Source organism: Drosophila willistoni (genome assembly GCF_018902025.1).
Source record: "Drosophila willistoni isolate 14030-0811.24 chromosome XR unlocalized genomic scaffold, UCI_dwil_1.1 Seg143, whole genome shotgun sequence".
Classification (NCBI taxonomy): domain Eukaryota; kingdom Metazoa; phylum Arthropoda; class Insecta; order Diptera; family Drosophilidae; genus Drosophila; species Drosophila willistoni.
Window position 1 is genome coordinate 3,701,675 of NW_025814056.1, and position 72,089 is coordinate 3,773,763.

At 34.7% G+C, this 72,089-nt stretch overlaps 3 protein-coding genes and 1 long non-coding RNA gene across 4 annotated transcripts; 1 reads left to right on the forward strand and 3 right to left on the reverse strand.

Annotated features, from left to right (window-relative positions):
* Positions 1-7,016: 7,016 nt before the first annotated feature.
* Positions 7,017-7,223, reverse strand: LOC124460613. The gene is made up of 2 exons (XR_006954514.1): positions 7,156-7,223; positions 7,017-7,099 (listed from the first exon to the last, which is right to left on the reverse strand). It is a non-coding gene; the product is annotated as an uncharacterized LOC124460613 (long non-coding RNA).
* A 14,176-nt stretch (positions 7,224-21,399) lies between these two features.
* LOC6645268 (grpE protein homolog, mitochondrial) lies at positions 21,400-35,253 on the forward strand. The gene is made up of 2 exons (XM_002067917.4): positions 21,400-21,553; positions 34,460-35,253. Exon 2 carries the CDS (start codon positions 34,479-34,481, stop codon positions 35,148-35,150), a length of 672 nt encoding a protein of 223 aa, XP_002067953.1. The 5' UTR covers positions 21,400-21,553; positions 34,460-34,478; the 3' UTR covers positions 35,151-35,253.
* LOC26528931 (larval serum protein 1 gamma chain) lies at positions 25,489-30,070 on the reverse strand (the record flags this gene model as incomplete). The annotated part of the gene is made up of 4 exons (XM_047011905.1): positions 25,489-27,240; positions 27,299-27,426; positions 29,941-29,970; positions 30,049-30,070. Coding segments are annotated over 4 exons (1,932 nt in total), but the record flags the coding sequence as incomplete, so codon positions are not given.
* Positions 35,254-65,722: 30,469 nt separating the features above from the next.
* LOC124460650 (odorant receptor 42b-like) lies at positions 65,723-66,764 on the reverse strand. Its single transcript, XM_047011906.1, has 4 exons — positions 66,262-66,764; positions 66,113-66,222; positions 65,865-66,007; positions 65,723-65,797 (listed from the first exon to the last, which is right to left on the reverse strand). The coding sequence occupies exons 1-4, from the start codon at positions 66,555-66,557 to the stop codon at positions 65,723-65,725; spliced, it is 624 nt and encodes a 207-aa protein (XP_046867862.1). The 5' UTR covers positions 66,558-66,764.
* Between the last annotated feature and the right edge of the window lie 5,325 nt (positions 66,765-72,089).

Here is a 72,089-nt window from a genome sequence, read left to right on the forward strand (position 1 = left end):
AGTTTAGTCCATTGTCGCCGCTTTGGTTCGCTTAATTGCGTAAGGCAGGTGGCTGCTTTTGCTGTTGCTGTTGCTGATGTTGGTGCTAAGAATATATACCTACAGAATATGGACAGTCGAATGGATGGATGGATGTTTGGATGTATGGATGGGGACAGACAGACAAACCACTTAAAGCTGTTCCCTTGGGTGATTAGTGACGGCTCCGAACTTCCACTTCGACTTGAAGGCGAACCTGATGGAGTTTACCTTTCAGGCTCTTTCTCTCTTTCTCAACCATAATGTACACACATATCTACATACATATTCATATGTATATGTACATATACAGTAGCAGTAGCTAGCCTCTTTCCATTATTGCCAAGTGTCAAATTAAGTGCTCACATGATTAATATTTTGTGTACGTCTTACCAGCCCCCCCACCCCCCCCCCCCTTCCCCCCTAGCAATAAGATTTCATTCCTTAATGTTTTTGAACTACTGTTGTTTTGAGAGAGTATGCAATTTGCTCGCTGATTAACCGTGTCGTTTGGTTATTAACTTTTAATTATAAACCCCCTGAAATATTGTCTAGGTTAGGGTTTTTAAGTGTCTAGTGTCCAAATGTTGTTGATGTATTTGCCATATATGCAATTTGTAACTTTTGTTCGTGTTTTACGATGTCCTGCCGCCATTCGTCAGGGTCTCATCGACGGAAATTGACTGGCATACTTAAACGATGAATCATACAAACCAAAAAAAAAAAAAGATCATACTAAGAAATGTTCACTATTTTGAATTAGTAGCTAACCAGTGAAAACAAACGAAATGTGCAAATTCTGCAATTATTTGCCAAATAATTTCATAATAAATCTGAAAAAAGTGTATTTATCACCCTCTCTTACTCTGGTTATTCACTTAATTTTATAACCCACATTTCCGGTGGGCCAGCTCATTTTTGGATTGCCTGTTTTTTTGCATTTGACCCAATTTCATTTGCGTACAAACCCAAAAATTATATTAACTGTAAAATTCTGACAGCTCAGTTAGCTGTCCCATAAAAAACGCACACAGCACAACAAAACAAAAACAAAAAAAAAAAAAAAGATCCCGCGACAGAAAAAAGATTAATTATCGCATTAATTAACTGACCTGAAAAAACGAAAGTTTTTCGTATCTCTCTCATTCCTGGCCTGGTCAAATGAAAGTGTTTCAAATAACAAAGGAGAATTTCAAGTTGATTGAGGTCTGAATTTTCAATACATTTCCAAGGTTATGCAGAAAAGCAAAAATAACTTTTGGCTTGTTCAATTCTAATCTTAAATCAAACAAGGCTCGTAAATCAAAGTACTGATACGAACCCCATATATGAGAAGGAAAAGAAACCAATGCCTGACCAGCTGACACAGTTCTTGTAATGAAATCAAAAAACAAAAAACCAAAATAAACCAAAAATCCTTAATTTGCACAACACCCAATGGATCGAGCGTTTGGCCGATCGACAGCGATTGTGCAGTCAGTCATATGGAATGAATAAGTGTAAAGCACGACAGTGCGCCGATTTGTATATACCCTGTGAAAAGAGAGAAGTCTTTAAGAATAGATCAAGTATTGGATATAAGTATACTTACATACATATATGCCTTTTCTTTGTTACATTACATTTATCGAACTTTCAGGCAATTGAAAGCAGAGAGTACAAACAGTTCGGCCTAAACCAAGCTCAGTTGGTCTGTCGATCGACTTGAAATTGCAATTTTTTGTTTGTTTGTCCAAAGTGACAAAGACAAAGACAGACACAGAGACACCAAGGCGACAAGGTAACAAAAAGTGCATTTTGCGGTTCAACTTTGCCACAAATGAATAAATTAAAAAAAAAAAAAAGACTAAAGCCAAAAAAAAAAACTATATTGATATATTGAGCTAGAGTTATAGTAAAGCATATTTTGTTTATTATGAAGTTTCTATGCACTACATACTTAGGCATGAGATCCTTTCACTATATAGACCATGGCTTAATGCATTTCTCTCTCTCTCTCTCTCTCTCTCTCTCTCTGTCTGTCTCTTGTAAACGTAAAACTTTAAAATACAAACTTGAAGTGAACTGAATATTAATTCGTTACCAGCTAGTTATATGGGCTATAATAACTAAACAAAAATTAGAAGAAAAAAAGTTATTTCCACTTTTTGCATCGATCACTCTTATATGTCATAGCAATAATTTTATGTCTATATAAATAAACGTTAAGTCTACCCCATTACTAGAGATTGTACATACGCTTTGGAAAAATGCATATACTCGAATATGGTAAGAGTATGCAAAACCTCAAATGCAAACAATTGTTGGGTTGGGCGTGTGCCAAAACGCATGAATTTAAATTAAACAATTGCAACATGGTAATTTTTTTACTCTTTCAAAACTTTGGTATATTGATTGTAGTCTAAAGGATGCATTGCATACATGTACAAATTTATTAGACATATACATATTTTTAATTAGTTGGAGTTTATATTTACATGAAACATGTTCCATATGACTGCTTAGTTTCTATATACTCGCTCGATTTCTATATATGAATGAAAAGTTTAGGGTATAGAAACTTCGGCATGGACAAAATTAACTCTGATTGTTAATGCTTTTTTTTGTTTGTTTTGCTATTTCGAAGGTGATAAAAATTCTACAAGAAAATGATTGGACTGAATAATTAGTTTCAGATAGGAAACTTAAAAGCTATATAAAAAGGCAAACAAAAATGAAAAACATTTGGGCAAGTCTTTTACCACAAAACAAAACAAACAAAAAAAAAACTTTGCTACTGCAACTTTGTTAGCCAATTTTTGTTAAAGAATCTTGTCTTAAGACTTTATCTATGAAACTAAAGTTTTAAATTTAATAAAGTTTTGCAAAAAGCGAGTAAAATTTATGAACAAGCAGATGAAAAGGCTTACTTTTGTCATTATATAGAGCACTACCCAATCGGATCAATGAAGTAGTGTATAATAGATTATAGTCTTTAACTCCCAGTAAGATGAAAAATTATTAATTAGCATTGGTTCTATTCTAAGTCATACTTTTAAACGATTTGATTCTTACTAACTCTTTATTGAATATAAATTCTACTCTACTTATTTGAGATTCTTAGAACATAATTGATATTTTCCTGAATAATCTTTGATTTTCCTTATTATTATTTTTCACACTTTTGGGTTAATTACAAATTTCCTTTCTTTACTCACGAAAATTGAGGATCATCTATGTATAGATAGTTAGTGGAAATTATCAAATCAAAATCAAATTATAACTACACTCATGAGGGAAAATCTTCACACACTTTGGACCCACAATTAACCAGCGCTCTATACTCTTTCTTATGCGGCAAATAACAAGTGCAGCAACAAGCGGATATAACATCAATTACCGAAAAAAAAAAACAAAAAAAGAAAAAAAAAATATAGGAAAAATCAAGTAAGCCGAATCAAAAGCTATACGGATTGTGTGTAACAAGAAATTATATAGTCAATTCAATGTAAAGAGACACACACATATGCACATGTGCATATAAGTTTGTATATTTGCATCCCCTCTGCATCTCTCCGCCCCAAAAGCTTCAACCCCTTTCTGTGGCATACACATATCTTCCGCTGCCGCCTCCTAATATATAATGAAAACCTTTGGGTCTTTTTTTTTTTTTAATTTTTTGGTGGGCAAAACTGGTTTTCGGGGCAGACAATTTGAAACGTAAATTTATGACCAAGTGAGCTGCTGCTGCTGCTCAGACCCGAAACCCCATACCCCATGCCCCAGACCTCAGACCCCATGCTCGATGCCTGCCGACTGCGAGAGCATTACGTTTTGTATCTGGCAAGATATCAAGATACTGAGAGATGGAGACTGAGACTCAAAGACTCTGAGACTCTGAGGTTGCTACTGCGACTTGGACTTGATGCACACCTGCACATGTTGGCGTTGTTGTTGCTGTATTTTTTTTTTCTTTTATTATTGGTGTTAAAATTATGGGTTACGCTGACGAGGCGAGGGTTAGGGTGAGGCGACGACGTTGACAAGAGTGCGACACAAACGCACATAGAAAGATAAAGAGCAATAGATGCGAAGAGGGAGAGAGGTAGACCAAAAGGTAGTATGTGTGTGTGTGTTTGTGTGTGTTATGGTGGTGTGAGGGGGTAGACAACCAGCCATCCATCCGTTCACTATATGTGTAAGACGGTAGCACTTCCCCAAGAGCCATACTAGCCAGCCAACCAACCAGTTCCTGTTCTACTCAGCTCTACTCTGATCGACTCTGCGTGCCCAGGCATCGTCAGCAGCAGCCTCAAGACCCTGCCGGCTGATGTTGATGCTACTGCAGACTACTTTGACTTCGTCTCCATCTACTTCTTCTTTTGCTTCATCTTCGACTCTAACTCTAGCCTGTCGTCGTGTCTAAAAATCTGTTCTAAGGGCCATAAATTGTAGTAGTGCCTCGCTTGGTTGGCTCATTGTTGTTGGTTGCTGTTGCATTTTAAAAACCTTAACCACGGCCACAATGTGTTTAACACTGGTAGTCAAAAAAAAATAATAATAAAAAAATAAATAAAGAAAAAGAGAAAAAATAAAAACCTTGTTTCATATTTGAGAGCTTAAGAGCCCGGGAAACTACTACTACTTGAAATCCGTTCTTTCTGTCTATTATCTATTGGACCTTCTTTCTGTTTTTTTTTTTTTGTTAAATTTACTGTTTAACGTAAAAAAGTTAATTTATGGCAGAGTGCAGGGTCTAGTTGATAGTTGATGGCTTATGTATTGCTTGAATATTTATGCTTCATGTTCATGGTGTTAGTTAATGTGCTGTGATCCTTTTAATAGCTTAATCCTCACGAAATTATTTACAAAAATGTTGCACATTGAAATAGATTTACATTGTAAGTTAATATGCGAGTAATAGGATAGGTATAACTACAGTATCTTTAGTTTTTATATCTACAAGATAATAATACGTTAAGCTAGTAAAATATGCTGCAAATTTTAAATACTTCTATCTCCCGCAGAACATTGTCTAAAGAGAACAATGTACATATGTATGTATATTGGAAAAATCCATAAGGAGTTTTCATGTTTCTTATATTTAATTAGGTTTTTACAAAACCTGTTAGATACTTTAAGCCTTACGACCGCTTAACCCTCTAAGACTACTTTCTAAAGTAAAAGCAGAAGTTAATTCGAATATTTTTTTTTTAAGTAAATAGGAGCTGCTGAGCTTAAATATGAACTCAGAAAAAATATAGAAGCTTTCGTTTACCTGGAAGGTCAGAAAACATAAATAAGTGCCTCAAGGCATGCTTGGGGCTTTGAGGGTAAAAAAGTAGTTTCCAAATAAATTGAATTTTTTTTTTAATTTTTGTTTTATTTTATTTGATTAAATAATTTTTTGTTGCTATGATACTCAGCAAAACAATTTTTGTTGGCCGAGCAGCATAAATGCAGGTTGCATTTTGTGCAAATGCACTGCGTTTGGGAAGTTTTGCAGTGCTTGCAACTTCTTTTTCCCGTAATGCGATCCAACCACTCTGGAAAATGATTGAAATGGTCAAACCTCAAGTCCTTTATTGGGTGATTTGATTTTTGGCCTTGTTTGAGTTGTGACTGCAATGGATGCCGAGAAATTGGCGACAGCAAAGTCTGTGATGGCGACCGACTTGATCGCGCAGACAAAGATGAAGATGGTGAAGGTAAATTGTTCTTCATGAGTGGACGACCTGGCAAGTTTTTTGACTGGTAGCCCACTAGACCCGCAGCAATAGATTCGCGGAAATCCGGAAGTTCAATGAATTTCTCGCTGCTCATGGTTTCCTTTTGGATTCGTCTATATAGGATGTAGGCGTTTGTTGTTGCCATATCTACTAAATGGTAGAAAATTCGGGTTGCAGCATCGTGAGTTTTACTTCTTATATGGTATCGTCCCATAAGCCCATCTATCAGATCCACGCCTCCCATATGAGCGTTATATTCCCGTATAACTTGTGGGCAGTCAATTTCTACATTGTGCTTCGACTTTCTGTCGTAACGAGCTGCCTTTGGTGTTCCTCCTTGAGTATTTGAACTTATAAACGGCTTAACGCCCACATAGGTCGATAATAAGCGAACCGCCTTGTTGTCTTTCCACAGTACGTTACTAACATCCACTCCATATGAGGAACCCACGTACTCAACTGAAAAACCTCTTGGCTTTTCCTTGATGGCACTATCGTTTGGGAGCTTGCAGTTTGGTATCCGATTTACCCGAACCGTTCCCAAACTATAAATCCCTTTTGCCCGAAGGTATACCATCAAAGGCAGCGATGTGTAAAAATTGCCAAAATATATTATATGATGTTTGAAACTTTCAACAGTTTTCGTCAAGCGTACAACTATGTTGGCTGACGCACCGATATCAGGGTAACCAATAATATCGCATTATCACCTGCGGCGCTATATACTTCAAATCGGTAGGCATATCCAAAAGAATCACATAGGACAAATAATTTAATACCCCACTTGTGTGGTTTATTGGGCATGTATTGCCGCAAATGGTGCTTCATTTTTGTGCTGCACATTTGTTCGTCAACGCATAATCGAGCTTGCTTAGGCACGGAGTCAAATCTTTCATTCAAAATGTCAATAACTCTTCGCGTGCGAAATAGTGGATCGTAGCCAGGCTCACCCTTTTTGATTCGCTTACTCTCGTCACACAATGATAAGTATTTCTTAATTGCTTCAAATTTGCTACGGGTCATACAGGTTTGTATGGGTGCAAATGCATTTTGCCCCCAGTAACTTTTCAAATTAGGGTAGCGATATATAGACATGTAAATTAAAATTCCTATATAGTGATGAATATCTTCCGTTGTTATCTTTAACTTGTTGGCAATATTGTCCTTTAAGGCTGCGCGCATTGTTTCCTTGACGATTATACTTATAATGTCCGAGTTTAAAAAATAACAAAATAGTTGAAACGGAGTTTTCAGATCAGTTATTTTGGATGGCAACGAAGAGTCGCCTTGAAAAGCAACATTGTTTATGTGCAATTGCATAGATTGCTGTCGCCACATAACTTTACTAGGTTCCTTTATAATTGATTCGATACCTATTCATAAATAAATTAATGAGTTGTATTACAAATCAAAATAATGATTTGCTTACCAAGCCCATTAAAACCACCAGAAGACGGTAAAGATACAGGTGTTGCTCCTTCAATAACTGGCAATTGTGATCGAGGCCTCTTACGAGTTTTTCGGGAAGGCTCATGGCTGTGCACAGTATTTTCATTGTTTTCAATATTACTGCACATTAAGGATACAGTAGAGACATCTTCTAATGCAGTGTTAAGTGCCTCTGCCACGTCTTCATCCTCGTCGTCACTCGACATGTCTACATCCGACGGGACTGATTCGAACAACTCCAGCAGTTGTTCATCCGTCAAATCAGACCATTTATAGCGAGCTCTCAAAGCCATTATTCAATCTCTATTAAAAAAATTCAACAATAAATAAAAATCACACACAAATTACACAAGAAGTGCAAGCAGTTGTGAAATAGCTGCTAGCAACAAATTTTGCCGTGGAGCCCCAAAAGTGCCTCAAGGCAGTTATCACTTTTACGATGCTACAAAGCAGAACTTTAACATATTCGCACATATTAAACTTTATTTAAATAGCACATTAACTTACCTTTCACAAAAAAAAATATTGAGTTCAATTGGTTGTATAAATTCACTTTTATCAACACAGCAAAAGACAATGTGCAGAAGCTGAAATTTTTGGCGCGAAGTAACACATGATTCGATAATATGTTTATCAAAAGCATCGATAAAAGTTTCCGAGCGCTTTACAACATTGGCAGTGCTTTTTGGCAGTTATTTTTAAAAGTTCAACAATTTTTAAATTAACTAAAAGCTCTTAGTTATTTTTTTAAAAATAAAAATAAAATACGTGCCTTGAGGCATTCTTACGTCCTAGAGGGTTAAGCTTCAGGATGTGTACTATAGCCCTTGAATGAATCGTTTATTAGCAGCTATTCTGAGTTCTGTACCTTGTCTTCTAAGGCCAGGGAAGCTGTAGGATGTCTCTATAAAAGCTGTATTGGGTTTCGTGTTCGATAATTTTACTTAAAACGCCAAGCAGGCTGAAGGATGTTCAGTGGTATTTGTAGCACGACAATGCCCCAATACACACCGCCAGGACCGTCAAATTGTAAATGCAGAGCCAAAATGTAGAAGCCCATACTCGGCGGACCTAAATATTATTGAGAATGTCTGGGAATGGATAGCTAGGAAGGTGTACGAGTCTGGAAAGCAATATAATTCCAATGCTTGGTCCTTAATTTCATTAAATTACATTGCCAAATTATATGATTCGATTTCGAATGCCTAATCGAATTTTCAAAGTTATAGCAAACAGAGGCGGGACCACCCACTATTAATTTGTTAAAAATATCAAGGATGTTAATAATGTCCTACGTTTTACTAAAATTTATTTTTTTGACCCATCTCTGATGGCGTTAACCTGACTAACCTAACAAATTTCCAATAACCTTTTTTTCATACTTTTTTCAGAAAATTTATAATAAATTTATCTCATGACTTAAAAAAAGGATTAAGTAAAGAATGTATTCATTTTAAATAATTGAAACTAAACTGAAAATATTGAAACCCCTCTGAAAGGATATTTTTAGCTCATGCAGAAGATGTTAAAACTAAATAGCAAGTTATATGATTTCTGCTTAAGGCTAATTCTTTAAAACATTTTTGTATCTTAATAAGTTAATTTGCCAAGGCTTATTAGATGATCCAAATAACTTAATGTGAGATCCATCTTTCTTTCTTCTCTTTAGACTCAATCACTTGACTTTTCAAATTAGATCCAACCTCAATCAATTCTCAGTCTGAACTAATGAGGTGCCTGGGGGCCCAACTCCTTATTTATAAATTTCTCTCTGAGTTTTTTTTTTTTGTTTTTGCAGCCAATTGAAGTTCCACTTAGCCTGGCACTCATTACCTATTCTTTTTTTTTCGTTTTTGTTTTTGTTATTGTTTTTTCTTTATGCCAAATTTACCGCAAAGGGTCTGTTAGTGTTTTGATTATAGCAGATTCTAGGTAACTGACTAACTAACTAACTTGGCATAGGTAGGCGCACACACACACACACACATACAACTCAAAGTGCCTCGAGGGACTTGCAGGTGTTACTTGTAAATTTACAATTTGCCATGGTTATGATGTGATTTCATTTTTATAATTCTTTTTTCATTGGCTAATTCAGTAAATGGGAACACAGAAGCCTTCATCTTACTCCTCTTACTGCATTTTGTCCTTTTTTTTTCATTTCCCTTTATACCAGAGGCAAAAGTCTGTTGTTCTTACAGTGTGTATGTGGTTATCTCTTATGTTCAATCAACATTTTGCAGTGGCATCTTGAGCTTGGGTGCTGTTTGCTTGCCGTTTGGGTCATTTAACTGTACTTTTCTTTTTCTTTTAGGTTTTTTTTTTTTATTTGCCAATGAGCTAATGAGGTAAAAATTGTTTAGCAACTTTTGTTCACTGTTTTTGGAGTTTATGGCCCACGATGGATTCTCTCATTTAATTACCCGCTCAATAAAACCAGAGACAACGACAACGACTCAGAGAAAAAAAGAAACCTTGACCGAACCAGCGACAAGTTAAACGTTTTGTACACAAAACTTTTTGACCTTATGTCGTAAATTAATCAAAACAAAAATCAAAAACAACAAAATCTAACCAAAAAAAAAGAAACACTAAAATGACGACGATTACAACACCGAAACAGAGTCATCAAACAGTGGCAGTGGCAGGCAATCGAGCTCTCCAGCCACAGCTACATACATATATAGTTTCAGCTTCAACTCCAACTCCATTTGCGACTCCATCTCTGACTCCAACACCACCTGAACCACAATACAGACAAGTTGATTTTCCAGCCTGGATTCAAGAGCCAAAAGCCATTGTACGTCATTTTTCAAACACACACACACTCACACCCATGGTACATACACTACAAAACCTGTACTGAAACGTAACGAAATAAAACTTGGACTCAAAACTTGGCCCCAAAATCAGGGAGGAGGGGCTGCTGTTGAATTGAAGGCGGGGTGGCTCTCAAAAGTGGAGGCTGACTGCGCACGTGCCAAAGCAGCGCAGCTTTTGCGCAGGCGCACGCCCCAACTAAAGAAAACTGTTGGACCACAAGAAGCGGAAGGGCAACGAGCGGGTGAAACAGTTGTGGCCCCTTGTTGGGTCCAAAAGAAAAAAAGAGGTAAAAAAAATGAAAAGGTTCAACATCGACATGACTGGCAGGGTTTTTTTGTCTTTTGGGTTTTTAATATTTGGTACCATTCGGACCTTATTCAATTTTAGTTAAAATTCGAAAACATTCATAATGCATCACCTAATGTCTATGTATGTATGTGTGTAGCCCACTACCAAGTTGCATTAACAGTTAATCTCCAGAATTACATATCTTTAATGCTAAAACCATTTGGGGCGAAAGAAAAGAGTTGACCCCCTTTTAATCATAAACACAATTTATGGCGGGTCTTTTAAATTACCTTTTGTGTCAAAACTTTAGCACAAACAATAGAGTGTACTTTGCAAACTAAATCGATAACTCTCGATAATTAAGAATCGATTAATTATCTACATTAAAAGCAATGTGAGAAACTAACAATGAGTAGGCAAGGTAGTCGAAAATCGCTAAGTATTAAGTCCTTCCTTGGGGAAGTAGCTTTAACTTTATTCTTTAATTTTTCTTAATACTAAATATTCAAACGCACCGAAATTATTTTTGTTTTTCCTTGTTTATATGTTTTGAAATAAGAATATTGAGGTTTATTTAGTACGACAAACGTCTTTGTTTGCCGTTTAGGTTTAACTTTATTGTTTAATTTTTCTTAATACTAAATAGTTAAACGCACCAAAAATATTTTCGTTTCTCTTCGTTAAAGTTCGGAGTAGTTTTGGCTACGGTAAAATACCACAAATTAATTGATAGAGTATCTTAGGTTTTGTATTGACCTCTTTGCTAGATGTTGTGGTAGATACAAAACATTTTATTGTCTGGGTCTAAGAACCGAAGAAAAAACAAAAACAAAAACACCAAAGACCAAAAACACCTTCTGACCATGACTTGTGTTTGATTGTGAGTGGCCAAAAAGCTTTTGCTTGTGCTGCGTCTAGAGTAAAAGTCATTTATTTTGTTAAGATTTGTTTTCTGATTTTTCAGACAGATATTGTTGTTGTTGTGGCTGGTAACCCTTTTAATTAAAAATCAGAAAGAAAGAAACCAAAAAAAAGAAGCCTTTGCTACTTTTTTCCCCCACACATTCTCGAGGGGGGCTCGTGCTCTTGCCTTGGGCTTATTTGTCTACCATGTCTCTGCCTACCATTTTATTTATTTTTTGTTTAACAATTTTAAGTTTCTTTCTGTTGTTGCTGTGGTATACATATACATACATATGTATAATTGTGCAGTAGAGAGAAAAAAATGAAAAAATAAAGGCGACGAGGGCTTTGGGGCTCTAAGGTGCTTAAAGTGGGCGTTGTAATTGTTGCTATGTCTATGTCTGCTGCTGGGAATGATGCAGCTGATTTGGTTGTAACATCGTCAAGATCTGGCCAACACACACACAGGAGACAGAGAAAGATATATTTATCTACATATGTATGTATATGGCTCGTGCCAACTGTCGTCTCTTGTTACCTGTACATAAATTGCTTTCGACCGTCTGGTTGGCTTTTTGTCTGTTGTCTGTAATTTATCAAAGTATCTCAATCTCAGACTCTAACTTTCAAAAGTCTGAAAAGTCTTCACAAAAAAAAAGAAGAAAAAATCGAAATAGTCTTGTCATTTTGGAAAATTTATGAAATTATCTATTTGGTCTTCGATCACCATCGTCGTCGTCGTCGTCGTTTACCTCAAGTGCTACTGGAAATTTGTTTGTTTGCACTTAAACTGATTTTTTATGGGCCCGCATCGCTAATGAATGCACTGCGCCCACGATACGACCATTGCACCTTCATCGTCTTATCCGCTCCCACTGGTTTATGGGGATTTTTCTATTGAATTTCATTTTCATAGTATGCGTGGATAAAGGGGAGCTGGTTTTATTTCATTTTACGAACTGACCTGGTCAGCAGTTTTGCTCTCATTGTTTTTACAGTTCCAGCAGCACGTGCTCCACATTTGCATTGCAGGTGTTGCCTGGTTTTTTTTCTGTGTTTTTCAATTCTTATACCTTTTGTGGCTTTTCGTGGTTGTGCCCACGTTCTGAACTTGGCGCCCACGCCAAATAAAATACAAAAACACAAAAAGAACAAAAACATAACAAAAAAAGTTAGAGTTGATTATTTTATGTCTTTGTCTTGCTAACTGTGTCAGCAATTAGTTATGGCTTTTATTTATGGTCTCTATTTGCCATTTGCTTGTTAAATTAATTTATTTCCATCAATCGAAGGCAACAGCAACAACGGCCACCACAGAGTGTAGGCAATTAAACAAACTACAAGCCAAAAACGAATTGATAATGCACTCCAAAAGAGAAGGAGTTGAAAGGTAGGGTCGAGCGTTCGTTCATTCGCTCGTTCGTCAAAATGACCAACCGCCTTCAGGCATCAACTGCTCAAATTCGTGATACTTGAATTCTATTCGTAATTTCAATATAATGATTGTCCGATGGCTGTTTTGATGACTCAATGAAAACCTAGGAATTATTAAACTAGATTTCCTTTTTTTTGGCCCATGTTTTAATTGTTTGGAAAATTAAGATCTTTGAACTTTTCCAAGTGATTGAATGTCTCTAATTTCTTTAAATATTGTATTCAATATTCCAAAACATAAAACCCAAAAAATCTTAAACCCTCTCTAGTTTAGTTTATTATAACATAAACGAATCACTTAATGATGATAAAAAGATTTGATCTTTATTAGATTTAAACATTTAAATTCTTTCTAAATGTTAACTGAAATTGATAGAGTCAAATTACTATCAATGATCGTTCAAGCATATTAGATTTCCTCGTTGATTATTGCAGACATGGTCATAAAAAGATTAAAGAATCATAATAAATATATTTCAAGTGGATCGTTTGAAGCATTTTCAAATACATTTTGATAATAAAACAGTATCTTAATTGTGTTGCTTTAAATTTTTTAACTTGCTAGGTTATTTTTGTCTGATATGCATTCCAATTTTTTAGAATTTCTTTTTTTATTGACATTTGCAAGCTTGGCCGTTCTTTTTATACCTTTGCAAAAAGGGCATATTAATTTTAGAATATATTAATCATAGAAGGAATCATCTCCGACCATATATGTATATATTCTGGATCAGCACGACGAGACAAGTTCAAATAGTCATGTCCGTCCGTCTGGATCAGCGCAAACTCTTCCTAGACCGTAAGAGCTACAGAGCTGAAATCTTGCATGTACATATTCGGCTGAATTTTAGATATACAGTATATAAAATTCAGCCGAATCGGACCACTTTATCGTATAGCTCCATGCAAAGTTACAAACAGCTACTTTTCTCAATAAATTCAACATTGGTGAATTCATTACACCCAAAAGAAGACTGTGACAAATTTGATCAACATCGGGTGACTATAGCATAAAGCTCCTATAGGAACGATCGGTCGAAAACAGTGACTAACTTCGTTAGTTTTGATGCGATTGCTTTAAAATTTGTGACTATATCATATAGCTCCCATAGGAACAATCAGTGGCAATTAGTGATTTTGATCAATAACATCGTTTCGCAAACATTCGCCTTTTTATGTAAAACGTTTTTCCACCTTGACGGCTATAGGTAAGGAAAAAGTAACAAAAAACTTACAAGGGTATACAAACATTGAAGCGGTTGAAGTTAGCGCCGGCCCTATGGTTTCGCTTCATGTAGTTTTAATTCCCAACTGGTTTTAGCGTTGCAGATATGGTACTCTGGATTTCATACCTATAAATAAAAACTACTCACCTTTTGTGATAGTCATAACATTGATTTTCTTAGAATTTTTTCATTTCATAAATAATATACACTGATATCTTAAAGTATTTTTTACTAATATGAAATAAAAGTTCTTTCAGCTTGGTATTTTCTTTAAAGTCCAAAAAATCTCTTACCCTTTCCCTTAATTAACCTCTCTCAAATGTTCTCGAAGATTCTAAAAGAAAAACTTTATTTACTTTAAAAACTTTAGTCCACACTTTGCTCTAAACACTTCAATCAACACTCTATTACAAATCAATCAGGCATGTCGAATAAGTACACATAATCAACCAGTTGCTCAGTTCAACCTGCCTACTTATCAAACAAATGCCCCTCCAACCTCTCTGATCTCTATAATGCTTTCCGGACCACTTTCAACTCTAGCTCAAAGTGTCAATGACACTTACTCAACACTTAGGGACCATTAAAAAGTGCTAATAACTAGCTTTTAAATGCGACACATTATAGCCATCAACAACAACAGCAACTACAACAACAACCACAACAACAACATCAAGAACAACAATAACTTTTAACAAAGAGATCACGTTAAACATTAGTCATCTCTTTGCCCAGAGTCTACCGAAAACGATCGACTCTCGAACAATAAACTTATCGCGCCTATAAAATCAATCAACTTTTTGTTGCCAGCCTTTTAATAAAAATACAACACACAAGAAAAAAAAAACTAAAAACACAAAATAAAATGAAAAACCAAAAAAAAGAGCAAAACACAGATGAAAAATTATAATAATAATAATAAAATGTTGCTGCAAAAGGAGTTCAATTTCCGCACATGTGGAGCTGGGCATTTTGGGTGACTCATTCGATTTTGGGACAGCAAGTGGTCAAGAACGAGATCGAAAAAAAAAACGAAAACCAAACCCAAAACGAAACCCATAAATAAGTAAGGCAAAAATAAATATATATGTACATATATATGGATATGTATTTGTGGCTGAAGCTATGGAGAGCTTATTTGCCCATTTTGCTGTTTATACAATAAATCTACCTGAAATCCTAATAATAAAATGGAAGACCAAACAAAAACCACTGTCTGGCGATCTATAACCACCTACCCATACCCATACTCATTTTTGTTTTGTATCCAAAACTACCTGCAGCCAGTCTATCTGCTGACTCTGGTGACTCATCTTCGCTAAGGTGGTGATGGCTGTGGCGGTAGTTGGGGTAGGTGGGGCCAAAGTCAACAGCAAATCTTCAGATCCGACAATTTGAAGCTTGATATGATTAGCAAGTAAGAGCGACCCAAGCCAGCGACAACATCCGATCCGATCGTCCATGCCACATTCACGTATAACTTGTAGACAAAACCAAAAGCAAAATACAAATCGCAGTAACAATCCTGAGCCCTTTTTTTTTGCGTACTCCCTCACCCTCCACCTCACCCCTTTTTGTTTGCTATCCATTGCATTAAATGGGGTATATTTAATTCTAGTTAAGTTATGTTAATATATGTGCCAATGTTACAGAAATCTATATTGGGATAAAATATATTTTAAGACTTTAAGACATCACACAACGGTATTATCAAACTATTGATATATATTTATTAAATATTTATTAAATATTATTTAATAAAAGAAGGCAAATAAGCTTTTCTAGTGATAATATTCAAACATTTTCAATTAGAAAATATTTCAACAAATCAATATGAGTTATCAAGATAATATAAATATAGGTTTGCTACAGATCCTAAAATCTGATAAATTAGATTATTAGATAACTGCCTAAATACAATATTGCAGATTAATGAATAAATTCATTCAAAAGTTCTTTGAAAATATTGTTATATAGTTAAAAAGAACTGAATCTGAAATTATTGCAAAGATCTATATGAAAATCGTAGAGGTAAGACAAAAACTTTTTTTATATTATATGGCGATATTAATTTATTTGATCATTAATCGTAAAGATAAAAAAGTTAATCATTTTCAGCAATATTCAAAGTCGACAGTGAAAATTGTCTATAGGGTACAAGCATTTCGACTAATTGACTGAGACATTATAGCCATTCTGCCAATGGCTTTGAACGGCAACAACTCCAGGTTCATTTCACACATTTTCAAGTCCATGACTCACCATCATCATCATCATCATCTCATCCGCTTGACTTTGACTCTTTTTGTTGTTGTTGGTGGTGGTGGTGCTGCTGCTGCAAAAAAAAAAGGCAACCCAATTTTCTTGTAGGTAGCCTTCCTCTTTGAGCCGCTTCTTCTACTGACTATCAGGGTCGAGTCTGGGGTCTGAGGTCTGGCCTCTAGTTTAATGCGAAACTTATGTTTCTGTTGCATTCAGTTTCGGTTCGAATTTTTTTCCTTTTTTTTTATTATTTCTCGTGCTTGTATTGGGGGATTACGAGCGATCAACATTTAGCTTGTTGTCTTTTTAGTCAGAAATCGACAAATTATGAGCTCGAATTGCTTTGTGGTTAAGGTTCTTTAACAATATTATGGGCCATTTTTATGGCATTATCATTTCGTTTCTGAATTTCTTAATTAAATTGGTCTGAAAGGACAGAATATAAATGAAGCGAGGTAAAAACTAAACCAACCAGAGATACATACTACTCGTAAATGTGATCAATTTATAGGTGTTGTAGCATCAATTTGCTTACTTTAAAGTGTTCCTCGTCAACCCAACTATCCCTTTTGCCTAGATGGCACTTATGTCCACATACATACATATATACATACATCCTCCTTCTATCTTTTGGGAGATATTTTTAGCATTTATTGCTTCGATGTGTTGATAGATTCATCTGTGCATGGTGAGGAAGAGTCCCTATGGCAATTTTTTCACGTTTTGCTGGCTGTCAAATTAAATGTTTTTTCTGCCATTAGATTTTCAGCATTTTCCCTTTTTCCTCTCTCTCTATTTTTAGAGATTTTTTCCAGTTCGTTTGTGCGGTGCTTTACCGCCGGGTTTGAGCTCTGGTTTAGAGAAATTTTATGCAAAAATTTCAAAGTATATTGCAATAAATTTTTCAATGAGTTGGAGGTGTGAAATGTTTGTCTAATGTCTGTTAAATCTACAACAAAATAAAACAATAAAAAAATACACAGGGCTACATTTATGTGTGTATATGACGTTTGGGATACCCATTTATGATTGGGAAAGCAAGTTGAGAAGGGGCAATTATCCAGGTGAGCAGTGGTTATTTTTGAATAAATGTAAAAATTTGTTTGTTTTATAATGTATGAATATGAATTCTTAGTTTGTTTCATTCACAATGATAAATAAATTTCATTCAACCTGTTATAGGCTATAGAAAAGTCAAATCATTACGATTATGCAGACATGTTTTTGATCAAGAATAATTTCAATGGTCAAGCATTTAACATCTACGAAATAATGAACGATCACATGTTTACAGGGTATCTAAATTCTCAACAAAGCACACAAAATATGCAAAATCAAAACAGAGCCACCAAACGGCGCCAAATCCCCATAAAAAGTGGGCGTTTTTGACCAGACAAGAGGTTCAAGAGGCGGTGCCAGTTAGACAAAAAATATTGCCAAACACTTTTAGACCACGACAAAAAGCCTAGTGTGTGTGTGTTTGTTTTGGTTTTGATTAAAATTGTTAAAGCAACAAATTGTGCGCAGATAAGACTTTGCTCAATATATTTAATTGATATGAGAATTGCAAATTTAAAACACACAAAATCCAACAAATTGCAAACTCTGGCATTTTCTACGAGTCTTGATTACTCTAATTAAAGAAACTTGCCAAACATTTCTTTTCACAGTGGATTTAATGAAAAATGTATTGAACTGATTAAAATAGATGGAAATTTTGGCTATTTATGTTGCCAATTTTATAACATTTTACAAAAATAATATAAAAACTGTAATTATTCGTGTCTATTATAAAAAAATTGAAACAAAAAACCTTTTAAGGAAACCTAACCAATTTACTTTTACATTATATTTTTCGTGAGTTTTCATTTATTCAGATGAAAAATAAACCAAAAATTTCAAATCGTTTATATAGTTCGTTTTATAAGTTTGATTTACTTATATTCATATTCATATTCATATTCATATATTCTATGAGGATATTTTTGCTATATCTCTTGTTATTTCATTCCTTTTTATAAATTTGTGCTCTTAAAAATTTCTTTAGACACAAAAGTGGAGCACATTTTGATTATCTGGTGCTATTTGAGACAAATCTTGAATTAGATTTAATTATGGAACCCCCCTCCCCCCTAATCAGGCAGAATATAACCTTCAATCAAATACATACCACATCATACATAATTCAAAGCAATATCTATGAAAAAAAAATCTGTAAATTATATATGAAAATTCAGACCACGCTATAAGAGACTTCTTAGACTGCCTGCCTGGCTGGCTGCCTGCCTGTTGGTGTTATTGGCATGGCATATGAGTGAGGAAGGAGGAGGAGGCGGAGGAGGAGGTCGCAAGGGTGGGGGCAGGGTATTTGTTAATATTTAATTTGTCGCGACTGTTGCGAGTGGCAAACTGAAATCGAAACCCGTGCCAAGGATGTCAACTTCTTTGTCAATTTGTTTTTGGTTTCTTTTGGTTTACAGTTTTTGCTTTATTTTTATTTTTTTTTTTTTGGCTACATAAGTGTAAACAAGTTGACCAATTGCCTGTGAGTACCCCCCACTGTCCCACTGTCGCTCTGTCCTCCCTCGCTTACCGATTGCCGCCGCACTGTCATGCTCCTGCACTTCATTCATCCCCGATTCAATTTTGAACAGCAACAAATGTTCAACAATAATTTCAATCAATTACAGCAAATCGAAGTGGAGAGCCACGGCAATTAGATTTTGTTGTTGTTGTTTTTATTGTGCGGCACATAAAAATCGCATCAATTGTTCAATTGATTTTATTAGTTGCTTGCAATTGCATTGATTTAACTAGCTCAGATTTAACCAGCTAGATTTTTCATCCCAAGAAGGCAAGTGCAACTCAATAGTTAAGCCCTATACAAAAAATGAAATACTTTGATGTTAGATTTCCACTAAAATGGAAAATTATTTAACATTAACTTAATCAAAAAAAAAACAAATTCAAAACACTTCTCATAACTTTGCTAACAGATTTATAAATAGATAATTTGTGTATGAATGATTAGGCATAATTTTTAAACTTTTCCGCATTCACAGAGAGAGAAAAAAACAGCCCCAAACATTAATAACCCTAACTCTTCACCCATTTATTTTGTTCCCCTGATGAATCCTTTAAAGAGAATCATTCTCTGCTTATGCTGAATGTGGCCAATCACCGCACATTTTGGGCAAACTGCCAATTGGCCAACAACACTTTCGGATTTATAAATAACAACGGCCAAAAAAAAAAAGAGCTCTGTGTGGCAAATTAAACGGCTCTTTAATTCATTTGGCAGTTTGATGGTTCAACGCCCAAAAAACAAAACAGAAACCAAAAACCGAAATCAAAGTTGTTTTCAATTAAAAAACACTAATGAAAAATTAATGCGACACTTTCTTAAACAAGAAAATTATTACGCAAAAATTCAGTTGATCAGTTGAGGGTGATAAAGCAATGTTTGACATACTTTTGATATACCCTCTTCTCTCCCTGTCTCTGTCTCACTCAGCACGCCCACATAATTGACCCATTAAGCAAAAAAAGTTTATTCGGGGTGGGAGTTTTTGAGAATTTTTTTTTTTTGCTTCTTTTTACCACTTTTTGTTTTTTTTTTTTTCGTTAATTGTTTTTGAAACATTTTTATGGGGTTTCGCTTACAAAATAATTTGTATACATTTTGACACATGCCTCAAATTGCGGCAACAATGGCCTTGCCTTTGCCTCGTAAATCAGACTCAAAGTTCGTTTAGCAAATGGCAGAGAGATGGAGAGAGAGAGAGAGAGAGAGAGAGGGAGGGACAGAGAGGGTGAGAGATTTCTTTGTGTGGGTGTTTGAAAGTATATTCCCCATCCTTTTGTCTTTTGAGTGATGTATGGTGACATTGTTGATGCGCCCTGGCTTCGATTTTTTTCTCTTCTTCTTCTGTTTCCTCTCTTTTTCGCTTCTTTCTCCGTCAGTCTTAGTCTGTGTGTGTTTCTTGGTTATCTTCCTTGTACTTGGCTCAAGGGTTGTCCATGTCCACTTTGTTCAATAATTCACAATGTGTCATCGAAAGTAGGCGCCCCGGGACAGCTGTTCACAATTCTGAGCAGTGAAAGTGGGTCATACACTGTGTGTGTGCGTGTGTGTGTGTGTGTGTCTCTGTCTTGTTGTACTTTATTGCCTTATTGGGGTAGGTGGTTTTCTGGCTGGCTAACTGACTGACTGACTGGATGGTGGCTGTATCCAGACCCCACAAATGGCATTACATATGGATCACGGACCTTGCCTTTGTCAGCGTGTGAACAAAGTGTTTGTAGGAGGTGGTTGACGTAACCACAGACTCAGCCCTCTTGTTCTCTATTCTTTTAAAATACATCAACAACTTTTTTAATTACTTTTCAACATATACATATAAGCATATATAGATGCTATTCTTGATCGGTATTGCCTCGCATATATGAATGCACTTCCTAGTTTCAGTCTTTTTCTTTCTCAATGGATTTATTTGTCATTTATATGAATTAACTATAGAAAGTAGCATATTTACGATTTCAAAAAATTTATTAATATGTGACTCACAAGGAATAATTTAAATTTAAAATAAAACTTCTATGACAAGAGATGGATACGGGACTATTTTTTTGAGGGCCTGCCCAACACGAAAACTAAGTACATTTTTGAGGCCCAGAGGCCTGTCTGTCCCAGTATTTTAAATATCCTTTTAAGGAGTGCAGAAGTGTTCATTTATTGACAATTTTTTAATAATAGCTTTTACATTACTTACTAACATTTTATTCAAACTTATTTCTTATGTATTATAAATTAAGTTGATCAATAGTTAAGCTTTTTTCCACTGTTTTGCCTATTAGAAATATACAAAACTATCAGGATTATTCCGACCTATAAAAGTATCAGACTTTTAAGGCTTTTATCCTAGGCTCGATTAGTAAATCGGCAGTCACGCTGCCAGTGTGTTTTGGCATAGGCCTCAGCTACCACAATAGTTCCAATATCGGAAAAGAACAGAATTTTCTTCGGCTTGCAAGATATTTTTTCTACAAACTTTCCTTGGATACAAGTCATAGAAAAACGTCAACAAAATGTAAAAAAAATAAATCGAATTTTTGTTTTGTTATTTTCTTTTGCTTTTCCTCATTGAATCTTCCCATTTGAATCTTCTTTTTAAAATGAGAACCTGTTATGCTCAGTGGCAATAAAAAAACAGCAGGCCGATCTAGTTTGCGTTTCGAAATGTTAAAAAATTTATACGAAATGTCATGTTTTTTGTAGATACTGTGAATAGTTTTTGTTTCATAGCAGCCCTTCACATTTATTTTATTTGTCTCGTACATATTTAAGCATTTTGTTAACAATAATACAACAATCGAAAAACAAACCCCGGAATACCCCTAGCGACAAATTGTTGAACTATTCTTGCAGCATCTTATTAATCGGTAAGTGTCAAATTCTTGGGAACGCGCCTTAGTAATATGTAGTTAACAATTTGTCCTTGAAAACTTATTTTCCTTACTACCGATTCGTACATCAAATTCCAAATGAATACGATGAAGTTGAAGAACGAGTGAAATTTTAATTAAACATTAACTAAATATTATTAAAAAACAGAGGGCCGGGGCTAACTTCGACCGCGTCAAAGTATACCCTTGCAACTTTTTTGGTAACTATTTCCTTACCTATAGCCATCAAAGTGGAAAAACGTTTTAACTAAAAAAGCAAATTTTTGAGAAAGAACGGCCTACAATCTTAGCATAGGAAAAAACTAAGATATTGATCAAAGTCACTGTTTTCCACCGATCGTTACTATGGGAGCTATATGATATAGTTACCCGATCCTTATCAAATTTGGCACCGTCATTAACAGATATATTAAACTAACAAATGTTTAATTTGAAAGCAATCGCGTCAAAAGTAACGAAGTTCACTTTCACCCGATCTTGATCAAATTTGGCATAGTCGTTTATATGTGTAATTAACTTAACAATATTAAATTTCATGATAATAGCTCAGAAAATAACGAAGTTATTAAGAAAAGTCACTGTTCGTGACTTTGCCATTTGTATGGGAGCTATATGATATAGTGATCCGATCCGGCTGAATCCGAGATATACAACCCCTGCAGTATATACAAGCCTACATGCAAAATTTCTACTCTGTAGCTCTAACGGTCTAGGAGGAGTTTGCGTTGATCCAGACGGACGGACAGACGGACGGACGGACATGGCTATATCAATTCGTCTCTTCGTGCTGATCAAGAATATATATACTTTATATGGTCGGAGATGCTTCCTTCTATGCGTTGCACACTTCTGACCAAAATTAATATACCCTTTTTGCAAGGGTATAATGAAGTAAGTAAGTCATCGCACCGACTTAGGTATACCATACACCAGTAACACAAATATTTCAAATTTACGGACAGATCGACTCGGGTGTTCGGGTGATCAAGAATATATATACTACATACATCCTATGGTTGTATGGTATAAAAATCACAAACAATTGAGACTAGTAAAAAATATTATTAATTCTTCTAAAATCAATTTATTTATTTTAGTAGAGCAGAAAAATTATATCTTTATTTAATATTCTTAGAACAAATGTAATTAGCAAACGACTTTCACTCTTTTACGCCCTTTCAATTGAACAAACGGACAGCAAGTGTTGATCATTGAATCGAATTCAAAATACGAATATTTGAACATTTGTGCATATCTCTAGCCTTCCCTTCCCTCCAAAATTTAGCTTCCACACTCTGTATCGATACGTATGTAAATTCAAAAATTCGCACTTCACTTTGAACTTTAGCGATCGGTTAACATCTCGCATCTCTTTCTTGAAGCACTCAGCACCAGCACTACTCATATGTTTGCCCACTCATCATCGGTTTGTGCTGGGCACAGCTCAGCTCAGCCCAAATCAGCAAAGGCACAGGGGCCACGACGAGTGACTTCCTCAAGCACCAATACGTTATCGCCACTCAAGATCTTTTGGCGGTTTGGCGGTAGTGGGAATGGAACAGGGACTCGGGACTGCGTACTGGGGACTGGGGACTGCGGACTGGGGACTGGTAAGGTCTGTCTATCAGCAATACTCATACTCTCAGAAATAAGACACGACTTTTCGATTGTTTTACGATTCGCAACTGTATTTGCTCTTTTTGCTTACTTGCGGTCGGGTTTGTCTGTCCGTCTGTCTGCCTGCCTCGCTGTCAATAATGTGTAAGGATAATTTTAATTTCTTCTTTTTTTTTTTTGTTTTTTGTCTGTAGTCATAAAGCCAGTCAACGGAATGGACAGGCAAGAGTTTTATCGCTGCAATCGGCGCCCCGTCTTCGTTTTGCGTATGAGGCAATTTATTAATTATGCATAAATGGCAAAAGAAGAAAACGAACAACCTCAAGTCGGGAAAGTTCAAAAAGTAATCAACGACAGCATTGTGAGTGCCGTCGACAACAGTCAACAGTGCTCCACAGTTCTGTGCGCGCTCCTTCAGTGTGTTCTTCAGTGTATTCTCGGTTCTCAGTTATATAAACAGAATGAATTTTATAGCCAGTTCCAAAGTTGGCTGCTTAAGCTGACAAATAAAATGCGACTTATAAGGCGTTAAATTGATTTACCTAAAATGGCAAAATGCATCTTTTGTCATATCAATTTTTCGTTTTGTCTTCTCTCTCTCTCTCTCGTATTTTATGTTTCATTTTTTGTTTACCCTTTAAGCAATATGGTCAAAAGGTAGACACTACATATTCTTTTGGGTTTTTTTTTCATTATTTACTGATTTACTAACGGCATAATTAAACATCCATTAAACCATTTTAAACTTTACCATGTCCTTTATTACTATCGGCCGTTACCACAATCTGACACTAAGCATTAGAACCCAACTACAGGCGTTTTAGGATATCAAATAGTCGTTGCTTTTATACTCTGGGTTTGCTTTTTCTTTCTTTTAATTTGCAAGTCTGAATAGTCCAAGGGATGATCATGATGGTGATGATCCAAGAGGGGATCTCATAAATTTCATAGGTCCACCATTCTGTCGGTGTATGTCTGGCTGTCTGTCTGGCTGTCTGTCTGGCTGTCTGTCTGCTTGTCCTGCTTACTACCTGCTAGCCCAAAAAAGGGAACTGAATCTCAATCTCTCAAATGGGTAATGGTACCATGTGTTTTCAAGTGGCCCTAGACACCCTAACACCATTTTTCTTTTCTTTTTTCTACCCATTTTTTTTACGATTCTTTTGCTGGTAAAGTTTTAAATTTCTTGGAAATAAAAGCCTGGCCATTAGTTTTCGTCCTGCGTTTGTTTGGCTGCCCCTTTTACAGAGTGTGTGTGTTGTTGTTGTTTGTGGTGGTGGTGGTGGTGGCAGGTACCAGGGCAAAATTTTGCAGCTACCTAAGAGCCTTCCTAGGAGGAGAATCAGAAAAAGAGAGAAATCTTTGGAACGTTACGCTTGCCTGAATTGTGTTTTTTTTCTCAATTCTACTCTAACTTATGGCGGGGGTATTTTGATTATACCATGGCTACAGTTCAAGGGAGTCATCTATTTAGTGATTATTAGGGTATACATCACTTCGCCCTTTCTCTGAGCAACGTTTCAGTCTTATCTCTGTTATGCCCCACCGTCACAGAGACCATTTCGTCGCGACGTTTGCCCTGGCCCTTAGTTCGTCAGTCAGTCAGTTAGTCCGTCCATCCATCTATCCATCCGTTTCATTTCGTTTGGTTTTTTTTGTTTTTGTTTTTGTTTTGGGCTTCACTTGTCCCTCATACGCCTCGTTGTTGTTGTATTTTGTTGCGATACGAAACCGTGCAGGTGTCCAATATTTTCTTTTATACCGCGTCATACAAAAACTAGTTCTAGATTTACAGCCGCCGCCGCCACCACCACCTCCTCCTCTTCTGCTGCCACCGCCTTCTTCTCTGACGCTACCAGCCCCATTGGTTTATTTCGCCCATATTTTCATTTCGATTGCGTATAACAAGTTTAGCTGCCTCTTAACCCCTCTCTCTCTGTCTCTCTCTCTCTGCTTCTAGTTCTCTTTCCTACTCTTCCTCTGTCTCTATGTCTAACTCTTCTCACCTTCTTCTTCTTCTGCTTCACTTCTTGGCTCCCCATCTGTTGGTTTGTATGCAACGTTTTTTTTTTAGGGGCCTTCCCCCATCTCCTTCTGCCCCCAGTGAGCCGCACCTAACTAATGCCTTGTTCTTTTGTGATTTTGATTAATATTTTATACATGTTTGTAAGAGGCCTCATGCGGCTGCTACCCATGTCCCCTGTTCGTAACTAATTACCCAAATTTGGCTTCACTTGCCCGAAAAAAAAAAACAAAAGAAAAACCCAACTGTAAAACTTTATTTTATTAAAACTTCAATCGTCTTCGTTTTCTTCATGATAAATTTCCACTTGCTGCCAATGCATTTGCCAAGTATTAAGTCCATCCAATTGTGGCTCAAAAGGATTGATCCAAGGATTAGAAAAATCACAATTTAATTGATATTTAGTTTCCTCTATAATATTCATCGACTCATTGTAAGGTGTTGCTATCACTAGTAAATGCATGAGCAAAGGTTTTCCATGACGACCACCGCGTGGTAATAGCAAACGTCTTGGAAAACCACAATTCGGTGTCGTTATGTTAAATGGAAAATCATATCTATCCGATTCAGCAAGTTTAACATATTGATAGAGTTCAGTTAGAGTAATATGATCATCAACTAGACCGAAAAATTGATTTGAAAATTTGGTAATATTAGTGTAACCTGTTTTAAGTGACACAACAAATTGGGCCAAATGATAGAAAGGCTCCTGGTCACCTCTTGTGGGAGTGGTAAGATATAAACGCAACACTATGGACTGAGTTCTATTACTGTTCACACGAAATGTAATGCTAAAGGGTCTTTGTTGTAGACGCCATTGACGTGCTTGCAGACTGAAGGGCCATTGAAAATGTTCAGCATAATAAAAATGCTTAACATGTAACAGATTACTCAAATCGACATCAACTGGTTCCATATAGGTTATCAAGGGAGTTATGTCAATACCTTGAAAACTTAACTCACCATAAACATTACTTTCTTTATACTTCATCTTAAGAAAATCAGATCTAAAGTTATCATATAGCTTGAGTAACTTTTCTATATAATAAAAGAAATTCGCTGAACGCAATGCAGTATGCCATTCGAAGATTAGCTGAGGTCTCTCAGCATTGATAGTCAACAGTTGGCTATAATCAAATGGAAACAGTTCTTGCAAGGCCAATAGCCAATTATCTTTTAATCTAAGATCAATTTGAGTTGAATTCGCTAGTACATAATGTTGCGTCTGAAGGGCCATATGCACACGATTTTCGAGTTGTTTGAGTTTATCTTTTAACCATTTTCTAGTGGCCAAAGTTTCATCTTGAAAACGTTGCATTTGCCAAGTTAATAAATGGGTGGCCTTTGGTTCATTAATTTCCCTTAAATTTCTATATTCCAGTTGTTGGCCATAGAGTTCAAGTTTATAGCGTGAGAGTAATTGTCTTAATTGGCAATACCAAAATTCATGGACTTGTTGTAAATTTGTTTCACTTTGAGCTACACCCATATTGATATAATACCAATATGATAACCATCCTATATCCTCCGTAAGATATTTAACTTGAGTGTGTGCTTTGCTGTTAACATTCAATCTGAGAAAATGCATCTCAGACATGGCCTCAAACCAATTCTCACCATTCCGCCCTTCCTTGGGTAAGATTTCGATAATATCACTTAAATTTCCCTGCTCTCTAAACCAATTGGCAAAGTTAAAGTTAAGCGCTTTTTGCACTGTAACTTCATGATAATAGACCTCAGGCAATATTTCATAGATTTTGGGCATTATCAGTGGTCGGTAGTCCTCCCGCTTGAACAGAGTCAAAGTCAGCACATGAAGAAAGAGACCCGCATTGACATGAACTCGTGCCCAGCAAATATTTTGACGCAATGTACTCCAATCACGTGTATTGTAGAAATAATAATAAAGACCCAAAGTTTGCTCATAGTGCTCGGGATGTTGACTACTATAAAAGATATCCTTAGGCACCAAACGACCCATAGTGTATGACTCATAGAATTTTCTCATCTCTTCATTGTACAGCTGTTTAAATTTAAATGATATTGAAAATATAGCCAAAGAATATGCGAATTCATCTTACCACATATTCAGTTTTATCCGTTATCAAATGTTGGCCCAATATTAACCATTTTCTGTTTAACAAAGGTTCGTGCACATGATGTAGAATTTCCAGTAAAAAACGTTGTTTTTCAATAAAATAGACATTGGCTAAATAATAGTAGTTTTAGTTTGTTAGTAATTTGTTTTTTTTTTTTGCTTTACTCTCACCTTTGTTATTGTTTACTGTTTGTGCCAGCTGTACGCTTACCAAAATATATGAGAGGAGGCAGCTTAATTTCATTTCACTTGTTTACCATTGACGATTCTGATGCAAACTAAATTTAGCTGCAGCTAATCTATTTCTAAGTAGTCTCCTATCAACCTATACTACATGTGTATATACTTACCTATGTACATATATGCCTTAAACGGCATCTCACTCTGATTAATGGGGGGCCATCTTAATGCAAGTCACCTATGTTTTTGAGAAGCTCTTTAATCTTTTAATGCTTATATTTATGCAATTTAAATCAAAACTTTTGTTATTTTGTATTTTCTGATCTTGTCAATTGTATTTTGTTTGCTTTTTGTAATATTTAATATATTTGGTAAGATATTTTTTAGTTTTTGAGCTATTTTTTTTAGTGACAAAGCAATCCGATTTATCTGCTCTTACCGTTAATTGTTGAAAAAGCTTTTTGTTTATAGATTTTTTGCTTTGTGTTTCTTACCGTAAGTTTTTAGCAGAGTCTTGATGGTCTTTCTTCGTGAAATATTGGGTTCGATATGTTTAATATCCTTTCTATGCAACTCCTAGATGTATTTATTATCATCAACTTTTGTGATTCTTCCCCATGCCGTTGGTTTCTTTATTTCTTTTTAATTTTAAATCGTATGTCCTAGTCTGTTTTGTAATGAATCTAAATATGCCAGTTTTCAGTTATTTTCTATATTCATAGTGTACTTTATGCTTTTATCAAATGAATTTAGGTAATCAAGTGTAGTCTGGATCTCATCAGCTTTAACAATAGGAAAAAGTTCATTAACATATTTTGTCATTACTTTAGGTGTTTGTTTTACATTCAGTTCATTGCTTTGTCCAGAAGTTCTTTCATAATTATATCGGTTATTATTGATAAGGCTGATGATCCCATAAGAATTTCTTTTAGTTGTGTGGTATATGTAGACTAGCATTCTTTGCAAACTTTGAAAGTCTCTTATTCTCAACTTGAAATTAGAATATGCAAAAATTTACTGCCCTTTTGATTATACGTATTGTATATATTTGTATACCCTTGTAAAGGATATTATAGTTTTAAGCAGATATTTGAAACGCAGTGAAGAAAACGTTTCTGACCCCACAAACTATATGTATTCTTAATGTCGAGGCGAGTCATGTCCGTCTGTCCATTCGCATTAGAAAGCTACTGGAATGTGACTCGGAATTTAAGCTTTTGCCCAATTTACATTAAGTTTGAAAATTCGGCGGATCGGATCGATCGACTAAAACATATAGCTGTTAAAAAAACCATCTCATCATTTTTAAAGTAGACTTTAAAAAAACGAAGCTTATATTAAGGAAATTTATTTGATTTTTCAATGGACCGCACTACAAGGCGCAGCTAAAGATTACTTATTTTTCTCTTTTTTTTTTTTTAATAATTACTAAAATTTTTGTACATAAGTTATGCATTTATTATTGCATTTTTATACTCTGAAGAGCTTTAATGCCGTTTTTTTCAACTGCAATTCAGTGTCATACAAAAATGACATTACCAAACGATATCCAGTTACATCAGCAGCAAGTTAGCTTACCTATAAATTTTCTACTTTATGGGTCACTTGTCTCTTGACCTCTTCGTAAAAAGCAAACAACCAACTTCCCCATCAACTGCATTTGCTGCTTTGTTTATTAGTCATCAGCAACAGCAGCAGCAGCAGCAACAGTTGCAAAATGTGAAAATGCAAAAGCATTTTCGTTATGATTTTTACTCTTTAAGTGCCTTCCTCCTTTATGATTTCTACTTATGGCACGGATATGTTGTAGCCTCGTAAATGTGAGCACATTAAATGCCAGCTCAGTCAACATCAACATCAACAGAAACAACACAAAAAGGGCAAATTATAATGCGAAAAATGTTAATTACAGTCACTTTGCCAGTTGTCTCTGGCCATTGTCTGACTCTTTTGTGTAAGGAGTATAAAATAAGTACAAAAAAAAAAAAAAATTGGCGTATTAATGTAAAGCGTCGGCCAGGCGTAACGGATTATAGGGAATACAAGTAGATACATATTAACGTCCAGTTACGAGAGCATTATATTTAAGTCTTTGTTCAGTTTTCAGTCTAAAGTCAGTCAGTCAGTCAGTCGGCAAGCCAGCCAGTCAGTTAGTCTTTGTATGACAAATGTTTTGTTGCCTGTATAAACTTAATGAGATGGAACCGAAACAATGATAGGACAGAATACTCATTATTGATTCATGCTTAAGGCTTGTTAGCCCACCACCCAGGTCTATAAGCCTTTTTAATTCTTTTCTTTTTTTTATTATAACTTTTGGGTTTTTTTTTTTTGCCCAAAGTGTCAACTAAACGTGACAAAACTCTGGATAAATGTTGTCTAATCATTGTGCCCTCTCTTTTATGCAAAATGCATGCAACATGAATATCAAGCAGATGTTGCTACTGTCTGCTGCTGATGCCGATGCTGCTGCTGCTGATGATGATGATGACAAGAGACAAACGCTCAATGATCGTACACTGATTGCGAAACCCTTCAGAACACACAAAAAACCAAGTGAGAAAAGGAACAAAAGCGCACGTGCAAAGGGCCCAGGCCAAATGATTTTGCATTATTTCACAAAAAAAAAAAAAAGAAGTCAAGCTAAGATGGAGAGAAAATGGGAGCGTGAGGAGGTAGAATCAGGACCCTTTTTGTAGTTTCATTTCGTTATGCTGTCTTCGATCATAAGTACTTTACATAATATTAAAGTTCTGGACGACCTTACTTATGTCTCTCTATATCTATAGTTTTCGCAATCATCAAAAACGCATAAATCGTTGAAACGTTGAAGAATCAACAACAACTACAACAACAAGAATAACAAATAAAAGTCCCCTTAAGGCGTAATAGTTTTTTTTCTGTTGTTTTGTTGTTGCTGGGCTTACCTCTCTTGCCCAGAGGCTTATAAAATGCAAATTACATTTCAATAGGAGACCCCTTTATCGTTTTTTTCTTCTCTTCTCCTAGAGACTCTGAACGTTGATCGGTGACTTTTCTTGCTTATACCTTTTTTTTCTTCTTTTCTACCGCCAACGTTTTTGATTGCCCCCTTTTTAGCGCATTAGAATTGTGTTTAAAAAGTCATTATCAGGCCCCTTGGCGAGTGCAACAACAGCAGCAGCAGCAATAATAACAACAACACCAGTAAGAAAAACCAGCGCATCAATCATTGTGTGTGCCTTTTGTCAACGCAAAGCGATTGGGTCACAAAAAAAACAAAAAAAAATTATACAAATAAAAAGTGTTCAGATACTGGAAAGGGTGACTATGACAACGACGGCAAAGAAGGCATCATCATAATATTAACTACGTGAATTGTGAAAAGAAATGTCATTGAGGCAATGAATTTTCCAATAAAAATTTACTTAGACAGGCGGATTAAAACCCTAAAAAGAGAGCGAGACGAAAAAAGCCCTCAAATGGCAAATACTTAAAACCAATACGGAGACAGAAGCAAGAAAACTCAAAAGTCAAGAATAGTGTCTATAAGTATAGCTTGGAATTAAACTAATATCGATATATACAATTTAAGCTCTAATCCATCTTGTAAAGCAATTGCTTAATGTCTGATTTTTAAGGCCAAAATAAGCAAAACATGGAGACTATAAGTCAAAACTTTAAATAATGATAATGTTCCATGAACTATTCCATGAACACTTGTATAAATGTGTAATTGAACCATTTTTCGGTTAAGATATATCTTTGTATGTACCTTCCACAACTTGGACATTGCATTAATATTACGGAATGCGGAATAAATGCATTAAGGGGCTGTTCAAGTATTACGTATGATAATTTTAGGGTTTCGGATATCAGGTCGCCAGTGCCTTACCTCACAATATTTTATTTTTACGTGGGCAGATTAAAAAGCATTTAATCCGCTTTAATGAGAATTGCCTGTATATTTTTACTTGATATTTAGTATATAATTGATAACAAATTTGTTAATATATTTAGAAAAATCAGGAAACCTTCAAGGATCATTGAAAGTGGGAAATAAATAAAAGTTTTGTTTTTCGTACTTTTCTGTAATTAGTTAAAAATTGACGTGATATTTTGAAGCGTGTCTCCCTTTTTCAGATTTGGGACCCTACCCAAAAAAAAAAATTAAACAGATGCTTAGAGGATCTAACCACACCCCTAAGCACTTACAAACTTAGAGACATGTACTGCATCCCCCGCCTCATTATATACAATATTGTGCATCGACACTTGTGTTAAAAAAAAAAATAGTTGAAAACCGACTACTATACTTACAAACATGTTTGCTTTTAAACTACCCAATGAACGAGTTAAGACCTTAATAAACAGGTCACTGATCGTTATGATACATGCTTGTCTAATCTAATATATCATTTAAACTTCATTTATAGAGCAAAATCGCAATTGGGAAGGAATATCCCAAGATCTCTTTGGAGTTATGGTCGCTGAAAGTAAAAATTAGCAAGTTATATTATTGAGATGCTTTATTTGGCACGAAAGTTTTGTTCCGATAATTTTACATAATTACAAGGGGGAAAAGTTATAGATAACTATTCTACAAAAAGATTTATTAACAAGAGTCAAAGTTTTTGTCTGAAGCCACCGCAAAAAAATGTTGTTGGCTAATTAAAGAAGTCTCATAGAAGACTTCACCTCACCACCGCAACATTTTAGCAGTATTTTAGTTATAGGTTAACATTAAGCTAAGTTTTTCATATTTTCTTAGCAAAATGTTCACTGATTTCCCAATATGTATATTGAAGTTTATATAACAATCTGTAAATGAATTTCTTTTATGCGTAAGAAGAACGTGAGAGTCCTACTTGCGATTATGTTCTAATGTACATATTTAACTAAACTTTTTTAGATAAAGCTGATAAAACTGCTTAAAAGACAATAATGCTAAGAGGAGATGAAAAATTACAAAAAAAAATGTAACATATTTCCGTATGGATTACTTAATAAATTTGCTCACTGTCCCTCGAAAAGTTGTCAATAACAGAAAAAACCGAAGAATATTGCAGTTAAATTACAAATAAAATGTCTAAAACGAAATGCATTTTTTCAGATATCTTTGATCATTTGGTTTAATAAGATCTTGAACGATATGTTCGTATGTGTATATGGAGAATTTCAATTTGCTTTCTCACATTTCTTGCACTCAACCAAGTATTGGCCTTATCTTTGGCAATGCAAAAAAAAAAACAACAAAAAAAAGCTTCTTGTTGTATTGAAATGGTTAAGGTCTGACGCATACGCCCAACGGCCAGTCAGTTCGAAGCTGGCAAAAAAAAAAATGTAACCAAATATATGAATCATCGTTTAAGATTGCGCGCCTTGCCACCAGATCCAGAGCCCCTCAAACCATGGATGTAGTCTTGAGCATACCTAGGGGAAAAAAGAGAGAAGAGCATAAAAAACCATTCAAGATTACAAGTGTAAAATATATAAATTGTAATAGGATCTTAAGAAAATTAGTTGAGAAGAAAGGCTACCCTTTAACTACGCCCATGGGTTAAGGTCCCAGACCGCTGGCCGTCAGTTTTTTGGTGTTCGGTAGTAGTCGATTTAATAAGGCATGCGACATACAAAAATTGGGTCAAGTGAGATAAATGCATAAACACCAAATAAATATATATATACATATACAAATAACCAAAAAGTCAGAAGAAGGAAAAGCACAGTCTTAACAAAAGAAAGAAAATTTGTGCGGAGGAGAGGGAACAATGGCTGCGCTTTCATGCGAACTGTCAACTTGTCATGACAATTAAGCAAACCAAACCAAACCGAACCAACTGAAACGTAGTCAACTGATGGGGGCCTGATAACTATCTATCGCTTCACCCACGCACGCGAGTTGTCTTAAGCGTTAAACAAATTAAATTCTGTGTTTTTTTTTTTTTGGAATTATTATTGAAATATGATCCGATCCAACAGGCAGACACTGAGATGGGTAAGGGGCAGGTTCATATCGACCCAATTCCGTTTTGCCTTTGCACTTGCCCCGACCCCCATACATGGACAGTTTGGTAAACAGAATTGAAGTTAAAAAACATTCTTCTTTTTTCCTTTGATTCTCTTCTTTTTTTTTTGTTGGTTGTGACTTTTGATTGTCAGCATAATATTTACCTTTGGGTCGACTCGGTCACCTAAAGCAAAGTTTCTTCTTGTTTCTTTCTTTCCCAGCTACAAATACATGTACATATGCATATGTATGTATGCACTTATATGCTATATAGTATGTTTGTATATTTGTTAACCATTTAGTTTATTATGCTGCGTACGCCGTGGCTCTGCTTTATTTGATTGCCCTTATTGGGGCTCAAGTTTTGCCGTCTTCAAGTCATTTTCAATTCAACTTATGATTATTATATTGTTGGGAAAGTCAAATAACGGTCATAGATACATTTACATCCACATCCACTTATCCCCCCCTGACATACACACACACAAACACACACACACACACTATGCATAATTTCATTTTGATGAGTTTTCAATCAGAGGTTCTATATGTGTGTACGTATGAGTTTATTGATCTTTTCAATTGTAGGTGTTGGGAAAATTGATATTACAAGTCAAGCTATGGGGCTATTCTACATAAATTTGTTTAACTAATGAAAACTTCAGATCATAAATATTGCATTCTTATGATGGGAATTTCGGTAATTTCAAATGAAAATAAAGCACTATAAATGAACATATAAATGTAATCAGATATTTCTATTAGTTATCTAAGCGTATAGAATATAATTTGTAAATGTGTTTGACACTTTGTTTATTAGTTTTTTGATCGATTTACCTTAGACTTTAACTGTCAACTATCAAAATCACAAACCCCAAAGTCACAAAGTCACAAGTTATTCAAACTGATTCTCTTTAGTGTTCTCTGGAAAACAAAACGAAAATTCAATAACATTTATTGTTTATTTTTTGGCAGGAAATCGAGTAATATTGAAATGGCAACGAAGACAGCAGTACCCGTGAAGATGTTTGGTCGTCATCTATACCAACTCAAGAACCTGACCGAGGCGCAGAATCTGAGCCCCCAAATTTGGCGTATTGGTGCCATGCCAAGGCTCTACAATACAGAAAGCAATCTTGAGGAGACAGCGACGACAACAGAGAAAGCAGCACCAACATCCTCTCCGGAAGTCGAACGCCTGATGAAAGAATTGGCTGACGCGAAGGAACAGCATAGCGACCTTCTGGACAAGTACAGGAGATCCCTGGCCGAGACCGAGAATATGCGAGCACGCCTTAACAAGCAAATAGCGGATGCAAAAATGTTTGGCATACAAGTTTTTTGCAGGGATCTACTTGATGTGGCCGATACCCTGGGTCATGCCACACAGGCAGTGCCGAAGGACAAGCTGGCTGATAATCTTGATCTGAAGAATCTATTTGAAGGCCTCTCGATGACAAAAGCGTGTCTCCTACAGGTTTTCAAGCGTCATGGTTTGGAACCTTTCAATCCAATAAACGAAAAGTTCAATCCCAATTTACATGAGGCCCTGTTCGAAATAGAGGACAAGAATGTTGATGCCAACACCATTGTAGATGTTACGAAATTGGGATACATCTTGCACAAACGCTGCATTCGTCCGGCTTTGGTGGGAGTGGCCAAATAATGCTAAGAGGCTTACCACTAGCTTAAAATTATGTGAAGAATATTGCATTCATTTGTTTGTTCCTAAAATTGTTGTATAATAAATGTTTGTAATTTTGTCCTGAGATGAAAATTTTTGGTTAACCAAATTTATGTAAATAACAAGTTTGCTTGCGATTTTAAGGATTCCTTATTTAGGCCCATCATAAAAACATGAAGGAAGTTAAAATATGTTGACTGGATTTAATGGCTACAAAATTTTGTATTACCGTTTATGTGTCCATTTAGTATTTCAATTTAGATATCCTTACTTGAAGTTCGAAAGGAATTCAAACTTAATAGTAAAATTCTGCTAAAAGAAAAATGAATAGTTAGCTTCTGCTACATTCAAAATATAAGGGCTATGGATGAAATGAAAATAATATTTGTTAGTCGTATTTAAAAGTAAAACGACTGTTACCTGAAAATGTTCATCTCATTGTCATTTATTTCGTTGTTGGCCTCATTTTCACATTTTTAACCTTTACAAATTGCGCATCGAAAGCGTCAAATCATCAAAAGGATTAAGCTCGAGACTTCTTCCTTATATGAAGGGAAGAAAGTGGTCGGCAGATGAGATTCATTAGCGTTGAAAGAAAAGTTCCCACAACATTTCATTTCTTGGGTTTTTTTTTGTTTTTTTGTGTTGTGTCACAGAGTGACAAATTTACGTTCTGGTTTGGGTTACCAAAAAAAAAAATGCTGCATCATTTTTTTTATAGACATTTGATAAATGATCATCATTGTAATCATCATCATCATCATCATTGGCAAATCGAACTGCCGTTTCGGCTTACCCACCTCTCCCCGCTATGCTTTTTGCCCGTTTAATGAGGCAATGCAATCAAGGTGAATTGACAACCTGCTTAGAAGTCCACACGCAACATACAACACACAACAACAACACGTTGCGCTTCAGCGGAAACAAACAACCAATGAATATCCCGCAGATAGCCATAAAAAGACAGTAACCATTCCAATTCTAACGAAACGATGGGAGTGAGTGAGGTAGGTGAGGGGGTAGGCAGCAAAAAGTGTTAATGGCTGCATTCTAATGAGTGGCTTTTAAAGGTGCGGCGCTTGGGCGGACATTTGAATTTTATTCCCGTTAACCGTTATGAATCTGCATAAAACGCGTGCCAAATGCAAAAGTCTCCCCGATGTCTGCCACACACACACAACATGCTAGAGTGAGAGAAGCCAAAAATAAAAAACCTACACACACACACACCATTCACCCCCTTCACTAGAATTTCACTGGATGGCAGAAATTCTTGCCGATTTATAAATACAATTTGCCGCACAACTGTCAAAGTTGACAATTTATTTTTAATCAACAATGCGCGAATTGCTCACGAGCCTCCGCACTTCCAATTCCAGCAACAGACATTGGGCCTGCGGGCCCCTCGTGTCGGCCCTTTTTCATTCAAATGTATTATTATACATTAACTTGTTACTTCTTGTGCCCATAGCCTTTTAAAAAGATTAGACAATCCTTGGCGAAATCATCTATTTTATTCATTCGTTTCACAGAATGTGTTTATTATGAAAAAATGAACAGAATATTGCCATCTTCTATGACTTTCGCAAATCAATTTTATTACATAAGTCGTTAATGAATACTTGAAACATAAAAGAATCCAAATATAGTTTTCAATGGTTTTTAGGTAATTTTAATTAAGTCCCTTGTTTTTATATCTAATTTTCTTGCATTTTTTCTTCGTAAATTTACAAAAACACCTCAACAGAAAAAAATAATAGCGAAAAACCAAATATAGAAACCGCACAATTCCAAAATATATTAACAAAAAATCAAATATTTCTGTCTTCTAGACATCTTTTAACACTACGCGGATTGGACAAAAGAATAAAAACTATACATATTTGCCTAATAAATAGCCAGGCTAAAAAAAAATCTAAGTAAAAGCAGCGAGTAAGAATAAAAAAGTGTTTAAAGTAGCATGTATTGATGATAATAACTTTGGTACGAGTTTTTCCTTCATTCATATGAATCGGAATTGGTACTTTTGAGTAAAAAATAAAAAAATGTTTTTTAGGTGGCTCACTTGGGTGATTTTTGTACATACCTAGATATATAAAATGTCACTTTTTTTATAATTTCTAATGTGATATTAATTAAGTACTTAGTTCAGTCACAATATAAAATGGCAATGACAAAATCACAAATATATGTATAATGATAATAAATTAACGTAAAATTACTCCAAAAGGGCAAATTGAAATTACACGTAGAAGAAATGTAAAGTAAAATTAAAATGAATATTTTTTGTCATTTTGATGGAATGATGCACATAAATATTTTAATTTGAAAACTGTTTAATTCTTAATTTACCCATACATGATATTTCTCTCATAAACAACAGCTATGCCCAGTACCAGCGCGGGGCATTTTAGCCAATTTAAACACGCTTTCAAAATTTTGTATGCAAATTAAATCGCAATTTAGCATATTTTAAAATGGCATCAAACACTTGGATATTAAATACAAACTAATTTAACCTAAAAATTGGAAAAAAAGATTTTACTTTATCGGACTTCAATGTAGATTAAATCAGTAACATGCTGATTGAAAGAAATCATTGTAATCATTAAAATAAAGAAACCTTGATATCATGGAGCTCTAATTCAGTCGATTTCTACCTACTAAATTAGAGCTTCATGATATCAAGGTTCATTAATATACTTTGCTGTTCTTCGCTACATTTTGTCTCGCTGGAAAAAAAAAAAATTTTTTTTACATTTATTGTGACAAACTTTCCAATTTAAGTGCATTAAAAAGAGACAAAAATGCGAACTGTTTGAAAATTTGGCATAAATACGGAATTGCTTAGATATTTTGAGAATTTTATAAATTAACTTTTTGTCTATTTGCGTATTTTGCACAGAATGTACCTATAATAATAAAATAACACTGAATCAATCTTTCAACAGCCTCTTTGGCTATCTTTGGCTATGTCATAAGCTGGAAACTATTGAAACTATTGATTTTTTTTTTTAGAAAAATACTTTGGCAATAATTGTTAAACAAGCCCTGATTTTTCGGGAACATTAAACATAAAGAAGACCATCAGGTTTCTTTTTCTTGATCAATGGCAACAAAGTAAAACCTACTAGCTATAACTGTGGCAACGGTTTTTGTGTTGGTTGTTGTTGTTTTCTTTTTTTACACTGAACTTCCGCTAATAATAACTGCACAGTAACTGTAACTGGAAGCCTTTAAACTGTTGCAGCAGGCAACTCTCTATACCGCATCTCGATGATTTCCCCTTGGGGGCAATTATATATACGATACTTTTACGATACGATATGATACCATACTACTATACATATAGAGGGAGCGAGAGAGAGAGAAAGAGAAAGAGAAAGAGGGAGGTGGATCTTATATGTAAGTCATTTATAATTGCAAGGAGCCAAATCTTCAGTGGCAATGGCAATGGCAGTGGGCTATAGCTATTGCCATTGCCAATTGGCCTTAGATTTATCATTTCAGCTGCAAAAAGACATCTAGATATAATCATTTTTAGACGTTATGCTATCTGCTAGTTACATTTGTATGCCTTTCATGCTAATTTGGTACGTTGTGGCATGCAACACGCGCCACAAATTAGAGAAGAAATAAGTGCTTAGAAAGAAAATAAAAAGGGGAACAACTGTTACTCGTCTTCTGTCTTCTGTTGTCTATGTATTAATTGCAATTACTATGAATTGCCAACTGAAAGCCTGAAATCCAAGGTGTGAGGCAAAGTTTTTTTTCTTATGGAAAGCGAAACTTAATGCCATCCATTGTCCACATCCTCAGTACACATCCACATTCAGATGAAGTAAAAACTTCACTAGGCGCATGCTCTATTTAAACGCTGACCTCCAAGTGCAGGGATCAGATACTTTAGATGTTGCCGCTGGACCATGCCCATAGAGAGTACTCACTAGGGCAGACGTTCAGCTTGGCTGGCTTCGCGGGATGGGACAGCTAGACTGGACTGGACTGCACTGCACTGGACTGGACTGCATTGGACTAAACGATTAGTAAAATTAAGTAAAATTATTATCTTCAAGTAGTCTTTTAATGTCTCTCCCTCTCTCTCTCTCTCTTTTATAATTGTTGAAAATCCTTGAGTATAGAAGAGGTAAAAAAAAAAAACAAAATAAAAAAATCAATGCACATGGCCAAATCGATCGAGCCACTTAAATATGGGGTTTGCTTTTGGGTACCCTGGATCCATTTTTTTTTTCTCCAGATTTTTCGTTTTTTGTTTCATTTTGCTGCAAGCTCAGGCATATAATTTCGTTGACGCGCAGAATAAATGATAAATGCAATCATTATAAGAAACACAAGGCAAGGCAAAAAAAAAAAAAAAAACAAGAAGAAAAAGAAAAACAGGCGAAGACAAACTTCAAACTTGGTGCAACACACACGAACGAACGAACGAACGAACGCATGATTAAAACTTTGCCAATGTGAAGAGGAACAACGGGTTGTGTGTTTGGGTTGGTTAGCTGGATACAAACATAGAGCCATCCATAGAGGCCAGAGACAGGGCCAGTGCCAGTGCCAGTGCCAGGGCCAGAGTCAGCCTGTTGATGCAGAACTTAAGATACAATTCTGGGGTACCCGCGTTCGCATCACATTTTGCCATTGATCGTGATACGCTGACCGAGTCCGAGTTCGAGTTCGAGTTCTTGAGTCTGGCAAATGTTTTATGCCCAAACTCAGGCAGGCATAATTTGTTAGCCTTAGTCCTGTCCTGTCCTGTATTTTCTGTGTTGTGGTCCTGTCCGCCTTCTCTTGGTTGTTTTTTGGCTGCTGCACAGAAGCTACTCACTCTCGACTCGATTGCGTATAATTTTTGTATTTTTTTTGCTGTTTTGGGTTCGTTCATCTTCATGGGGCCCATCATTTGCCTGCGGGGCATAATTTTTGATGGGCTTTTGTCTGTTGTTTCTTTAGAACACAAAGATATTGTAGCATGATGGTCGCTACCTGTTAAACCAATGGGTACTTTAGCTTATACAAGCATTTGAAAACATCAATTAGAACGACAAAAACTTACTTGTGTAATAACTTGGCTTATTTCAGGAACAAAATCTTTCAATTTGTAAACATAATATGTTGGGTGTCAAGTGCCTGAAAAGAAATTTGTTGAAGTTATTATCACAACTGACCCGATTTCAATGTAGAGTATTAACAGTGACTCTCAACTAAACCGATCGACAGTTTTTCTTGTCTCGGACAATGCGCATTTGCTTATCCCCCTCCTCTCACTACTCATGCATATAATCATCATCAAAAAAAAAAAAAGAACAAAAAATATGCTACACATTTTCACTTTATGAAGTTCTCCTCGCTGATGATTGTTGGGGGCACCACAGGAGCAGCAACGGCGATCGCGAAAAAAAAACTCTTGAGAGCTCAGCATGCATATTTTATTTGGCGAAAGGCTCGAGGGTTGGCCCAGGAACTGCGAATGCGACTGGGTTTGAGATTGGGTCTCCATCTCTCCCTGTCTCTCTTTCTCTTAGTGTTTTTGTATTGTCTGTCTGTCTGTCTGTCTATCTGTCTGGGGGCCGCTGTGCTGATGAACGTCGAAGAGTCGTCGTCGACGAAGTGTTTCGTGTCTGGCATCTTAAAAGTTACGTTCTTTTTTTATTTTTTTTTTTTGGTTCGACTCTTTTTCGCTGTATTTTATGCTCATTTAATCTCGCTGCGCGTTTTTTAACACATTTAAAGGGGCCAAGGGGGATTGGTGGGGTATCGAGGGGTGGAAGAGGGATTGGGGGAACGAACCGAACCACATCATCGATTATGTTGATCTTTTTTTTGTGTGTGTCTTGTCTGTGGGTTTCTCTGATTTTTTTTTTTTTAACTGCGCACTTTTCCAATGCGAAGGGACAGAGAGATACACATACAAACACACATACACATATAGAAGGAAGAAGAAGAAGACTTGCTACCTGTCTTACACAAAATAAACGCATACACGTCTCTGCTCCTCCCCTCTCTCCATCGCTGTTGTGTTGTCCACATCTAGCCACAGAGTTGTATCTGTAAGATTGCTTCTTGCCAGTTGCCCAGTTCAGTTCTTTAGTTTGTCAGTTTGTTGCTTTTGTTTTGTTTCGCTGTTGTTGTTGTTGTTTTTTCCCCTACCCATTTTAATGTTTTCTTTTCTGTCGTTTTTAGTTTTTTTTTTTTTCGTTTTTTGTAACATAATTTTTTTTTTCTTCCATTCGTCTCGTTTGTTTGTATTCGTGTGTCCAGTTTGAAACCCTTTAGGCGCTCATTGTCAGCTCAGGTTATTTTTATGAAACCAGATAAAAAATAAAATAAAAAATCTACAGAAACAGCAACGAAAAGAGACGACAACTTGGAGAAGAAGAAAAGGAAACAAAACAAAAAAAACACCAGCGACAAACGAGGAGATATATGATTTCTTATTGTAAATCATGACATTTTGTTACTTTTAACTTGGCATGTTGTCTGGCTACTGTTTCTCTTCAATCTTATGTATAATTTTGCCACATGTATGTATGTATATACATACATACATACATATGAAGGGCGGACAAGGCGGCAGCGACCCACGCGGCGCATTAAGCACGCGTGAGATATCCACAACCATCCACCTGGTTAAGTGGGTTAAGGGAATGGGGGAGGGGGGATGTCGCTTTTAGAAAAGTGAGATGCGCCAACGGCAAGGGATTTCCAATTTTTTTCGTTTTATTTTATTTCTTGTTTTTTGAAACATCTTAGAGAAAGAAACTTTTTTTTTCCAGTTTTCGATAATAATTGTCAAATGATTCTACAGTGTTACACAATCATCTGATAATAGTTTTTGTTTTAAGCGTTAAGTACCTTTCCACTATAAACACAGATACTTGTGGATTTCTTGCTAAGCCGTACTTTGTTTTGTAATTGAGAAGGGGCAAAGTTTATCTTATTTTCATACGATTTTAGATAAAAAAAATGTCTCAATGATTGAGAATTTTTAGGGTATATATATTTAGTAGCTTTAAAATGTTATTGCAGCAGCCGAGCTCGATGTTATGTCAATTATCAACACTGGTCTGGTTTTCTACCTCTTTTTCACTTACATACGTAAGTTGTCCAACATTTATTTTGGAGCAGTAATAGTTAACATTTAGAAAGTAATCGTTTTCAACCCTAATTTATCGATAAATCAATGTGATTGACATCAAAGTAAGCCATGGCACATACATAATAGTCAACGTGCTTACATTTTGTGTGAGGCTGCTTCAGTTGCTTGTTAGCTCTCGAGATGAGAACAACAGCAGCTCAACTGCTTTTTTTCCTTACCCATTATTTTCCCAATATATCTGTTTAATGAGATTGCAAACGCAATTAAAGCGAGTTTTATGCGTTTAAAGGTTTTTAACCAGCTTGGAAAACCACAAAATTGTTTTCACAGTTTCATTATTTTCCTTATTTTTATAGACTGCTTTACAATTATAAAATATTAAAAATAAAAAAAATAAAACCAAAGAAATTCCGTCTCCGAGAAGAACGAGGCGAAAAGGTAGCATGGGTAAATTCTGTGTAGTATTTGGCGATGCTAACCACAAAACTATTTCCACATTTTCCTTATTCATATAAACTTCCTAATAATTCTATAAAATTAAAAGGCAGTCACCATATATTGACTTCGTTGGGAATTCCGTCTCCGAAAAGAAAGATGCCAGAAGGTAGCATGGATAAATTCTGTGTAGTATTTGGCGATGCTAACTTTTTATTACTTTTGTTTATTTTAATTATCTTTCTTAAATTTTCAACATGATTTTCTAAACGGAAAGCAAAATACTAGGTATATAAATACGACCAAAGACGGATCTCTTTGAAACTCTGTCTCCGAAAAGAATGACGCCCAACATGCTGAATTGCCTCCAGGTGATGGTTAATTTATGGATCTTTTTTTCAAATTGTATTCAAAAGGTTTTTTTCCTTAATAGTTTCACTGTATTTTCTTTATATTGCTGCTATCTTTTTTAATGGACTGAAATTAAACTTTAAGTTATAATTATATACATATGTATATGCATTTTCTTATTTTTGGTGCATTAAAAATCTGTCCTTAATTGGACAATGAATAAATTTGGTGAGATAATTGTATTAAAAGTAGTAAAATAATAACATAAATAAATAAAAATAGCTAAACTAGTAAAATAATATTAGCATTTTTCATTGTCCTTGTCGTAAAGACTTCCAAAATCCTTACCAAAAATTGTATTACGTTAGTACATATTTAATTTGTGTTATAATTTATATCTTTTTCCCGCATGTTATTTCAAGTGATGAAAAAATAGTATTCCGTGGCGATATGTATGTCATGTATTCATATTAATATATGTTATTCTCTGCACATTATTCATATGCATCAATTCGATCATTTCCTCACGCACCCGTGTTTATTCCTTTAATTTATCGATAATTCAATGTGATTGACATCGAAGTAAGCCAAGGCCCATACCTAATAATTAACTTGCTAGCAGTTTGTGCGAGGCTCCTTCAGTTGCTTGTTTGCTCTCGAGATGAGAGCAGCAGCAGCTCAACTTCTTTTTTCCTTACCCAAAGCATTATTCCCGATATATCTGTTTAATGGGAATGCAAAAGCAATTAAAGCGAGTTTTATGCGTTTAAAGGCTTTTAATCAGTTTAGAAAACCACAAAACTGTTTCTACATTTTCCTTATTCATATACATACCCTTTCTAGTAATTCTATAAAATTAAAAGACAGTCACCATATATTGACTTCGTTGGGAATTCCGTCTCCGAAAAAAATGAGGCGAGGAAATAGCATGGAAATATTCTATGAGTATTTGGTGATGCCAACTTTTTATTACGTTTGCCTATTTTAATTATCTCGCTTATAATTCAAAAATAATGTTTCAATCGGAAAGCAAACTACTAAGTATATAAATACGGTTGAGGACGGTTCTCTTTGACTTTGGAGACGATCTCCGTGGATTCAGTTTGTCGGAAACTGAGTTTCCGAAAAGAAAGACTCCGTAAAACATACTAAGTGGCTTTTTGTCCTTAATAGTTTCCCGGGTTCATCTTAAATATTACTGCTACATTTTCATTGATTGAAATTATTCTATCCTTTCTGTTATTGCCTCGATATTTCGATCTTTTTACTGATGTATTTATAATCTCAAAAATTCAAACAACAAATTTCATTTTAAAAACAAAAGGTCCCAAATTTTATATTTATCAAATAATTAACACAAGTTTCATACTTGAAACTAATATTTTAATTTTTTTTTTGTTTTTTTTTGGTACAAATTTGAGAGCTGCATGAATGATAGCAAAATCAATTCGAGTTAACAACATTCAAAACCAAATGAATGAATTAAATGACTTTGGAAGACAACTTCAAGTAAATGAGTGTGCGACGTATAAATCAGTCGCAAACATTCAAACGAAACAAAACGAATTGAATGAGTTAGAAAGTGAGACAATGAGTTGCTATGATTCGAATGCATTCGAATCCCAATTTTGATTTTAGTATTTAGAATTTGTATTGTACATTTCTGTGATTACTTTACGAGAAAACTAGTGTGGTCAGTGGCTCAGTGGGAACCTACTCAGACTACAATACTGTTGTTATTGGGTTCAAACCAAACGCCCTAAAGAAATAGAGAAGAATTTTTTTTCCAACTAGTGAAGTAATATTAAAAGGTAGATCCATTGTGTATATGATGGATTAGAGAATATTATTTCTTATGATATATTAGATAGCCTTATTTATGTTTTCTCAGTTCGTGGCAACTAGGAGTCTAATTTAGAAAATTAGATTTTACAAGATTTGTCCCAAATTGTCAAATACAAAACTGCGCACTAAAGTTTTTGGTGTATAGCATATTTTAATTTTAATAGCCCTCATTTCGCTATTATTTTCCCTACATTTTTGATAAAATAATTAGTTTTTGTTGCTTTAAAACAGTGGTCGGCACGGCCCATTCCCTGTACTAGGGCCTAGCTCTGCCGCCTCGCATACACTGTAAATGCTCGTGTAGATTCGGCAACAACACTTCGGAAACAATTCGACTCGTGCTTGTCAGAAAAAAAAGGATATCAAAAAAAAAAATTAGGCCACATGTCAAAAGTACACTTCAAAATATCAAAGAAGCTAACATCGGCTATGCCGAAGTTTATATACCCTTGCAGTCCTTGGTAATAATAATTTTACATGTTTGTTTTCTGCAACTCAATTCATTAATATAAAAACAAAACAATTTTACTCTCTATTTTACAATTTGTTCTTCTTCTTCCCTCATTCCCAAAGCAAAGCAATGCACGCATACACATACAGTTTATGTAGCGTTGCGTCTGTGTGTGTATGCATGTACTCTGTTGATGACGAAAGATGTAGTAGACAGCAAGCAGCGATGCCGGCAGAGCTGGGAGCAGAGCCGATTATTATATTGACTGTAACTTGTGTTATATTGTTATATTTATCCGATCACATTCAAATTTTGGGATCTGGGGTTTTATATTCAATATTATCACATATGTAAATTTCATAGCATACTCCAATTTTTATGAAAATGTTTCTTCTAGTTCTTCTAGAGCTATATGATATAGTGGTCCGATCCTGATGGTTTTCATACTTTATTTTTCCCGGGAAATAAAAAACAGCGAAAAAAAATTTCAGCCCGATAGCTCTTAAGACGGCTAAGTAAAACGCAAACGCACAGACGGACATGGCTATATCAACTCAGCTTCTCATGCTGATCAAGAATAAATATACTTTATGGGGTCGGAAACGTCTCCTTCTGTGCGTTACAAACATCTGACCAATTTTATAATACCCTCTGCATGGGTATAAGAATGTTTGCTCACAACTGAAAAGATTTATTTTTTCTCTATTGAAAATTTGGATTAGATGCGTTATTTCCCATTAAATTCCTTTAAAGCTGGTTATAATGCATTAAATATTAATTTTACATTACCTTTATTACGTAATTTAATGCATTTAAAATTTTTGGAAACATTTTAATCTAATTATTTTAGCTAAACAGTTTTTTTAGTGTAAAGCAAGAAAACGTTACGAACTTCGTGTTTGTTGTCACACACACAAATGCAAAGTCTTATTTTTGATTGTATGCGTGCCTATCACTGCTTTAAAACGACCCAATAAAAATGAGACAATGCGAATAATTCTAATGATTCGAGTGCCTTAGTACATTTCGATGCTTTGACACTCAATTTATTGCCTTTCATTTGGATTTGTCTCCTTTTTTGTTGCTTTCGCTTTCAATTTTTAGTTCTACCATTAAAACACTCCTGAAAAAAAAACAAATTCTTCATAGCATTTTAAAAGAATGACCAACTCACAACTTTAAATTAACATAATTATAAGAACTGTTCGCTAAAATTATTTTGCAGTCGCATAACATTAGAATTAAAGAACAATGAAGTAAGTCGTCTCGACGACTTAGGTATACCATACATCAGTAAAGCAAATATTTCAACTTTATTAAACAAATGCATTTTCACATGCATTTGACAAGCGTATCTTACATCTTGTTAGTATCTCGCTCACTCAATCATACGAGCACCCTAGCGCCCCCACCAATTTTTTGTCCGATTTTGATCAAATTTGGTATTTTGCTAGATTTTAGTATCAAATTTAAGTGTGCCAAATTTGCAAAATCTTTATACATACAAAATGTGTGCATTTACTAAGCGAATATACATACCAAATATGGTGTCTCTAGCTGGAATAGTTTTTGCGATAAACGCTTTTTTAAATTGCGGGGGCGGAAAGGGGTGTGACGAAAATTTAAAATAAACTTGAACACTCTACATACTACACGAGTCTACATACCAAATTTGGTGGCTCTAGCTCTTACAGTCTCCGAGATCTAGGTGTTCATACGGACAGACGGACATGGCTTGATCGACTCGGCTGTTGATCCTGATCAAGAATATATATACTTTGTGGGGTCGGAAAAGCTTCCTTCTGCCTGTTACATACATTTTGGCGACTTTAATATACCATTTCACCCTATGGGTGTATGGTATAAAAATGTCTCAATGATTGAGAATTTTAAGGGTAAATATATTTAGTTGCTTTAAAATGTTATTGCAGCAGCCGAGCTCGATGTTATGTCAATTATCAACACTGGTCTGGTTTTCTACCTCTTTTTCACTTACGTAAGTTGTCCAACACTTATTTGGAGCAACATTTGGAGCAGTAATAGTTAACATTTAGAAAGTAATCGTTTTCAACCCTAATTTATCGATAAATCAATGTGATTGACATCAAAGTAAGCCATGGCACATACATAATAGTCAACGTGCTTACATTTTGTATTAGGCTGCTTCAGTTGCTTGTTAGCTCTCGAGATGAGAACAACAGCAGCTCAACTTCTTTTTTTCCTTACCCATTATTTTCCCAATATATCTGTTTAATGAGATTGCAAACGCAATTAAAGCGAGTTTTATGCGTTTAAAGGTTTTTAACCAGCTTGGAAAACCACAAAATTGTTTTCACAGTTTCATTATTTTCCTTATTTTTATAGACTGCTTTACAATTATAAAATATTAAAAATAAAAAAAATAAAACCAAAGAAATTCCGTCTCCGAGAAGAACGAGGCGAAAAGGTAGCATGGGTAAATTCTGTGTAGTATTTGGCGATGCTAACCACAAAACTATTTCCACATTTTCCTTATTCATATAAACTTCCTAATAATTCTATAAAATTAAAAGGCAGTCACCATATATTGACTTCGTTGGGAATTCCGTCTCCGAAAAGAAAGATGCCAGAAGGTAGCATGGATAAATTCTGTGTAGTATTTGGCGATGCTAACTTTTTATTACTTTTGTTTATTTTAATTATCTTTCTTAAATTTTTAACATGATTTTCTAAACGGAAAGCAAAATACTAGGTATATAAATACGACCAAAGACGGATCTCTTTGAAACTCTGTCTCCGAAAAGAATGACGCCCAACATGCTGAATTGCCTCCAGGTGATGGTTAATTTATGGATCTTTTTTTCAAATTGTATTCAAAAGGTTTTTTTCCTTAATAGTTTCACTGTATTTTCTTTATATTGCTGCTATCTTTTTTAATGGACTGAAATTAAACTTTAAGTTATAATTATATACATATATGCATTTTCTTATTTTTGGTGCATTAAAAATCTGTCCTTAATTGGACAATGAATAAATTTGGTGAGATAATTGTATTAAAAGTAGTAAAATAATAACATAAATAAATAAAAATAGCTAAACTAGTAAAATAATATTAGCATTTTTCATTGTCCTTGTCGTAAAGACTTCCAAAATCCTTACCAAAAATTGTATTACGTTAGTACATATTTAATTTGTGTTATAATTTATATCTTTTTCCCGCATGTTATTTCAAGTGATGAAAAAATAGTATTCCGTGGCGATATGTATGTCATGTATTCATATTAATATATGTTATTCTCTGCACATTATTCATATGCATCAATTCGATCATTTCCTCACGCACCCGTGTTTATTCCTTTAATTTATCGATAATTCAATGTGATTGACATCGAAGTAAGCCAAGGCCCATACCTAATAATTAACTTGCTAGCAGTTTGTGCGAGGCTCCTTCAGTTGCTTGTTTGCTCTCGAGATGAGAGCAGCAGCAGCTCAACTTCTTTTTTCCTTACCCAAAGCATTATTCCCGATATATCTGTTTAATGGGAATGCAAAAGCAATTAAAGCGAGTTTTATGCGTTTAAAGGCTTTTAATCAGTTTAGAAAACCACAAAACTGTTTCTACATTTTCCTTATTCATATACATACCCTTTCTAGTAATTCTATAAAATTAAAAGACAGTCACCATATATTGACTTCGTTGGGAATTCCGTCTCCGAAAAAAATGAGGCGAGGAAATAGCATGGAAATATTCTATGAGTATTTGGTGATGCCAACTTTTTATTACGTTTGCCTATTTTAATTATCTCGCTTATAATTCAAAAATAATGTTTCAATCGGAAAGCAAACTACTAAGTATATAAATACGGTTGAGGACGGTTCTCTTTGACTTTGGAGACGATCTCCGTGGATTCAGTTTGTCGGAAACTGAGTTTCCGAAAAGAAAGACTCCGTAAAACATACTAAGTGGCTTTTTGTCCTTAATAGTTTCCCGGGTTCATCTTAAATATTACTGCTACATTTTCATTGATTGAAATTATTCTATCCTTTCTGTTATTGCCTCGATATTTCGATCTTTTTACTGATGTATTTATAATCTCAAAAATTCAAACAACAAATTTCATTTCAAAAACAAAAGGTCCCAAATTTTATATTTATCAAATAATTAACACAAGTTTCATACTTGAAACTAATATTTTAATTTTTTTTTTGTTTTTTTTTGGTACAAATTTGAGAGCTGCATGAACGATAGAAAAATCAATTCGAGTTAACAACATTCAAAACCAAATGAATGAATTAAATGACTTTGGAAGACAACTTCAAGTAAATGAGTGTGCGACGTATAAATCAGTCGCAAACATTCAAACGAAACAAAACGAATTGAATGAGTTAGAAAGTGAGACAATGAGTTGCTATGATTCGAATGCATTCGAATCCCAATTTTGATTTTAGTATTTAGTATTTGTATTGTATATTTTTGAATTATCTGTGATTACTTTACGAGAAAACTAGTGTGGTCAGTGGCTCAGTGGGAACCTACTCAGACTACAATACTGTTGTTATTGGGTTCAAACCAAACGCCCTACAGAGATAGAGAAGAATTTTTTTTCCAACTAGTGAAGTAATATTAAAAGGTAGATCCATTGTGTATATGATGGATTAGAGAATATTATTTCTTATGATATATTAGATAGCCTTATTTATGTTTTCTCAGTTCGTGGCAACTAGGAGTCTAATTTAGAAAATTAGATTTTACAAGATTTGTCCCAAATTGTCAAATACAAAACTGCGCACTAAAGTTTTTGGTGTATAGCATATTTTAATTTTAATAGCCCTCATTTCGCTATTATTTTCCCTACATTTTTGATAAAATAATTAGTTTTTGTTGCTTTAAAACAGTGGTCGGCACGGCCCATTCCCTGTACTAGGGCCTAGCTCTGCCGCAGTGCTGCCGCCTCGCATACACTGTAAATGCTCGTGTAGGTTCGGCAACAACACTTCGGAAACAATTCGACTCGTGCTTGTCAGAAAAAAAAGGATATCAAAAAAAAAAATTAGGCCACATGTCAAAAGTACACTTCAAAATATCAAAGAAGCTAACATCGGCTATGCCGAAGTTTATATACCCTTGCAGTCCTTGGTAATAATAATTTTACATGTTTGTTTTCTGCAACTCAATTCATTAATATAAAAACAAAACAATTTTACTCTCTATTTTACAATTTGTTCTTCTTCTTCCCTCATTCCCAAAGCAAAGCAATGCACGCATACACATACAGTTTATGTAGCGTTGCGTCTGTGTGTGTATGCATGTACTCTGTTGATGACGAAAGATGTAGTAGACAGCAAGCAGCGATGCCGGCAGAGCTGGGAGCAGAGCCGATTATTATATTGACTGTAACTTGTGTTATATTGTTATATTTATCCGATCACATTCAAATTTTGGGATCTGGGGTTTTATATTCAATATTATCACATATGTAAATTTCATAGCATACTCCAATTTTTATGAAAATGTTTCTTCTAGTTCTTCTAGAGCTATATGATATAGTGGTCCGATCCTGATGGTTTTCATACTTTATTTTTCCCGGGAAATAAAAAACAGCGAAACAAAATTTCAGCCCGATAGCTCCTAAGACGGCTAAGTAAAACGCAAACGCACAGACGGACATGGCTATATCAACTCAGCTTCTCATGCTGATCAAGAATAAATATACTTTATGGGGTCGGAAACGTCTCCTTCTGTGCGTTACAAACATCTGACCAATTTTATAATACCCTCTGCATGGGTATAAGAATGTTTGCTCACAACTGAAAAGATTTATTTTTTCTCTATTGAAAATTTGGATTAGATGCGTTATTTCCCATTAAATTCCTTTAAAGCTGGTTATAATGCATTAAATATTAATTTTACATTACCTTTATTACGTAATTTAATGCATTTAAAATTTTTGGAAACATTTTAATCTAATTATTTTAGCTAAACAGTTTTTTTAGTGTAAAGCAAGAAAACGTTACGAACTTCGTGTTTGTTGTCACACACACAAATGCAAAGTCTTATTTTTGATTGTATGCGTGCCTATCACTGCTTTAAAACGACCCAATAAAAATGAGACAATGCGAATAATTCTAATGATTCGAGTGCCTTAGTACATTTCGATGCTTTGACACTCAATTTATTGCCTTTCATTTGGATTTGTCTCCTTTTTTGTTGCTTTCGCTTTCAATTTTTAGTTCTACCATTAAAACACTCCTGAAAAAAAAACAAATTCTTCATAGCATCTTAAGAGAATGACCAACTCACAACTTTAAATTAACATAATTATAAGAACTGTTCGCTAAAATTATTTTGCAGTCGCATAACATTAGAATTAAAGAACAATGAAGTAAGTCGTCTCGACGACTTAGGTATACCATACATCAGTAAAGCAAATATTTCAACTTTATTAAACAAATGCATTTTCACATGCATTTGACAAGCGTATCTTACATCTTGTTAGTATCTCGCTCACTCAATCATACGAGCACCCTAGCGCCCCCACCAATTTTTTGTCCGATTTTGATCAAATTTGGTATTTTGCTAGATTTTAGTATCAAATTTAAGTGTGCCAAATTTGCAAAATCTTTATACATACAAAATGTGTGCATTTACTAAGCGAATATACATACCAAATATGGTGTCTCTAGCTGGAATAGTTTTTGCGATAAACGCTTTTTTTAAATTGCGGGGGCGGAAAGGGGTGTGACGAAAATTTAAAATAAACTTGAACACTCTACATACTACACGAGTCTACATACCAAATTTGGTGGCTCTAGCTCTTACAGTCTCCGAGATCTAGGTGTTCATACGGACAGACGGACATGGCTTGATCGACTCGGCTGTTGATCCTGATCAAGAATATATATACTTTGTGGGGTCGGAAAAGCTTCCTTCTGCCTGTTACATACATTTTGGCGACTTTAATATACCATTTCACCCTATGGGTGTATGGTATAAAAATGTCTCAATGATTGAGAATTTTAAGGGTAAATATATTTAGTTGCTTTAAAATGTTATTGCAGCAGCCGAGCTCGATGTTATGTCAATTATCAACACTGGTCTGGTTTTCTACCTCTTTTTCACTTACGTAAGTTGTCCAACACTTATTTGGAGCAACATTTGGAGCAGTAATAGTTAACATTTAGAAAGTAATCGTTTTCAACCCTAATTTATCGATAAATCAATGTGATTGACATCAAAGTAAGCCATGGCACATACATAATAGTCAACGTGCTTACATTTTGTGTGAGGCTGCTTCAGTTGCTTGTTAGCTCTCGAGATGAGAACAACAGCAGCTCAACTTCTTTTTTTCCTTACCCATTATTTTCCCAATATATCTGTTTAATGAGATTGCAAACGCAATTAAAGCGAGTTTTATGCGTTTAAAAGTTTTTAACCAGCTTGGAAAACCACAAAATTGTTTTCACAGTTTCATTATTTTCCTTATTTTTATAGACTGCTTTACAATTATAAAATATTAAAAATAAAAAAAATAAAACCAAAGAAATTCCGTCTCCGAGAAGAACGAGGCGAAAAGGTAGCATGGGTAAATTCTGTGTAGTATTTGGCGATGCTAACCACAAAACTATTTCCACATTTTCCTTATTCATATAAACTTCCTAATAATTCTATAAAATTAAAAGGCAGTCACCATATATTGACTTCGTTGGGAATTCCGTCTCCGAAAAGAAAGATGCCAGAAGGTAGCATGGATAAATTCTGTGTAGTATTTGGCGATGCTAACTTTTTATTACTTTTGTTTATTTTAATTATCTTTCTTAAATTTTTAACATGATTTTCTAAACGGAAAGCAAAATACTAGGTATATAAATACGACCAAAGACGGATCTCTTTGAAACTCTGTCTCCGAAAAGAATGACGCCCAACATGCTGAATTGCCTCCAGGTGATGGTTAATTTATGGATCTTTTTTTCAAATTGTATTCAAAAGGTTTTTTCCTTAATAGTTTCACTGTATTTTCTTTATATTGCTGCTATCTTTTTTAATGGACTGAAATTAAACTTTAAGTTATAATTATATACATATATGCATTTTCTTGTTTTTGGTGCATTAAAAATCTGTCCTTAATTGGACAATGAATAAATTTGGTGAGATAATTGTATTAAAAGTAGTAAAATAATAACATAAATAAATAAAAATAGCTAAACTAGTAAAATAATATTAGCATTTTTCATTGTCCTTGTCGTAAAGACTTCCAAAATCCTTACCAAAAATTGTATTACGTTAGTACATATTTAATTTGTGTTATAATTTATATCTTTTTCCCGCATGTTATTTCAAGTGATGAAAAAATAGTATTCCGTGGCGATATGTATGTCATGTATTCATATTAATATATGTTATTCTCTGCACATTATTCATATGCATCAATTCGATCATTTCCTCACGCACCCGTGTTTATTCCTTTAATTTATCGATAATTCAATGTGATTGACATCGAAGTAAGCCAAGGCCCATACCTAATAATTAACTTGCTAGCAGTTTGTGCGAGGCTCCTTCAGTTGCTTGTTTGCTCTCGAGATGAGAGCAGCAGCAGCTCAACTTCTTTTTTCCTTACCCAAAGCATTATTCCCGATATATCTGTTTAATGGGAATGCAAAAGCAATTAAAGCGAGTTTTATGCGTTTAAAGGCTTTTAATCAGTTTAGAAAACCACAAAACTGTTTCTACATTTTCCTTATTCATATACATACCCTTTCTAGTAATTCTATAAAATTAAAAGACAGTCACCATATATTGACTTCGTTGGGAATTCCGTCTCCGAAAAAAATGAGGCGAGGAAATAGCATGGAAATATTCTATGAGTATTTGGTGATGCCAACTTTTTATTACGTTTGCCTATTTTAATTATCTCGCTTATAATTCAAAAATAATGTTTCAATCGGAAAGCAAACTACTAAGTATATAAATACGGTTGAGGACGGTTCTCTTTGACTTTGGAGACGATCTCCGTGGATTCAGTTTGTCGGAAACTGAGTTTCCGAAAAGAAAGACTCCGTAAAACATACTAAGTGGCTTTTTGTCCTTAATAGTTTCCCGGGTTCATCTTAAATATTACTGCTACATTTTCATTGATTGAAATTATTCTATCCTTTCTGTTATTGCCTCGATATTTCGATCTTTTTACTGATGTATTTATAATCTCAAAAATTCAAACAACAAATTTCATTTCAAAAACAAAAGGTCCCAAATTTTATATTTATCAAATAATTAACACAAGTTTCATACTTGAAACTAATATTTTAATTTTTTTTTTGTTTTTTTTTGGTACAAATTTGAGAGCTGCATGAATGATAGCAAAATCAATTCGAGTTAACAACATTCAAAACCAAATGAATGAATTAAATGACTTTGGAAGACAACTTCAAGTAAATGAGTGTGCGACGTATAAATCAGTCGCAAACATTCAAACGAAACAAAACGAATTGAATGAGTTAGAAAGTGAGACAATGAGTTGCTATGATTCGAATGCATTCGAATCCCAATTTTGATTTTAGTATTTAGAATTTGTATTGTACATTTCTGTGATTACTTTACGAGAAAACTAGTGTGGTCAGTGGCTCAGTGGGAACCTACTCAGACTACAATACTGTTGTTATTGGGTTCAAACCAAACGCCCTAAAGAAATAGAGAAGAATTTTTTTTCCAACTAGTGAAGTAATATTAAAAGGTAGATCCATTGTGTATATGATGGATTAGAGAATATTATTTCTTATGATATATTAGATAGCCTTATTTATGTTTTCTCAGTTCGTGGCAACTAGGAGTCTAATTTAGAAAATTAGATTTTACAAGATTTGTCCCAAATTGTCAAATACAAAACTGCGCACTAAAGTTTTTGGTGTATAGCATATTTTAATTTTAATAGCCCTCATTTCGCTATTATTTTCCCTACATTTTTGATAAAATAATTAGTTTTTGTTGCTTTAAAACAGTGGTCGGCACGGCCCATTCCCTGTACTAGGGCCTAGCTCTGCCGCAGCGCTGCCGCCTCGCATACACTGTAAATGCTCGTGTAGGTTCGGCAACAACACTTCGGAAACAATTCGACTCGTGCTTGTCAGAAAAAAAAGGATATCAAAAAAAAAAATTAGGCCACATGTCAAAAGTACACTTCAAAATATCAAAGAAGCTAACATTGGCTATGCCGAAGTTTATATACCCTTGCAGTCCTTGGTAATAATAATTTTACATGTTTGTTTTCTGCAACTCAATTCATTAATATAAAAACAAAACAATTTTACTCTCTATTTTACAATTTGTTCTTCTTCTTCCCTCATTCCCAAAGCAAAGCAATGCACGCATACACATACAGTTTATGTAGCGTTGCGTCTGTGTGTGTATGCATGTACTCTGTTGATGACGAAAGATGTAGTAGACAGCAAGCAGCGATGCCGGCAGAGCTGGGAGCAGAGCCGATTATTATATTGACTGTAACTTGTGTTATATTGTTATATTTATCCGATCACATTCAAATTTTGGGATCTGGGGTTTTATATTCAATATTATCACATATGTAAATTTCATAGCATACTCCAATTTTTATGAAAATGTTTCTTCTAGTTCTTCTAGAGCTATATGATATAGTGGTCCGATCCTGATGGTTTTCATACTTTATTTTTCCCGGGAAATAAAAAACAGCGAAAAAAAATTTCAGCCCGATAGCTCCTAAGACGGCTAAGTAAAACGCAAACGCACAGACGGACATGGCTATATCAACTCAGCTTCTCATGCTGATCAAGAATAAATATACTTTATGGGGTCGGAAACGTCTCCTTCTGTGCGTTACAAACATCTGACCAATTTTATAATACCCTCTGCATGGGTATAAGAATGTTTGCTCACAACTGAAAAGATTTATTTTTTCTCTATTGAAAATTTGGATTAGATGCGTTATTTCCCATTAAATTCCTTTAAAGCTGGTTATAATGCATTAAATATTAATTTTACATTACCTTTATTACGTAATTTAATGCATTTAAAATTCTTCGAAACATTTTAATCTGATTATTTTAGCTAAACAGTTTTTTTCGTGTAAAGCAAGAAAACGTTTCGAACTTCGTGTTTGTTGTCACACACACAAATGCAAAGTTTTATTTTTGATTGTATGCGTGCCTATCCCTGCTTTAAAACGACCCAATAAAAATGAGACAATGCGAATAATTCTAATGATTCGAGTGCCTTAGTACATTTCGATGCTTTGACACTCAATTCATGGCCTTTCATTTGGATTTGTCTCCTTTTTTGTTGCTTTCGCTTCGAATTTTTAGTTCTACCATTAAAACACTCCTGAGAAAAAAACAAATTCTTCATAGCATCTTAAGAGAATGACCAACTCACAACTTTAAATTAACATAATTATAAGAACTGTTCGCTAAAATTATTTTGCAGTCGCATAACATTAGAATTAAAGAACAATGAAGTAAGTCGTCTCGACGACTTAGGTATACCATACATCAGTAAAGCAAATATTTCAACTTTATTAAACAAATGCATTTTCACATGCATTTGACAAGCGTATCTTACATCTTGTTAGTATCTCGCTCACTCAATCATACGAGCACCCTAGCGCCCCCACCAATTTTTTGTCCGATTTTGATCAAATTTGGTATTTTGCTAGATTTTAGTATCAAATTTAAGTGTGCCAAATTTGCAAAATCTTTATACATACAAAATGTGTGCATTTACTAAGCGAATATACATACCAAATATGGTGTCTCTAGCTGGAATAGTTTTTGCGATAAACGCTTTTTTTAAATTGCGGGGGCGGAAAGGGGTGTGACGAAAATTTAAAATAAACTTGAACACTCTACATACTACACGAGTCTACATACCAAATTTGGTGGCTCTAGCTCTTACAGTCTCCGAGATCTAGGTGTTCATACGGACAGACGGACATGGCTTGATCGACTCGGCTGTTGATCCTGATCAAGAATATATATACTTTGTGGGGTCGGATAAGCTTCCTTCTGCCTGTTACATACATTTTGGCGACTTTAATATACCATTTCACCCTATGGGTGTATGGTATAAAAATGTCTCAATGATTGAGAATTTTAAGGGTAAATATATTTAGTTGCTTTAAAATGTTATTGCAGCAGCCGAGCTCGATGTTATGTCAATTATCAACACTGGTCTGGTTTTCTACCTCTTTTTCACTTACGTAAGTTGTCCAACACTTATTTGGAGCAACATTTGGAGCAGTAATAGTTAACATTTAGAAAGTAATCGTTTTCAACCCTAATTTATCGATAAATCAATGTGATTGACATCAAAGTAAGCCATGGCACATACATAATAGTCAACGTGCTTACATTTTGTGTGAGGCTGCTTCAGTTGCTTGTTAGCTCTCGAGATGAGAACAACAGCAGCTCAACTTCTTTTTTTCCTTACCCATTATTTTCCCAATATATCTGTTTAATGAGATTGCAAACGCAATTAAAGCGAGTTTTATGCGTTTAAAGGTTTTTAACCAGCTTGGAAAACCACAAAATTGTTTTCACAGTTTCATTATTTTCCTTATTTTTATAGACTGCTTTACAATTATAAAATATTAAAAATAAAAAAAATAAAACCAAAGAAATTCCGTCTCCGAGAAGAACGAGGCGAAAAGGTAGCATGGGTAAATTCTGTGTAGTATTTGGCGATGCTAACCACAAAACTATTTCCACATTTTCCTTATTCATATAAACTTCCTAATAATTCTATAAAATTAAAAGGCAGTCACCATATATTGACTTCGTTGGGAATTCCGTCTCCGAAAAGAAAGATGCCAGAAGGTAGCATGGATAAATTCTGTGTAGTATTTGGCGATGCTAACTTTTTATTACTTTTGTTTATTTTAATTATCTTTCTTAAATTTTTAACATGATTTTCTAAACGGAAAGCAAAATACTAGGTATATAAATACGACCAAAGACGGATCTCTTTGAAACTCTGTCTCCGAAAAGAATGACGCCCAACATGCTGAATTGCCTCCAGGTGATGGTTAATTTATGGATCTTTTTTTCAAATTGTATTCAAAAGGTTTTTTCCTTAATAGTTTCACTGTATTTTCTTTATATTGCTGCTATCTTTTTTAATGGACTGAAATTAAACTTTAAGTTATAATTATATACATATATGCATTTTCTTGTTTTTGGTGCATTAAAAATCTGTCCTTAATTGGACAATGAATAAATTTGGTGAGATAATTGTATTAAAAGTAGTAAAATAATAACATAAATAAATAAAAATAGCTAAACTAGTAAAATAATATTAGCATTTTTCATTGTCCTTGTCGTAAAGACTTCCAAAATCCTTACCAAAAATTGTATTACGTTAGTACATATTTAATTTGTGTTATAATTTATATCTTTTTCCCGCATGTTATTTCAAGTGATGAAAAAATAGTATTCCGTGGCGATATGTATGTCATGTATTCATATTAATATATGTTATTCTCTGCACATTATTCATATGCATCAATTCGATCATTTCCTCACGCACCCGTGTTTATTCCTTTAATTTATCGATAATTCAATGTGATTGACATCGAAGTAAGCCAAGGCCCATACCTAATAATTAACTTGCTAGCAGTTTGTGCGAGGCTCCTTCAGTTGCTTGTTTGCTCTCGAGATGAGAGCAGCAGCAGCTCAACTTCTTTTTTCCTTACCCAAAGCATTATTCCCGATATATCTGTTTAATGGGAATGCAAAAGCAATTAAAGCGAGTTTTATGCGTTTAAAGGCTTTTAATCAGTTTAGAAAACCACAAAACTGTTTCTACATTTTCCTTATTCATATACATACCCTTTCTAGTAATCAAAAACAAAAGGTCCCAAATTTTATATTTATCAAATAATTAACACAAGTTTCATACTTGAAACTAATATTTTAATTTTTTTTTTGTTTTTTTTTGGTACAAATTTGAGAGCTGCATGAATGATAGCAAAATCAATTCGAGTTAACAACATTCAAAACCAAATGAATGAATTAAATGACTTTGGAAGACAACTTCAAGTAAATGAGTGTGCGACGTATAAATCAGTCGCAAACATTCAAACGAAACAAAACGAATTGAATGAGTTAGAAAGTGAGACAATGAGTTGCTATGATTCGAATGCATTCGAATCCCAATTTTGATTTTAGTATTTAGAATTTGTATTGTACATTTCTGTGATTACTTTACGAGAAAACTAGTGTGGTCAGTGGCTCAGTGGGAACCTACTCAGACTACAATACTGTTGTTATTGGGTTCAAACCAAACGCCCTAAAGAAATAGAGAAGAATTTTTTTTCCAACTAGTGAAGTAATATTAAAAGGTAGATCCATTGTGTATATGATGGATTAGAGAATATTATTTCTTATGATATATTAGATAGCCTTATTTATGTTTTCTCAGTTCGTGGCAACTAGGAGTCTAATTTAGAAAATTAGATTTTACAAGATTTGTCCCAAATTGTCAAATACAAAACTGCGCACTAAAGTTTTTGGTGTATAGCATATTTTAATTTTAATAGCCCTCATTTCGCTATTATTTTCCCTACATTTTTGATAAAATAATTAGTTTTTGTTGCTTTAAAACAGTGGTCGGCACGGCCCATTCCCTGTACTAGGGCCTAGCTCTGCCGCAGCGCTGCCGCCTCGCATACACTGTAAATGCTCGTGTAGGTTCGGCAACAACACTTCGGAAACAATTCGACTCGTGCTTGTCAGAAAAAAAAGGATATCAAAAAAAAAAATTAGGCCACATGTCAAAAGTACACTTCAAAATATCAAAGAAGCTAACATTGGCTATGCCGAAGTTTATATACCCTTGCAGTCCTTGGTAATAATAATTTTACATGTTTGTTTTCTGCAACTCAATTCATTAATATAAAAACAAAACAATTTTACTCTCTATTTTACAATTTGTTCTTCTTCTTCCCTCATTCCCAAAGCAAAGCAATGCACGCATACACATACAGTTTATGTAGCGTTGCGTCTGTGTGTGTATGCATGTACTCTGTTGATGACGAAAGATGTAGTAGACAGCAAGCAGCGATGCCGGCAGAGCTGGGAGCAGAGCCGATTATTATATTGACTGTAACTTGTGTTATATTGTTATATTTATCCGATCACATTCAAATTTTGGGATCTGGGGTTTTATATTCAATATTATCACATATGTAAATTTCATAGCATACTCCAATTTTTATGAAAATGTTTCTTCTAGTTCTTCTAGAGCTATATGATATAGTGGTCCGATCCTGATGGTTTTCATACTTTATTTTTCCCGGGAAATAAAAAACAGCGAAAAAAAATTTCAGCCCGATAGCTCCTAAGACGGCTAAGTAAAACGCAAACGCACAGACGGACATGGCTATATCAACTCAGCTTCTCATGCTGATCAAGAATAAATATACTTTATGGGGTCGGAAACGTCTCCTTCTGTGCGTTACAAACATCTGACCAATTTTATAATACCCTCTGCATGGGTATAAGAATGTTTGCTCACAACTGAAAAGATTTATTTTTTCTCTATTGAAAATTTGGATTAGATGCGTTATTTCCCATTAAATTCCTTTAAAGCTGGTTATAATGCATTAAATATTAATTTTACATTACCTTTATTACGTAATTTAATGCATTTAAAATTCTTCGAAACATTTTAATCTGATTATTTTAGCTAAACAGTTTTTTTCGTGTAAAGCAAGAAAACGTTTCGAACTTCGTGTTTGTTGTCACACACACAAATGCAAAGTTTTATTTTTGATTGTATGCGTGCCTATCCCTGCTTTAAAACGACCCAATAAAAATGAGACAATGCGAATAATTCTAATGATTCGAGTGCCTTAGTACATTTCGATGCTTTGACACTCAATTCATGGCCTTTCATTTGGATTTGTCTCCTTTTTTGTTGCTTTCGCTTCGAATTTTTAGTTCTACCATTAAAACACTCCTGAGAAAAAAACAAATTCTTCATAGCATCTTAAGAGAATGACCAACTCACAACTTTAAATTAACATACTTGAAGGAACTGTTCGCTAAAATTATTTTGCAGTCGCATAACATTAGAATTAAAGAACAAAAATTGATTTCCTAAACGTTTTGCCGCCTTAAAAATTCTTATACTGACCTTCTTAAGATTTTATCTGGTAATGTGTTTAATCTCTTAATCAATCTGAAATATATATATAAAAAACAAAAATATTCTTTTTTTTTTAATCCAGTTTATATTGAGAAAGATTGAATTGTAAATTTATTAAGACTAGACTAGATAAAAACGACAATTCCAATCGATAAGAGATAAGGGATATAGGTTCTTGCAAATTGTGGTCCATATAGAGGGCATAAAACTTCCTTAAGGTTTACCATTCCCTTTATTTCCAATTAATTCCCATAACTTAAATGGAAAATTATTGTATATGTATGTTTTTTCTTTTTGTTTCAAAAAACTTAGAAAAGAAAAACTTGTAACTAGTAACGAATTCAGGAGGTCCAGACTTTCCCGATATTGAAAAACTATAATACTTCGTGCAAGACACGACCAAAACGTATACCTGGCAGTTTTTATAGTTTTTTTTTTTCTTTATTATGGATTACTTATTGATATTGTATTATCCCTAATGGTATAAATCGTCCATTTTGACTTTTATTTATTCGATTGGAATTTCCTATGCGAATATATATGGACAAGCGTAATTCAATTTTGTTTCTCAAATATTTCTCGTGAAATTTCTACTTTATATGCTTATGTACAATAGTGCACTTTATAAAGGATTTTCCTAAAAAGTCGCTAGCCCTTTAGAAAATTTTATTGCAACAAATTGTAGGTTGTTGAAATCAAATGGTATCGGACATTTTTTTCTAAAAGTACACCTATTTCGGGTTTTTAAAGTTAGCTCGTTTTTTTACGAGTTTTAGTTTGTCATACGAGCTAAATATGACTTATGTATATATCATTATTTATTATGGAAATATTGTTAATGCTTAAATAAATTCATTTTATGAATTTTAAATAACCCAAAATACCATGTTCAGCTCCAGTTTTCATTACACTAAGCCCTTTTTAGAGTTGTTTTAAAAATATTTTTAATTTATAATTATTTTTTGTAAGAATAATAATTGTAAAATTAATTTAAAACGAAAAATATATTTAGAAACAAGGCAAATTAGAAACGAGTTCTTTTTGGTTGGTGTTCACTTTCTTCTTCTTTAATTTGGAATATTTTTTGCCTATCTTATACTGTATCTTATATGTATAAACATTGTAGAGGGATGAGAACTTATTGTTTGCATAGGTAAATCGTAAATTATATCTGTTAATTAGGTCACAACTGGTTCCATTTTATACATAAGTGCTTATATTTTTTCCATCATCTTTAAATTGATATCAAAAGCATCGATCGAGCATCTTCTGTACAAATGTAAAAACTAAAAGAAGTTACACTTCTTAACCGCCTACCATACATATGTACATATATCATTCGTTCATTTTTCCCCCATATTTTGATGACCTGCTCTTGATAAGAAAAGATGCAGCAACAGCAGCGGCAGCAGCAGCCGCCCTTCCATCATGGCAATTGCTGCTTCAACTGCAAGTCAAATGAAGCGAGCGGGAAGAGTTGCCTAGTTCTTTATTTGAGAGAGGGGGCCATGCTTAGGTCGGTGGGTTAAGGCAAGGGCCAAACATCAGGGAAAGGAAAAGGCAAAGCAAAGGCAGTGGCAGTGGCAGTGGCAAGCAGCAGAAGCAGTAATAGCAGCACGCGACCAAAGCGTCACATGTGCCGCAATCCGAATGCAGCTGCGAAAACGCCAAGAACGTTGACTTTGTGGAAATCAGAGAAAAAATACAATACAGAAAAGAAAACTAAGGAAAAGGCACAAGACCATCATAATGATGATGATGATGATGTTAATGATGTTTATGTGTGGAACTTGATGCTGCATATATTGTATGTACGTATGTATGTATATGTGTTTAGGGTTATGCGGGGGAGCAAGAAGTTTTTTTGGGGGGGAGGTTGCAGTTTTACAGGGATAACCGCAGTCTGTTTGCAGCTGTGTAAGTGTGTGTGTGTGTGTGTGTGTGTGTGTGTGTTCGTGTGTGTGTGGGTAGGCGCACACCTTTTGACTTTGATTTGAAGCCAAAACAATTACAGCAAAGGGAAAAACTAAAAGAGAGAGCGAGAGATAGAGAGAGAGAGAGAGAAAAAAGCATATTCAATTAATGCAACGACGAAAGCTTCTGTCAACCCTCGGTTTGGGCACTGCCCTAACACAACATCATCATCATCATCGCAGCGGAGCATCCAACTGGGTCACTGACCTATCAAGTGCAAGACCTATTGAGCAGGCAGCAAGCAAAAGAGCGAGAGAGCGAGATACACATACATACACACACATACATTGAGAGAAGTGGAGAAAGAGAGACCAAGAGAGAGAGAGAGAGAGAGAGAGATAGGGCACCGGCTGTGGCAAATGTGGCAGCAAATGTTGCCGAGTGAAACAAAAAACAAAAACAGAGGAACACAAAAAAAAAACACTGCTATACAGAAATGGGGGGAAAAGCATAAAAACGAAAGCGCAGGCGAACAAAAAATTAAAATAAACGAAGAGGGCGCCCCATCATTCGAATTCTACTCCCCCACACATCCTCTACCCCTATACATATTGCCAACATCCTCGTTCCTATCTGGCATTCGCCTCCATCCAACCTCTTCTGCCCCCTCTTCCTTCTCAGCAGCATCATCGTGTTGGAGCTTGGCTTGTGGAAAAAGTGTTGCCAGGCAAGTCAAGGGCAGGGCATTTTCTCTCTCTTCTCTCAAGGGATGGGTGGCAAAGGGTAAGGTGCCATAGAATGGTATGGAGGGTAGGTAGAATAGGGTAGGAGCGGCTGATGGTGGCGTATGTGCGCACACTTTAGGTGTCAAAGTGGCGCAGAGGAACTTGCCGCGGGCAGCGAAACAAAATTTCTTCACTTCTTTTTTTGCCTGCTTCTTGTTGTTGTTGTTGTTGTTGTTGAGTTTGTTGTGCATGTTCTTTGAGTATAAATGTGGCAATTTTATTTACATTTTGCCTTAACTTTGGCAGGTTGCCTGTATCATCATCCTATGGAATGATGAATCTTGTTGCCGTAGATGGAGAAGATGAGTTGGTTAGGTCAAAGGCAAAGTGGGACGACAATTCTCTTCTCCTCCTTCTATATTTTTTTCTTTCTCGGAATTCAATTGAGGTAATTTCTGTAGGGTAAATAGCGTGAAAGGGTTAGACCACTGCCTAAAGTAGTTGAAAGAAGGAAAGTTGCCACTTTCCCTCCCTCCAAAAGGATGCTGAATGGACAACACTTAAGGGAGAAGGGGAGCCTTATGCCTCTTATCCTTTTAAGGCTTTCAAGACAAAAGGGTGTCGTGCAAGCCTTAAACATCCAAAAAGACTAATTTTTGTTTAGAAGATCTAGTAATGATAACAAATTGCAATCGCAATTTAAGGGAAAGCATTCAACTCTGCTAGTAATGTAAAAATTAAGATGTCCCAAAAACAATACCATAAGGAAAAAGCACCTATCCACTTACCCTTTTGAACCCCTTAAGAACTCCAACGTCTTATCATTTAAATATGTGTCGGAGATTAAATTAGGCATTTCTAATACTTTTAAGGCGAATTGATCAGTGTTGAGTAATGAATAACATGACTGATGTATAACTGTTTAACACTAGATATGTGCGACAGTATGGGCTGCCATCGAGTGTGGCTCAGTGTGCGGTTGAGAGAATTCATTCTTAATTCCTTCTGGAATTCAACCTGAACGCACGACGAGACTTGCTGCACCAACCTAGTGACAAAAATGGAAGCCAATAATGAAAACAACGATTCAGGAATCCCTGAAATCCTCAACTCGCCGATATATGTATATTGTATATAACTATAACTATCTCATAACCGTAATCCTCATCTTTAAATATAAATATAAAATAAATATTTCTCTTAGCCTTAGCTAACTTATAAATTGGGCGTAATTTGCAATTACTGTTCAATTCAGATTATATTCATTTTCAAGATACGCAGTTTACCAGTTGCATTTAAAATAAGATTCATCTGGGTTATGGTTCTTTTTTTTTGGGGAATTTTAATTTCATTTAAAGGGCTTTTTCTTTATTTCTCTGTGTTTTATTTTGTGTTTGTGTATAAATTGTTGTGGTTTTTTGAAATGTTGTACCTACAACAAAAAAACAGTAAATTTTAAATCAACTACAAAATTAAATGTGTAATGAAGTTTCTAAGCATTTGAATAAATGATTCTGTAAGTGATTAATAAATATTTCAGCTTTATATGTCCTCGAGAATTCTGGTTAACTTTTAATTTTTCATCAACTTTTCGACAATGTTCATTTGCTTAATAAAAGTCACCACAGAAAATGCCAATTTAGCCACCTTCGGTAGAATGAAAAAGAAACCAAACATTTAGTTCAAGAACAAATGATTTCTAAAATTTAATTACCTTGATATTGGTTTGCATGCAAATGGGAAATATCGATCCAGCGGTAAAAGTAATCGGTTGCTGAGCATTATGAATGAACTGAATGAGAGTCGATTTATAGCGACGACTTGATCCAATCCAATTTGAATGAAATAAAGCCAAAGCTAATCGGTCGCAATCGTTTATAATTAGGTCACAAACGTAACAAAATGGAAATGTCTGAGACATCAATCCAAATATATATACAACACATAACAATCCAATCCAACAGTCAGCGAAAAAGAATAAATTGACTAAAGTACAGCCCAAAATAGCGCCAATCAGTATAAATTGAACAAAAGTATTAAATGAAAATAGTAATCGCACTACGTCGGCGTATCTAAACAAAGAGAACAAATGTGAAACTTTATCATTTCAAGTCCCATTTAATACATACTCCAAAATAAGTTTATGCTGCGTTATGCATTTAGTTAGTTCATCATAGCTTTCCTGCTCTGTCTCTTCGGGATTTGTCCGGAGTTGTTGAACCCTTTTTCGGAGATTTTTCAAGTGAACTCTCAACAATAAGCAATAAATGACATTAAAAACATCCATGAGCAGCTGTTGTACAATTGCAAATGATAGAATGATAATTTCTATACTGGAGACAATCCATAGATTCGTTGTGCTCGATCGCCAATCGATAAATGGATTATAAAGTCGCCATGGTGGCATTTTATGAAGGGCGCCGTTCAGAAACGATAATACAAAATAGCCGTAATAGAGAAACGAATATATTATAAAGATTACATTGCATCGTGTAACCCAATAACGAATCGTATGACGATCCGCTTTATTCACACAGAATTCATCCAAACGCTCCAGAAGGTTCTTGGTTTTTTCGTATTTAGGTAGATATAGGTACAGTGCCAGAATTTTTAAAGAACATCCTGCATCATTCAATACAGTTTCTAGCAATGTTAAATACTCGCCAGGCTTATAATCTTTGATGTCCTTGACACAACCCATTATCATTCCAAAAGGCAAATATACAATACACCAAATTATTACCAGTCCTCTAAACATCAAGTACAACTTTCGTCCTTTCGATGGCGGCAACCAACCAACCGCAGTCATTCCATACTCGAAATAGGTAAAGGCATCTGTAGATGATTTCATATCTTGCGGTCCAGGGTTCCTCAATAGCTCAAATATCATTGTTGTTGTTTCACCTTTAATTTTCTATTGTTTAACTTCCTTTTGATTTTCTTATGTAACTGTGAAAAATCATTAGAATCCTCTAGTATTTATAACATTTACTATCGCAAAGTTTACGCAACTTGCTAATCAATTAGCAACACTTGTGCTGACTGTAGAAGTTTACCCACAATTAAACAGAATATTTGATGCAATAAACGATTTTTGTACCATTCAACCATAGGAAGAAACGGTATATTAAAGCCGATAAAATGTATTTTAAAGACAGACTTGTCCGTCCGTATGAACGCCGAGATCTCGGACACTTAATGACCTAGAGCCATCAAATTTGGTTAGTGTAGAATGAACGATGATCAAGTTCATTTATAATTCATTTTGAAAAATTTAATATACCCGGTCACCTTATTAATGCACGGTACAAGGAGTACAGTCTTAAAGGTCTTAAGGTCACAAATATTCTGCCTAGACATACAAATAAGTATGTGTAGTGCTCGGGATTTGCTGAGAGGTCCGGTGAGAAATATATCAGAATGTCAATTAATTAAATAATAATGATTATCCTGATTGTAAGTTGTGATGACACTATTATTCATCTCATAACCAATAGTCGATTATTTTGCTCAAGCTAAAAACAAATAAGAGCCAAGTAGAGCCCAATTAGGAAGAGCTCAACCTTTTTATATATGTATGTACATATGTTTATATCTTGGAGTTAAAACGACATCATGTTTTGCCACTAAACTTATATATATGTATGCTTTATGGATAAATATTTCAAAACGAACCAAAAAAAATTTTAAAAAATCATTTCCAGTTTTCTTTGCTTAACCGTGATTAATAACACTGTGATAGTTTTTTTCAAAAAGACATGGCAAAATCCAAGAGGTTGCCCTATTTCGGGTCCTGCGAATCGCACGGTGGTTTCATACACATACGATTAATTTTGCAACTCAATAATCGATTAATCTTTTTTCTTGCCATCACTAAAATTGTAACGATTTATTGTTGTTGTTGGATCATGTGTTGAACTAGTGTGGGAACGTGTTCTCTTCCAAGTGTTCTTTTTTGGTCTCGTTGTCGTTTTCTATTTTCTTCACTTGATCCTTATTGCTCACTTGCTCTTAATTTTAACACTCACTCATAAGCAAGCCTACACTGGTCCACGTTATCGGAAATAGCTGTTCACGTGATCATTTTTGCTAATTTGTAAGGTGTAATTGTTAAAAGAATTTACAATGCTTATGCTGAGCAACTGAGTAGATAGCTGAATGAAGTGAACGAAAATGAAAAATAACAAGATAACAAAATGAGCAATATTTAACCAACACTAATATGGACTGAAAAAGTACTTTTGGCTGGTGGGACGCAAATCGATCCTAAAGCCAGTATGGACCTATGGAGTGCTGACCTGGGGCACTGCCAGTAGTATGTCTTGCATGAAAATTATTCAGCGGTTTCAGAACAAAATACTGAGAATTACGTCTTCTACAACAAACGCGTAGATCCACAGGACGTTGGGAATCGCATGGGTGAAGGCAGAAATCGCCAGACTTATCTAGATAGGCACACCAGCCCCTGGCCATCAATTTGCTGGACAACACCATCTCGACAAGGCGCCTAAGACGACACCATACCCTTAACCTCACACAAAAGGAAAGTAGGTTGTCAAAAAAAAAAACTTTTTTCGTAGCTTAAAACAAATTTCTTCGTTAGCAAACGATTGCTTCTAAACTGTTTCTATTACTTATAATGCCTTGGATGAAAACGTTCCCTTATAAAAATATAGTTCCTTTACTAATTTCTTTATCGTACCTTTTAATGATCGTTGTCGTTTAGATTTAGTAGTTTGATTTTCATCGCTCGATGCTCCATGTATGTACAGTGAGTCCAAAAAATATTGGCACACTTGAAAAATCCAACTTCTAAGAGCTGTAACTTTTTTGTTAACACAGCTAGAAGTAAATGAAACATTACATTTATTAAACTCATATATTATATTTAATCTTGAACAAAAAAAAAATTAAATTTCAGCTTTGGTTAATTTGCAATATACAAAAATGTAAATATAGGCATAAATTTTCATCAAAAAAGTTTTGGCACAAGAAACGTAATCAGTTTTATCCAAAGCAACTGAAACACGCTAATATTTTGTTGGTCCTCCTTCGACCCCAAACGTTCCTTCATGCTGTTTACCAATTTGGGTGCCTTTCATTAGTTTGTTTTATCAAAGTTGTTCAACTTTTTGATTTCTAAAATATTGTATCGAATTGATTGTCGATGTCATTATAAAACAATTTGAAACTATCAATTCTCGATTAGAAGGTTCTTTTTGTTATTTCTGAGTTTAAAGCCTCTTTTCATCGGCTGATAGATCTTAAACTAGAACTTTCCCCTTTGCTCCACCCCCAACAAACATGTCTACTTGAGTTTGTATGTGTGTGTGTGTGTGTTTCTGCTCTCGGTTTCTCGGTTAAGTGACTGACAGGCAAGCGCTTAATTTAACGGTAATTTGTGTAGAACACTCCAATAGAAGAAGAGGGGTAAAAGAAGAAAAAGAAGAAGAGCTCAGCTTGCAACTGCGGCTTCTGCTTCTGCTTTTGCTGCTGGGCTGTCTTGGCTGCGGTCGCTGTTGGCGCTGCGCAGGCGCACAATTTACAGTTGTTTAGCCTCTGCCAATGGCTACGCCTAATTGGTTGCTCTCTTGTACGCAGTTGTTGTTGTTGCTGTTGGTACTTATTGTAAATATGAATTATTATTATTATTTTTTTTTTTGCCTTCGTCTTATTATTAAAGCGGGCGAGTTTATCTCTTTTTTCCCCATTTTTGCCTCCTTTTTTTCGTCACAGAAATAAATTTATTTGTTTTCATTATTGTTGTTGTTATTGCAGAAATTGTGTAATAAATAATTTACGCTGGCTTTTGCAGCGTGCCACATAATCATATTCAATAACGAATGCGTACTTAAAATTTAGCGATACGACTATAAAAATACCGTTTAAAATTTATGCCAAAGTATAAATTTTAGATGAAGCATTTTGCTTTTAATTATCGTTCTCCTTTTCCTTTCAAACAAAAGGATTCTAAATAGGTGTTACTTCAATATTTAAACCATTTTCTCCATCTTTCTCATCTCTCTTCGTTTCTGTAAGATCTCATAGAACTCAAAATGTGGGTTGATTGGCGAAAAATCCTTGAAAGTATTTTTTAAAAGATCAGAAATACATTTTTGAAGTGTTAGTTTTCCATTTATTCAACTAATTTTAATATGTACATTTGATTTCTAATATACTAAAAGTTAAAACTTAATGCTACATAAGCAATGTCTACTTAAATATACAATACATACATACATATATTAGCTATTTCTGCTCAACGAATATGTATGTACACATTGCAGGATTCATTTTCTGGATTAAAGGCTTTAAAAATAAGTTCTTAAAATGTACATATGTATGTATGTAAATACATACATATTAAAGACACCAAACAAAAGACTCCAACATCCTTTGCTAAAATTTGGAATCTTTAATATATACTTACTTCATTTGAGACTAGGTCATAATGTCATATCTCAATTGATTTTATAACAAATCTTAATATACCTTTTCCATATACGCACACGGTATGGCACGACCACTTGGACTTGGCTTGGCTGGGCTGGACTGGGGTTGGGTTTGGGTTTGGGGTTGTGGTTGGGGTTGGAGCCGTAAACGGGCCACAAAGTCAGCGTCAGGCCTCTGAGCCTCAGACCCGTTTAACACTCTTTGGGTCGGTGACCCAGAAATGTCAACAGGGAAGTCGTTTAATTTTGCTTTTCAACTCGATTTGTTTTTATGGGTTTTGTTTTCTTTTTTTTTTTTGCAAAAAGTGAAGTTGTTGTTATTCTTCATTATTTTTTTTTTATGGTTTACGAGCTTTAATAAATTCTTTTTAGATAATTTTAATTTCATCACATGAAAAATGGTCACAAACATTATGCTGATTGTGCTAAAATTACAACAAACAAAATCCAATGGCACTCAATTTGATGACGACTCTTGTGCCTCTCATATTACGCCTAATCGGTTTCAAAATGCAAAAAAAAAAAAAATTCACAAAAAAAGAAGGAGTATACATACAAACATACATATGTGGAATCATTCTCCCCCGTAACACTTTTTTAGTCAGCTACGTTCCCCGCAAAAGTAATTGGAATCCCCACAAAATAAAAAGGGCCAACAGCAGCAGAAGAGTCTGATAAAAGAGGCAAACAAAAATCGAGCCCCTTTTTTCAGTTTTACTTCATTTATATTATGCCTACCCTAACCAAATCAAAGGGTATATATGTACATTTTGGCATTTTATGGTATCTAAATTAATCAAGGATATGTAGGATACGTATAGAGAGACTTAACATAAAGTTGCATATACTGAATTATAAATTATTAATTCAAAATAGCCAAATTTTTAGGTACAATTTAAAAGATTTTAACATTATTCTGTCTAAAAAGGGTAAAAGGAGGACGGTTTCAATCTATGACTCTTTCTCTCAGAGTTTTTTCTTGGTTCTTGTTGCATGCTTATTCATGTTCACATGTTTTTTTGAATTTCATCATCTTGGGCAATCCTTGCAACATAATTACTCGTATCTGTGAGTTTGGTAAGGGATTTTATACAAGTGCTTTATTTGTATGTGTTTGACCTTCTTTAACTGCACCTCAGTTGAGTTGAGGCTAAGAGATAAATAATTTTGATATAGTCCTATTTCCCCTTTTTATTTTTCATACTACTCAAGTCCTACTAATTATTTCTTTTATGAACATAAAATTGATTCAAGTGAGCCAGTTTACAGTCAAAGAGAGGGAGAGAGAGAGTGAGAGAGGAGAGAGAAAGAGATGGCGCAGGAGGGGAGCAGTAAAGGCATGTGAAACTGGTTTGCAATATGAACAGAGAATTTTGGAATATGGTGAAATTGCCAAACAAGTGGATAAAAATCAAGAAAATAAAATAAAAAAATTGCCCTAAAACAAATTATTAATCAGTTTTAGAATGTTTTACAAAACCTAATAT

Excerpts from the sequence above, each read along its gene's own strand:
- LOC6645268 (XM_002067917.4), top strand. The coding sequence starts at position 34,479 with ATGGCAACGAAGACAGCAGTACCCGTGAAGATGTTTGGTCGTCATCTA.
- LOC124460650 (XM_047011906.1), bottom strand. The coding sequence starts at position 66,557 with ATGCCACCATGGCGACTTTATAATCCATTTATCGATTGGCGATCGAGC. Across the intron at positions 66,223-66,261 it reads GAGTATGTATTAAATGGGAC|ATACGCCGACGTAGTGCGAT; the intron begins TTGAAATGATAA and ends CTCTTTGTTTAG. Across the intron at positions 65,798-65,864 it reads GCATGCAAACCAATATCAAG|GTGGCTAAATTGGCATTTTC; the intron begins GTAATTAAATTT and ends ATTCTACCGAAG.